This window comes from Hyperolius riggenbachi, chromosome 3, assembly GCF_040937935.1.
Source record: "Hyperolius riggenbachi isolate aHypRig1 chromosome 3, aHypRig1.pri, whole genome shotgun sequence".
Taxonomy (NCBI): Eukaryota; Metazoa; Chordata; class Amphibia; order Anura; family Hyperoliidae; genus Hyperolius; species Hyperolius riggenbachi.
The window spans coordinates 247,404,979-247,477,067 of record NC_090648.1 but is presented as its reverse complement, the minus strand read 5'-3'; the positions used below and the strand labels follow the sequence as shown (position 1 = coordinate 247,477,067).

The 72,089-nt window shown below is 43.3% G+C and overlaps 2 protein-coding genes across 2 annotated transcripts; one reads left to right on the top strand and one right to left on the bottom strand.

The window, feature by feature from the left end:
• The first annotated feature begins 31 nt into the window (after positions 1-31).
• LOC137561365 (unique cartilage matrix-associated protein-like) lies at positions 32-20,935 on the top strand. Its single transcript, XM_068272661.1, has 5 exons — positions 32-299; positions 1,330-1,395; positions 1,617-1,709; positions 10,548-10,646; positions 19,932-20,935. The coding sequence occupies exons 1-5, from the start codon at positions 242-244 to the stop codon at positions 20,027-20,029; spliced, it is 414 nt and encodes a 137-aa protein (XP_068128762.1). The 5' UTR covers positions 32-241; the 3' UTR covers positions 20,030-20,935.
• A 4,814-nt stretch (positions 20,936-25,749) lies between these two features.
• On the bottom strand, positions 25,750-67,103 carry LOC137563531 (protein MCM10 homolog). The gene is made up of 20 exons (XM_068276109.1): positions 66,910-67,103; positions 61,517-61,558; positions 52,039-52,413; positions 50,292-50,417; positions 49,861-50,004; positions 49,585-49,750; positions 44,122-44,287; positions 42,957-43,124; positions 42,066-42,182; positions 40,404-40,600; positions 38,285-38,385; positions 38,081-38,194; positions 37,851-37,965; positions 37,303-37,519; positions 36,687-36,828; positions 30,039-30,157; positions 28,065-28,178; positions 27,438-27,583; positions 27,013-27,055; positions 25,750-26,045 (listed from the first exon to the last, which is right to left on the bottom strand). The coding sequence occupies exons 2-20, from the start codon at positions 61,521-61,523 to the stop codon at positions 25,962-25,964; spliced, it is 2,661 nt and encodes an 886-aa protein (XP_068132210.1). The 5' UTR covers positions 61,524-61,558; positions 66,910-67,103; the 3' UTR covers positions 25,750-25,961.
• Between the last annotated feature and the right edge of the window lie 4,986 nt (positions 67,104-72,089).

Here is a 72,089-nt window from a genome sequence, read left to right as displayed (position 1 = left end):
TTTATGAAGTTTTTATTCAAACGAAGCCGGATCTGGGTATGTTGTTTCTGCTTTGCCAGCATGCAGGTTGTCTGCTGTTTAGTACATGTCAGGTCCACCAAACGTACTGAGCTGGTCATACCCCCTCCTCCTCCCCTACATCCCAGCTGCCTGCCTCACCTTCCTATGTGACACATGAGGAATTTGCAGCTTTTCCTCAGTGCCCTGCAGCCTTCTGACAAGACAAGAAACTTCAGCCAAGATGAACTTGAAGCAAGTCCTGTTTCTCTCTTTTGCTGCAGCAGTTGTCTTTCTAGCAGGTAAAAGACTGATTTGTTTTGGTTTGAAATGTGGGACTTGTTTGACAAAAGGAATCTTTGTCTATGTATCAGATTTAGAAATCTGTTGCTGTGTTCTATGCTTCTTTGCTGTATATCATTATTATACAGTAAAATACAATAGAAAATACATATTTCTAGATAAAAGGATGTATTATGGTCATTCTAATAAACTACCTCCAGCTGATCTGTGATCCCTATAGACGTAAAATAATTGTTAGACTGACCAATTTTGGTTGCATTAGGGAATATCTGCATGCTTATGGGCACTCTGCAATCTCCCTGATGGGGGATTGATCATCTAGGTTGGATTTTCCTGACTGGCAACTATGACCGTCCTGACCTAAAGCCGGTTCCATCGATGTCTGCTAAGTGCAAAAAATCTACGTTTGGGGTAGACAAATAAATATATGCCTTCTCATTAACAAAGATAGGGGTTGGGATGGTTTTGTTGACAAGATACCGCAGATCTCCTGAAAATATTGTTAGTATCAGTATGCCCAGGACATGCTTCAACTAATTCAGACAACTTTATTATCTTAAAAACACTCAATGGGGATATTACAGTAGAATCTCATTATAGTAAACTCTGATATAGTAAACCTCGAACTTCTGATACAGTAAACTACTTGGCCAGGTCCCTTGGAGTTTACTATAAAGGGATTATACTGTATCACATTCTCTTTGGTTATTAGAATGGGGATACACATACATTCTTACTTATTATGCACTGCAGCAAGACTATATCTGCACCGAAGCATTCTTCATCCATTGTATAGTTTCCCACCTTTCCAATGGGGATACTCAGACTGATTGTGCTGCAGGTTAAAAGCAGCAAGCCTTATGACTGCAGTGTAGTCCAAGTGAAGTCCAGGAATATAAATGCGTCACATAAACAGTTGTATGTTGGTGATCAGCTGGTGAGGATACACTTCCATCAGTTACTGAGAAGGTTGTTGTATTAATACACTATTTGCAGTACAATATCTAGTGAAGGCTGATGTTGCTCTAGTTTTGCAGGTTGGTGAAGGTGCTGCAGTAAGAAGTGCTCAAGATGGGGCAGCTGACAAGAAAGACAGTAAGTACATGGACAAACCACACCAGTCACCATTGGGGCAGTTGCTTGTATTTGGCTACATTAAAAAAAATACAGAGAAAAGTAATTTATACAATTTCTTTGATGGAGCCAGGGTGAGTACATACACGACAGGCATGAAGCCAAGGTTAGATACTAAATGACAGGGTTTGTGGGATGCTGCACTTTACACACTCATCCTAATAACTAACCTCTCTCCCTAGGCTTGAGGAAGATTTTCATGCCGGAATCTGAGGCTTCAAACTTCTTCAAGAAACGTGGCAAGAGATCAACCAAGTCTCAGGATGAAATAAATGGTGAGTTTGTTTGTCTTATGGATACTGGTTTGTTTTTCTATCCCACACTTTCCTTGAAACTGTAGACCATGATTCCCGCAGTCACTGTTAGGATGCGTTACTGGACAGCATTGCCACTGAATACCTACAGGCTTCTAAAGGAATATAGTAGTAAGAACAGGGTCAAAGAATCACGGCGCTGTCTTCAAAGCATGCCACACAATAACGTATTGTTCCAAAGGATGAAGTGCTGCTGATGTGTGGACTATCACTGGACTTTGTAGAAATAGACAGCACATTATCCCATACAGACTATACCCAGTAGATAGACGTGTACTGCTACAACTGCATTTATGTTTATTCATATCTGAATATCTTATAGAAACCCCAAACTAACAAAATACCCTCCATTCACAGCATACTCATGGTAGGCTAAGCTACTGTCCGTTACATATGGTGGCTTTGGTGCTTTCCATAATTTCAACCAGAACCAAGTCACTTACTGTTTGCAGGAAGGTCCTCCCACCAGCATGACGCTCAGTGATCGATTGACCAATTGCTTCTTGGCCTGATTGTCATCAAGTGGGGTTAGAGGTCACTAGTAAATACCAAAACTCAGAGATTTTGGTATTTTGCATGTAGCAGCTGTCAGCGTCGGGCTCCTAGAGCAGACAGCAACAATAGGGAAAGTATCTGTTAAAAACAGGTACCATTAGGTACACTTAAAGTGGTTATTACCCTGTAAGTAATCTATTCTGTTTGCTATAGTCTGTTGTTTATGAATTGTTACACATATACTGATCCCAGTGGCTAACTGCTTGAAATTCAAGCTTACTACATTCCATTTAAGAAATTGGAGCTGTAGATTGTAGCTGTCACTATTCTAATGTTAAAAATGAAAAAATAAAATTAGGCTGCTATGTGCAGCAGACCAGGTTTTATGTAATAACATTGCACAAAGCAATAAGCCCAGTTTAATCTACCAGTAATTTTCATGATTTCCATGAGACCGATAACATTAGAGGATGAGCCAAATACCATCTTCTATACTTATAAATGATCTGCAAGAAAGAATGTATTCATGGGCTTTTATTTGCCAGAATAGGGTAAACTACAGAGCTCATCTGTACTGCAGACAGGATATGTTGACAGGCTGTGCATGGTGATATAACCATGGAAGCCGTTGCCTTACATCTTCAGGGCTGTTTGCATTGCACTGTACAATGAAGGGCTCTTTCTCCTGCTGGAGAGAAGTGTGTGCTCTGTGCTGGGCAGGAGGTACAGGGCAGCATGGAGAAAGGCTGCTCAGTGCTCTCACCTCAGCTCACATTACACAGCTCCCAGGATCTGCACAAGCACCACGCAGCTCCTTCCAAGTCCCTCTCTGTTTCTATACCTGTGATTTCATGGAACAGAGCAATTAAAGCATGTAGGCTGAATGCACATTTCTCTTATTCCCTTCATGCAATATTTTGTGAATCCCTTAATACGTGTATGAAATTTGTATCTGATCCTCTACAAAGTAATTTATCGAGATATGAAGCAGAGGTCTAATGGACATTATTGTCTAAGGCCTTATTTTCACAGATGTTTTTTCACAACACTAAATGCTCTATAAATTCCCCATGAATGGCTGTGTTCCAGTACACACAAGAGCTAAAATGTAGCAAGGTTCAAGGTGGCCAAAAGGAATTACTAATTCAGCTTACAGACATTCATTAAACATCAACCACCCTCCATTGCTTATCTGTGAAAGAGTCAAAGCAGTATAAGATCTGCACAGATACACTACTTTCCAGGCATGGTAAAATGCATGCGCTTAAATGAGGCTTAACTAATTCCTAAATATCCTCAAAGGGTGACTTCAGCTAATTGGCTGAGGGTGGTATTGTTTAACTTAATCATTGTTACATCTGGAGGTTCCAGGTGTGACATCTACCCATTGGCCAGCCCAGTTCTGCCACTGTAGACTTTTCCATTTTGTTTTTTACTGCAGCAAGGAGTCTCACTGCTCATGCTGCACCCTCTATAGTGGCAAATAAATGAAAATCCCAACCCTCTTTTTTTATGCAAAACAGCATCGTCTGATTTCTACATTAAAGTGGACCCAAATTAAAAATACAAGATTTCAGAAATAAAATCTATTTTCTAAATTATAATAATAGCAGCCTCCTTTCAGCTACATGATGACAAATATAAAATATTTTACATTTATTGGAGGAACCCCTCCCTTTCTTTCATATTGCCGGGACAGAATCCAGCAGACTGGTGGATGAGATAAAAAACAAAACACAGGCTGCTACTGATGATGTCACAGGGGAGGTGATCTCAGCTTGTGTGAGATTTCACATAGACAACGCCCGTGAGGGAGAGTAGCTGATGACAAACACACCCATGATCTAAAACGTCCTACTAAGTTCAGAAGTAATGGCTGCCACCTGTATAACCCTAGTTATGAAAAGAGAAGGGTGAAAAGCATGCATTGAAATGCTCGTAGGCTTCAAGGAGTGTTTATCTTTGTATGTGTCAGAGTGGTGCAACTAAATATTTTGAATTAAAAAAATCTTTGGTTTGGGTCTGCTTTAAGCAGCAGAGACGCACAGTGGCAGCTCTCGAGTTCGCCATACTGCGGCTGGCACAGAATACTGTAGTTAGCGCTCCATTCCTTTTCTATTCGCCTGTCTAATCTACTATAGACTCAGAGGTACAGGTAAAAGCACAGAACCTCCCAACCACACCTACTGGGTTGCTGTAAGATACCCCTCCCTCCCATATGTGGCATGATCTCCTGGATAAAAGCGGTCACTTGGGGGAGCTGTGCTATCAGTGTGGATTTTTTTTCTTACATACAAGGCATTTATTAAGGATACTAATATTTCTACGTTTTAAAGAAAATTTCATGTTAGAGGGATATGGAGGCTGCCATATTTATTTCATTGTAATCACCACCAGTTGCATGGCTGTCCTGCTGAAACACACACCTGAAACAAGCATGTGGCTAGTCCATTCAGACTTCAACCAGAAACACCTGATTAGAGGCAGATATTCAGCAGGACAGCCGGGCAATATGTATTGCTTAAAAGAAAATAAATATAGCAGCCTCTATATCCCTTTTACTTCAAGTGTCCTTTAAATACTTTTTACTTAATCAAAATGTATTGTTTATTTCATTATAAAAATATACATAGAGTATGTTAATATCAACTAGTAATGGGGTCCCTGACTGATTGTATTTTATATAAATAAGAATTTGGACAGGCTTTCCAGTTGTCAAAATGGTGAAGTGGATGGAGCACAATACCCCTTCCTCACCATCACAGACCAATTAGTATGGGGTGCAAAGACCTCTTTACTAATTATTCTTAACATTATTTTTTTTTTTACAATTATTTATTAAAACCGTAAATCATATTTACAGTAGCAAGAAAAAGTATGTGAACGCTTTGGAATTTTATGGATTTCTGCACAAATTGGTGATAAAATGTGATCTGATCTTCATCTAAGTCACAACAACAGACAATCACAATCTGCTTAAACTAATACCACACAAATAATTGTTTCCATGTTTTCATTGAACACACCATGTAAATATTTACCGTGCAGGTTCAGGATTTTGTATATGTGGGTGGGGCTTCCTTGTGTGGGAAGTGCAGAGCATGGGAAGTGCTTAGCATGGGTAGGTAATGGTTGAGCTTGGGAAATGTTGGGTGTGGGAAGTGCTGGGCGTGGGGAGTGCTGGGCATGGGAAGTGCTGCGTGCGAAAAGTGCTGGGCATGGGAAATGCAGGGTTGGGTGCTGGCATGGAAAGTGCTGAGCAAGGGAAGTTGCTGGGCATGGGAAGTTTCTGGGTGTGGGATGTGCTGGGCATGGGGAGTGCTAAGTGTCGCACATGCTGGATGTGGAAAGTGCGGGACTTGGGCAGTGCTGGATGTGGGGAATGCTGCGTGTGGGGAGTGCTGGGCATGGGAAGTGCTGATCTGAGGAGTGCTGAGCATGGGAAGTGTTGGGCTTAGGGAGTGCTGGGCGTGGGGAGTGCTGGGCATGGGAAGTGCTGATCTGAGGAGTGCTGAGCATGGGAGGTGTTGGGCTTAGGGAGTGCTGATGTGGGGATTGCTGAGCATGGAAAATGTGGGAAGTTCTGGGTGTGGGGAATGTTGGGCATGGGAAGTGTTGGACTTAGGGAGTGCTGAACATGGGAATTGCTGGGAGTGGGGAGTGCTAATCATGAAAAATGTGGGGTGTGGGAAGTTCTGGGTGTGGGGAATGCTGGGCATGGGAAGTGTTGGACTTAGGGAGTGCTGGGCGTGGGGAGTGTTGGGCATGGGAAGTGTTGGGCTTAGGAAGTGCTGAGCATGGGGAGTGCTGGGCATGGCAATTGCTGGGCGTGGGGAGTGCTGATGTGGGGAGTGCTGAGCATGGAAAATGTGGGGTGTGGGGAATGCTGGGCATGGGAAGTATTGGACTTAGGGAGTGCTGGGCGTGGGGAGTGTTGGGCATGGGAAGTGTTGGGCTTAGGAAGTGCTGAGCATGGGGAGTGCTGGGCATGGCAATTGCTGGGCGTGGGGAGTGCTGATCATGGAAAATGTGGTGTGTGGGAAGTTCTGGGTGTGGGGAATGCTGGGCATGGGAAGTGTTGGGCTTAGGGAGTGCTGAGCATGGGAATTGCTGGCCGTGGGGAGTGATGATGTGGGGAGTGCTGAGCATGGAAAATGTGGGGTGTGGGGAATGCTGGGCATGGGAAGTGTTGGGCTTAGGGAGTGCTGAGCATGGGAATTGCTGGCCGTGGGGAGTGATGATGTGGGGAGTGCTGAGCATGGAAAATGTGGGGTGTGGGGAATGCTGGGCATGGGAAGTGTTGGACTTAGGGAGTGCTGGGCGTGGGGAGTGTTGGGCATGGGAAGTGTTGGGCTTAGGGAGTGCTGGGCTTAGGGAGTGCTGATGTGGGGATTGCTGAGCATGGAAAATGTGGGGTGTGGGAAGTTCTGGGTGTGGGGAATGCTGGGCGTGGGGAGTGTTGGGTTTAGGGAGTGCTGAGCATGGGGGGTGCTGGGCGTGGGGAGTGTTAGGCATGGGAAGTGTTGGGTTTAGGGAGTGCTGAGCATGGGGGGTGCTGAGCGTGGGGAGTGTTGGGCATGGGAAGTGTTGGGTTTAGGGAGTGCTGAGCATGGGGGGTGGACAGGCCTTTCAGTTGTCAAAATGGTGAAGTGGATGGAGCACAATACCCCTTCCTCACCATCACAGACCAATTAGTATGGGGTGCAAAGACCTCTTTACTAATTATTCTTAACATTATTTTTTTTTTTACAATTATTTATTAAAACCGTAAATCATATTTACAGTAGCAAGAAAAAGTATGTGAACGCTTTGGAATTTTATGGATTTCTGCACAAATTGGTGATAAAATGTGATCTGATCTTCATCTAAGTCACAACAACAGACAATCTGCTTAAACTAATACCACACAAATAATTGTTTCCATGTTTTCATTGAACACACCATGTAAATATTTACCGTGCAGGTTCAGGATTTTGTATATGTGGGTGGGGCTTCCTTGTGTGGGAAGTGCAGAGCATGGGAAGTGCTTAGCATGGGTAGGTAATGGTTGAGCTTGGGAAATGTTGGGTGTGGGAAGTGCTGGGCGTGGGGAGTGCTGGGCATGGGAAGTGCTGCGTGTGAAAAGTGCTGGGCATGGGAAATGCAGGGTTGGGTGCTGGCATGGAAAGTGCTGAGCAAGGGAAGTTGCTGGGCATGGGAAGTTTCTGGGTGTGGGATGTGCTGGGCATGGGGAGTGCTAAGTGTCGCACATGCTGGATGTGGAAAGTGCGGGGCTTGGGCAGTGCTGGATGTGGGGAATGCTGCGTGTGGGGAGTGCTGGGCATGGGAAGTGCTGATCTGAGGAGTGCTGAGCATGGGAAGTGTTGGGCTTAGGGAGTGCTGAGCATGGGAAGTGTTGGGCTTAGGGAGTGCTGGGCATGGGAAGTGCTGATCTGAGGAGTGCTGAGCATGGGAAGTGTTGGGCTTAGGGAGTGCTGATGTGGGGATTGCTGAGCATGGAAAATGTGGGAAGTTCTGGGTGTGGGGAATGTTGGGCATGGGAAGTGTTGGACTTAGGGAGTGCTGAACATGGGAATTGCTGGGAGTGGGGAGTGCTGAGCATGGAAAATGTGGTGTGTGGGAAGTTTTGGGTGTGGGCAATGCTGGGCATGGGAAGTGTTGGACTTAGGGAGTGCTGAACATGGGAATTGCTGGGAGTGGGGAGTGCTAATCATGAAAAATGTGGGGTGTGGGAAGTTCTGAGTGTGGGGAATGCTGGGCATGGGAAGTGTTGGACTTAGGGAGTGCTGGGCGTGGGGAGTGTTGGGCATGGGAAGTGTTGGGCTTAGGAAGTGCTGAGCATGGGGAGTGCTGGGCATGGCAATTGCTGGGCGTGGGGAGTGCTGATGTTGGGAGTGCTGAGCATGGAAAATGTGGGGTGTGGGAAGTTCTGGGTGTGGGGAATGCTGGGCATGGGAAGTGTTGGGCTTAGGGAGTGCTGAGCATGGGAATTGCTGGCCGTGGGGAGTGATGATGTGGGGAGTGATGAGCATGGAAAATGTGGAGTGTGGGGAATGCTGGGCATGGGAAGTGTTGGGCTTAGGGAGTGCTGAGCATGGGAATTGCTGGGCGTGGGGAGTGCTGATGTGGGGATTGCTGAGCATGGAAAATGTGGGGTGTGGGAAGTTCTGGGTGTGGGGAATGCTGGGCATGGGAAGTGTTGGACTTAGGGAGTGCTGGGCGTGGGGAGTGTTGGGTTTAGGGAGTGCTGAGCATGGGGGGTGCTGGGCGTGGGGAGTGTTAGGCATGGGAAGTGTTGGGTTTAGGGAGTGCTGAGCATGGGGAGTGCTGAGCGTGGGGAGTGTTGGGCATGGGAAGTGTTGGGTTTAGGGAGTGCTGAGCATGGGGGGTGGACAGGCCTTCCAGTTGTCAAAATGGTGAAGTGGATGGAGCACAATACCCCTTCCTCACCATCACAGACCAATTAGTATGGGGTGCAAAGACCTCTTTACTAATTATTCTTAACATTATTTTTTTTTACAATTATTTATTAAAACCGTAAATCATATTTACAGTAGCAAGAAAAAGTATGTGAACGCTTTGGAATTTTATGGATTTCTGCACAAATTGGTCATAAAATGTGATCTGATCTTCATCTAAGTCACAACAGACAATCACAATCTGCTTAAACTAATACCACACAAATAATTGTTTCCATGTTTTCATTGAACACACCATGTAAATATTTACCGTGCAGGTTCAGGATTTTGTATATGTGGGTGGGGCTTCCTTGTGTGGGAAGTGCGGAGCATGGGAAGTGCGTAGCATGGGTAGGTAATGGTTGAGCTTGGGAAATGTTGGGTGTGGGAAGTGCTGGGCGTGGGGAGTGCTGGGCATGGGAAGTGCTGCGTGTGAAAAGTGCTGGGCATGGGAAATGCAGGGTTGGGTGCTGGCATGGAAAGTGCTGAGCAAGGGAAGTTGCTGGGCATGGGAAGTTTCTGGGTGTGGGATGTGCTGGGCATGGGGAGTGCTAAGTGTCGCACATGCTCGATGTGGAAAGTGCGGGGCTTGGGCAGTGCTGGATGTGGGGAATGCTGCTTGTGGGGAGTGCTGAGCATGGGAAGCGTTGGGCTTAGGGAGTGCTGATCTGAGGAGTGCTGAGCATGGTAAGTGTTGGGCTTAGGGAGTGCTGGGCATGGGAAGTGCTGATCTGAGGAGTGCTGAGCATGGGAAGTGTTGGGCTTAGGGAGTGCTGATGTGGGGAGTGCTGAGCATTGAAGATGTGGTGTGTGGGAAGTTCTGGGTGTGGGGAATGCTGGGCATGGGAAGTGTTGAACTTAGGGAGTGCTGAACATGGGAATTGCTGGGAGTGGGGAGTGCTAATCATGAAAAATGTGGGGTGTGGGAAGTTTTGGGTGTGGGGAATGCTGGGCATGGGAAGTGTTGGACTTAGGGAGTGCTGGGCGTGGGGAGTGTTGGGCTTAGGAAGTGCTGAGCATGGGGAGTGCTGGGCATGGCAATTGCTGGGCGTGGGGAGTGCTGATGTGGGGAGTGCTGAGCATGGAAAATGTGGGGTGTGGGAAGTTCTGGGTGTGGGGAATGCTGGGCATGGGAAGTGTTGGGCTTAGGGAGTGCTGAGCATGGGAATTGCTGGCCGTGGGGAGTGATGATGTGGGGAGTGCTGAGCATGGAAAATGTGGGGTGTGGGGAATGCTGGGCATGGGAAGTGTTGGACTTAGGGAGTGCTGGGCGTGGGGAGTGTTGGGCATGGGAAGTGTTGGGCTTAGGGAGTGCTGATGTGGGGATTGCTGAGCATGGAAAATGTGGGGTGTGGGAAGTTCTGGGTGTGGGGAATGTTGGGCATGGGAAGTGTTGGACTTAGGAAGTGCTGAACATGGGAATTGCTGGGCGTGGGGCGTGCTGAGCATGGAAAATGTGGGGTGTGGGAAGTTTTGGGTGTGGGGAATGCTGGGCATGGGAAGTGTTGGACTTAGGGAGTGCTGAGCATGGGGGGTGCTGGGCGTGGGGAGTGTTGGGCATGGGAAGTGTTGGGTTTAGGGAGTGCTGAGCATGGGGAGTGTTGGGCATGGCCAAGGCTGGCCACTGAGAGTTTTTCATCAACAAAAAAGTTTTCCTTCCAAACTGAATTTTTTTTTTCACTTTATAATAGTGAAACCATTAAACAGACAGCCCATTAACGGGCAACTTCTAAAATTAAATAAATACATGAAAAGTCGGAATTCACAGTTTCCACTTTTCTGTTATGACACCTTTATTTTGAAGATGAGAACACTATTTACCAGCATTTCTGTATGTATGTTCCAGCTGAAAACAGACAGAGGCTTGCAGCAGATGAACGCAGAAGAGAATACTATGAAGAGCAGAGGAATGAGTTTGAGAACTATGTGGAAGAGGAGCAGGATGGTAAGCATTTGGTGTTCATTACTTATAAGTCTTACTGCTGTTTCAACCCAAAGGCCTGGTGCACACCAAAAACCGCTAGCAGATCCGCAAAATGCTAGCAGATTTTGAAACGCTTTTTCTTACTTTTCTGTAGCGTTTCACCTAGCATTTTGTGGTTTTGGGGAGCGTTTTTGGTGTAGTAGATTTCATATATTGTTACAGTAAAGCTGTTACTGAACAGCTTCTGTAACAAAAACACCTGCAAAACCGCTCTGAACTGCCGTTTTTCAGAGCGGTTTGCGTTTTTCCTATACTTTACATTGGAGGCAGAAACGCCTCCGCAATCCAAAATCTGCAGCAGCCGGGGAGTATGCGTTTCTGCAAAACGCCTCCCGCTCTGGTGTGCACCAGGCCATTGAAATACATTACCCAAGCGTATCCGCAACCGCAAGCGGATCGTAAAACGCAGCCGAACCGCTCTGGTGTGCACTAGGCCTTACTGTGCTTCCTTCCTCATGGAGAAAGCTGTCTGAAACAGAAGACAATGGGCATGATTCACAAAGCATTTTCACCTTATCTGTTACATTTTAAGTTCCCAAAGAGCAAAAATATAATATAATTAGGGTAAGAAAAGTAATATTGAAATGAAGTAAATCAGAAACAACTTACTTTGAGTGATTATTTTGCTAGTAAATGTGCTAAAAGGTTATTTTGATCACTTAGGTGATAAGTCATTTATGAGAAGTTTTGTGAATAGAGCAATATGTGGTTATGTGAAGTGTCATTCCAGCTGTATTCTTCTAGCTATGATTGGTCGCTGATGGGAATGAGGAAATAGTGCTGCTGTACAGTGACAAGCTCAGTAGACTCAGCTTTATGCCGAGAGAGAAACAAGGAGTTAGATTATTGCTTGCAGTATAGGGCTAAAGTGTGGTCTGATGCTCTGCAAGAGAGGATTATGTTGAGTCACCTGCCTACTGCCAGAAGTGAACAGATGCATAAGGTACTCAAAACTCAACTCCAAGCCTAAATACATTTGCAAATCGGAGGATCTGAATATAACCTTTGAACTGGAGGACTTAGGCTACTTTCACAGTGGGGCGTTGCGTTTTGATGCGACGTTAAAGTCGTTACAGTAGGGCATACAGGCAATGAAAACTATGCTTCCAGGTTATTACGGAGCATGTGCAAACAGACCAATGCAGTTAATAACGCACAGCATGCAGCACCTTCTAATAATGCTACACGTTACACACAAACGCAATGTGTGCACTGTGAATGTTGCACAGACTTAGTATTGCTGTGCGTTAGTCCACGTTAAAACATTTTCTAACGTGCGACTTTAACGTTGCACTGTGAAAGAGGCCTAACATACCATTTGGAAACATATCTAAAAGTTCAATCTGTACCAAGGTGGTAGAAACACATTATCTAACCCCTGGCAGGTTGTCCCAAATAATAACACAGATTGATGTTTTGATGCGGCAAAAAAGGCACCTTTTACATGGAATTTGCACATGCCCATTAACCCGCTTAATACTACAATAAATACAACCATTGCTGGAGTAAAGGCCGCGGCCATTTTTATTGGGGTTTAAAAATTGCATAAATTTGATAACTTTATTAAATAATAATAAACCAAATATTCTTTATTCAGAGATACAAACTAAAACGAAAGTTCTTATAATAACTGCCAGTAATCTTTACTGGTCACTCCAAAAGGACCACCCATACCTGGGTGCCATTTCCCATGCACTTCGCCTAACCGGATAGGCATATGACCCCAATAAATTAACGGCCAGCGACGGGGAGGGTGGGCGGGGCAGCTCCTCTTCAAAGAAAGTGCGCATGAAGCCGTCCACCTGCTCCTTCTTTTATACTATGCACTCGACGCTGATTGGCTGCTTCCTTCCACCTGAGCACAATCAGCCTAACACCTGAGGAGCTCTCCCCAAATACTGGGGGAAAAGCGTGAACCTGCTGGGAGAGAAGAAAAACACACCTGCAAGGTAATTAACAACCCTACCTGACAGGGCATGGCAATCCCATGCAGTGCTCCGCAATTCTGCGCTCTGTTCATGGAATTTGCACATGCCCATTAACCCGCTTAATACTACAATAAATACAACCATTGCTGGAGTAAAGGCCGCGGCCATTTTTATTGGGGTTTAAAAATTGCATAAATTTGATAACTTTATTAAATAATAATAAACCAAATATTCTTTATTCAGAGATACAAACTAAAACGAAAGTTCTTATAATAACTGCCAGTAATCTTTACTGGTCACTCCAAAAGGACCACCCATACCTGGGTGCCATTTCCACCAGCCGGCCTAGAACCTAGGCTGGCCCCACCCCACCACCGCGGCCTTTTCAATGGCTGAATGCAGGTTGGAATTCAGTATATCTAGACCAATGCTTGACAAATGAACCTTATCATTCCTAAATAGGCCAGGTTCCCGTCCTTCCAATTCAATGTGGCGGAATGAATAACCTCCCAGAGCGGGAAGGAATTTAGCCAGAGACCTATTAATTCTCTTCCTGATCTTATTCATGAATCTGAGATCCGGATAAAGAGACCAAGATAATCTCGGAATTATTTCAGAGAAGATTATTTTCGCACTTGGCATAAATCTCGCCAAATCAAACAGATCAGATCTCATTCGATTCAAGAGATCTACCGTGCTGTATTTAGCAATGTCATTCCCGCCTAAATGAATCAGAAGGATATCAGGGACCGGCCACCCATGCAATTTGTTATAGATAGCGGAACTGAGGTTTTCCCATAGAAGACCTCTGATACCCAGCCAATAAACTTGAGCTTCATCCTTGCTTAGCAGTAGATTTTCGGAATAAGGCCTGTTCTTAGCCCTCCTCTGGGCCCAGTAAATAAATGAGTGGCCGACAATCCAAATTATAGTTTTTCCTGCAAAACATTAACACATAAACAAATGAGGTCTTACATATAATCGGAATCTATTCGATTCCCAACGACCGATACGTTGAACAACCTCGTCTGATAATCCATGCCTAACTGCCTCAGATGCAGCCCCTATCCTAAAAGAATGCGACGAGAACTTCATGTCCCCCAAACCCAGATGAACCAGGCACTTACGGAAAACTGCCCTAAACTGGAAAGCCGACAATGCTGACCCATTCCTATGCACCAGGAAAGACTTAGCCTGAGTCCTCATATTCATAAACAAACCCACCAAACTTACTGGGCAACACAAATGCCCTTCCAACTTTGAAATGGACAACCACACTCCTTTTCCCAGCTGATCAGTCTTTGAGCGCTGAATAAAAAGCTCCATTCTATCAACTAAAATGCGCACATGCTCGGCTTCCAGAGGGGAAGGAGAGGCCTTATTGGGAGCAACCACCTCTGAAATCCTCAGAGCTCCAAAAAATGCTAGACTGAAAGCTGCTCTAAACAAAGCCAGCTCATAACTATCCAAACAAATCGAGCTCAGCACCTCCATTAACTTCATTAATAATTCAAACGACACAGGCCTTCTACTATCCGGTTGCCTAGAACCCCTAGCGAAGCCTTTTAACATTTGCCTAACCAGCGGATACTCGTTATGCCCAGGAGCCCGGGCCAAACGTCTAAAGAAAGAAATCCCTGCTAACAGTTTAAATAACTTATTTGCTGAAAACCCTTGTTGCACACAGATAGATATAAAAACCAGAAACAAATCACTCGAGTCACATACAGGATTTTGATTATACTCAGCTGAGACTTTGCACCAAGAAGACCAGGCCTTATTATACTCAATCCAAGTCCGGGGGGCAACCGACCTTTTCACTAAACCCGAAATTAGGACCAAATGATTCTCCATAAATGCTCTGGGCAACTCTGTCCTTCTTCCTCTGCGACTGCCACTGCTCGGAAAGTATCCCATTGCTGCCGAGACAAAGAGTCAGCTATTACATTTAATCTACCAGGTAAATATTTCGCCTTAATCCAAATATTTAGCTTTAAACAGAGAAGAACCAAATGTCTCAGTAACTTAACCACCATGCTAGATTTTGAGGACAAGCAATTAATCGCAAACATGACACCTCTATTATCTGTCTGAACTAATATCCGCTTGTTCTGAAAGCTTTTTCCCCATAAAGTTAACGCCACAATAACCGGGAAAAGCTCCAGCAACAAAATATTTTTTGTCACTCCTCCATCAATCCACGATTGAGGCCAGCTCTCAGCAGACCACCGGCCCTGCCAAAATGCTCCGTACCCAACGGAACCTGCAGCATCAGTGAAAAATTCCATTTTTTCATCCAAAATGAATTCACTTTGCCATAACGACCTACCGTTAAAACCTAAAAGGAAGCTATACCAAACCAACATATCCTCCTTAACTTCCCTATCTAAAGTAACATGTAAACCCGGGGATTTCAGCCCCGCTATAACTGCTGCTAACTTTCTTGAGAAAACCCTACCCATCGGCATTACTCTAGAAGCAAACGCTAAATGACCCAATAAGGATTGGATTTCTTTTACTGTAGCTCTTCTTTTCACTAGCAACCCATTCAACAATGCTTTTAAAATCCTGATCTTCTTATTCGGTAATCTAAACTCCATACGAACCGTATCTACTGTAATGCCCAAAAATTCTAATGCCGTACAAGGGCCTACCGTCTTTTCGTGTGCCAGGGGCACACCAAACTCCTCCATGCTTACACAAAAAACTTGCAACAGTGCCTGGCAAGTCTGGGAATCCCTTGGTCCAATGAACAAGAAATCGTCCAGGTAATGCACTAATGCACCCCCAGACGATCTCTGCCTCACCGACCATTCGATGAATTTAGAGAAGGTCTCAAAATAAAAACACGACAATGCACATCCCATCGGAAGACATTTATCGAAGAAAAACTGATTGTCAAAACAAAAACCCAAGGATTTAAAAGCATCCGGGCAGATAGGCAACAAGCGGAATGCTGACTGGATGTCCGCTTTAGCTAAGAGAGCGTTACTCCCAAATTTTCTAATTTCATCCAGTGTTTTATCAAATGTTAGATAAGACACTGATGCTAGAGATTTATCAATGCTGTCATTTAAAGAATTCTCTCGAGGAAAAGACAAGTGGTGAATCAATCTGAATTCGTTTTCAGATTTTTTCGGTACTACACCCAGTGGTGAGATTCTAAAATTTTCAAAAGGAGGTGCCACAAAGGGGCCCTCCACCCGACCTAAACGCAATTCTTTTGCAATTTTGTCAAACACCACTTGTCGATGCAAATTAACAGACCTCAAATTCGGGACAGTAACGCACCCTTGACCATCAAATACAGGCAACTTAAAGCCATTCTCAAAACCATCAGTGATTAGGTGGCTGCTCGGCCTGTCTGGATAGATTCTTAGCCACGGGGCCATTTTTTGAAGATTCACTGGCGTCCAGGCTTTTATGAAAGAGCTCCTTCGTGCTACTCTGCGCTTGCAACCCCACCTTCTTAAAACAGCGGGACATAGGGTGCATTCCGCCACAGAAATTACACTCATGCCTATACCGGCAGTTCTGTAAGAATTTACAAGTGCCCTCGTTGTAGGCAAAGCATAGGCCTTTCTTGACAGACAACCCGGACTGAACCGTTGTTTGCGATTGCTTTTGCTTTTGCTGAGGGAGCATCAGACTCAGCCACAGGCCTAAATCTTTTGCTCCCCATGACAATGAAGATTGCACGGCCATTCTTTGACGATAAGCTTCATCATATTGAAACCATGCCGAGCCTCCAAATTGTCTATAAGCCTCGCTAATCGCATCAAGGTATTGAAATAAACTGGTACATAATTCCGGTTTTCTTTCGCCGAGGACACTTGCAAATATGCAGAACGCCTGCTGCCAATTATTAAAAGTACGCAAGACAGGACGGCGCCTGTCCTCCTCACCATCTTTTTTATCCTTCACCGTGAACTCCTTATAAAACGGCAGCAAAGATAGTAAATCAATATACTCCCCACTCCATATTTTTTCTTTCACTGAAATACTTAAATGAAAACCCAGCGGGGATAAAGCACACGGTAAAGCCTCCTTGTAATGAGACTCCGCTATACCAGGCTTCAAAACAGGAGCAACATTAGGCTGCTTCAATTGTGTGACAGAATCAACATTTCTCCAAGCAGCTGCTGGAGATGTCTGTACTGACACACTTGCACTAACAGCCTGCAGACTAGCAGCCTCATTAACCACATCATTGACATTACATGACACCTTCTGCTGCAAATGCACAGACTTAACCAAAGAATCAATCACTGAAGACATCTCATTTAAACGTAAATTAATAGAATTCAAGCTGCAATTTGCAGGAAACTCACCCGGGAGAACCGGTGCTCTGACGTCCTCTGGCTGTCCCCCAAGGGTGCCCTGGCTAGGACCCGCTTGTGGCTCAATGTCGACCGGTGGTGCCACCTCCCTTGCTTGAGCAGGCTGGAACCGTCCTTGCTTAACAATGGGCCGGCAACTGGCCGCCCTATTTGACGCAACAGGAGGGGAAGAGCGCTTCCTGGATTTCTTGGGCCTCTTACCAGACCCGCCCCCGACTGGAGCAGCCACCCCCTCAGACTCTGCATAATCCGGCTGTGTGAAATCCTCTTGCGTGTCTCTACGCGAGAAATGGCCTCCCAGCTCCTCCTCCGCTTGGCCCGCCTCTACGACGCGCGGCCCCGCCATGCGCAATGCATAGCGTCCGCCTCTTCTGTTCTCCGCCATGCCGCTTGCTTCACCAGAAGGTCCCGCTACAGCAGCCTCTTCTTCCTCTCCTCCACACCGCATAAGTGCTGCCAGCCATTCCGCTCCGTCCTCCGCCCCGGCTCTCCTCATAACAGCGGCCACGATATCCTCCATTCGTGCAGCTCCTCTTCAAAGAAAGTGCGCATGAAGCCGTCCACCTGCTCCTTCTTTTATACTATGCACTCGACGCTGATTGGCTGCTTCCTTCCACCTGAGCACAATCAGCCTAACACCTGAGGAGCTCTCCCCAAATACTGGGGGAAAAGCGTGAACCTGCTGGGAGAGAAGAAAAACACACCTGCAAGGTAATTAACAACCCTACCTGACAGGGCATGGCAATCCCATGCAGTGCTCCGCAATTCTGCGCTCTGTTCATACCTGGTGGTCAATGCCCCAAGGTATGTAGACTGTGGCACTGAACATACCAAATCATGCACTAGTAGGCAATCAGGTCCTGAAAACCCTTGAAATGGCTCTCCTTGGCCTTAAACCTGACCAGATCGGCTAATAACACACATTTTTGCCGCAGTTAAACAATTGCAAGGACTTGGAAAACCCTGACTCTTAGCTTCCATGTGGTTAAGATGAACCCTGGCCGTGTTCTATGACAAAAGCCATTATGGATGGCAAAATGGACACATTTGAAAAGAAGTGGAATCCTCCATATACACAATACTACCACTGTCTCCCTCCCAAGTCTATAATAAATTTAAACCATGTATAGAGTGCTTGGGGGGCCCCAATGTAAAACTTGCATTGGGGCCCACAGCTCCTTAGCTACGCCACTGACAGGGAGCATGAGACACAGTTCCAACTGTCCTGATCATCCCTCCCAGCTGCGCGCGCTAGGCAACGCGAACATCCGAAATCCCATCATGCTTTGCACTGCATCAGGGGGAAAATGCCCGGGCAGATTTCTTTGATGGGGTGGAGCTTAGCTTCTGTGCAGCTAAAAATGAGGCTTGGGTAAGAAAAAAAAAAAAAGTTCTGATGCTGTTGCTGCGAAACTGTTAAAGAACCACAGAGCCTTTTCAGCGCTGCTGAGTAAATTTTTAGTCTGGAGTGGAGGTTCACTTTAACTACTTGAGGACCACAGTGATTAACCCTGCTAAAGACCAGGCCTTTTGTGTGTGAAAATGGCCACTGCAGCTTTAAGGCCAAGCTGCAGGGCCGCACAACACAGCACACGAGTGATTCCCCCACCCACCCACCAACAGAGCTCTCTGTTGGTGGGGTCTGATCACCCCCCAGATGTTTTTTTTTTTTTTAATAAAGATTTGTTTTTTTCAATTATTTTTTTACATTATTTTTAACAATTTTACATTCCCTCCTCCCCCAGTCAGCCAATCATAGCGATCTGCCAATCGCTCTTGTATGTCCCAGGTGGACAGCCGTGTCCCCCAAGCAGGAGATGCGCATGCAGCCTGCGCACAATCTCCTGCAGTAGCCGACCCAGTTCTTGACGGCAATTAGCCGTAGGCTGTCCTAGGGCGGTCGTTAGGTAGTTAATGTATATAGTAGTGTTGAAAGCTGAAGTTCAGAGGAATATTTGAACTAGACTTAGGTGCTTAGACAACCTGTATATACACAATACATTTAAAGCTAAATTTCAGGAACAATTTTCACTCAGGGTCAAAGCTACCATAGAGGCAAAGGGGTCAATTTCCCCAGGGCCACTACCCCCCCCCCCCCCCCCCAGGTCTCCCTATGACATCCTGCTCCTCAGGGTCCCTGCAAACTTTTGGCAGCATAGCAACTCATCTGTCCTGGCACGCTGTTCCATCCATGCTCCCCGTCTTCATCCCCGCTGGCTTCCTCTTCTACATGACCCGTTGCATGTCATTACACAATAACGTGCTGGGTCACTGACAAGAGGCGCCACTGCAAGGATGAAGGTGAGAGCACACTGACTGGGGCTCCATTGTGGCTTCAACAGGCCCTGTTTTAAATATCCATCTTTTCTCCAAACTTCAATGCTTCTTCAGGTGATTGAAACCGCTAGAAATACTGACCTGTGTATGGCCATCTCTACAGACTTGTTTACTGCGTATAAATAATAATAATGCAACAGTAAAGCAACACACTTTTATAAAAAATAAATACTAGATGTAGCACCAAAATAAAACAAATTCACACTAGGAGAGCATGGTGACCATGTGCTATGGAAACACATGGGCTAGTGTTGTGTGTGGTATAGCCCTGCCCTCTTACCCCCCCCCCCCCCCCCCATGCATGTTGCTTGTCATTATGCATGCCAACGTCACCTGTTTCAACAGCGCATCCTGCTCATCGCTTATATGAATCATGCCATTGAAATTTACTGGAGGAGGAGGCATCAGGAAACCACCTAACCTTCATAGTAGTTCTTATCTGCTAGTCATTGTACGCACTATATTGCAAAAGAGTCTGGCCACTTACAGAGACGTATAACATGGCATTTAGGATTAATGCTCTGAAAAGTGTTTGCATACTTGCGGTTTGTATATTTGAAAATAAGTAGCTCCTCCCCCAACTGTGGTGTCACGTCTGGCTGTATGAATTACTAATACTACATTTAATATATCTCTTGTAGAGCAAGAGGAGCGCACACGTGAACAAGTTGAACAATGGCGCCAGTGGCATTATGATGGACTCTCTCCTTCCTACCTTTACCAGCGTCAAAATATTTAGGAGAAAGTAGATTGAATGTACATAACAGTTTGGATCACCTCCAGCAAATGTCCTCCTTTCCGATCAGTGCTAATACCAAGGAGCACAAGCTGTACTTTGCTTGTCACTTTATTGTATTATTTACAAGCTACTTTTCCTTTTGTAAGATTTGTTTTCGCTTTATCTTTTCTGCAGGGAAAAAAAAAATCTCTGCCTGATAACTGCTTGCCTTTTTGCATATTTTGTACGGATATACCCACACACATTTCAGCCGGATTGTGCAATCCAATTTTGTTGTACCAGTTACACAGGGTCTTCAACATATTTGAGGACACACACAATGCAAGACTATGATAAATATACAATTGTAACATAAGAAAACAACATAATGAATAGTTAACATTTGTTTTTATATTTCTAGTACAATCTAATTGTAGAATGTGTTATAATTGTAAGGCCTAGTGCACATGAGCAAATATCCCTTCTGAATTGCTACAGACCAAACCCAAAGAATAACGATCTAAAATTCCAGTCTGAACAATTACCAATCCAAAAGGTTGGCTTATGAGTACTAGGCCTAAGATCTAACTGATGTCATTTGGCTTATGTCATCAAAATCTGTATGAGGTGACCTTGCGTTACTTTCTTGGATACAGTTCTAATTGTCATTACATGAGAACACATGCAGTAATTGATATGTTTGGCTAGCATTACACAGCAGTGTTTTTGTATGGGTGGGATTAATACAATTCAAACAGTGGTGTCATTAATGATGATGTAATGAAATGAACAGTTTATAAATATAAGTGACATCTGTTTAAGAAGCTGTTGATGTTCTGTGAAGTAATTTATTAATTCCACTGAAGACAGGAGCAATTAGCACCAGTCTGATGTATTAGTGTGTGTGCACAGACTTTCAAAGTACACCTCTTAGGCTTTCCCACTATCCTGAAAAATAATGCAGCAACGGTGATGTAAAGTTGTATCATAGCCTTTGCAGCTCAATGTCCTACAGTGAAAGTGCTGTAAATGCAGAAGAAGCCATCTTCATTCCCTTATGGCATGTACTGTCCTATGGAGAAGACCGGAAAGGGAGGAAAAGTAAGAAGCCACCCACAGCACACCAGGAAAGCAAAGCTGGTCAAAACATTTTGCCAAAACCAATTGCCTGTTGTGTGTTTTGACAAGTGTAGAATCTGGTAAATGCTTGTACAGACATCAAACTGCCAGTCTAACAATCACAATAAATCATTTTGGCCTGTTGAAAGCACATCTGCAGTTGTAGCACTCCTGCCCAACTAACTTAATTTTGGTCCAACCTCATCCTGCATAGCCTCCCCTATACTCACCTGGACCACCAAAACATTCTGGGGTGCATCATGCTGAAGCTTTCATATGGCTGGCTTCTGGAAGTTGGCTACTGCACTGTGATATGTGAGGGGGAGTTGATCTCATTTACTCCCTCCCTGAAGATAGGTTTTCGTAAGATGATAAAGTGGGAGTGTATAGTGTAGTACTCACTAGAGCCAAAGAGGCTTCATCAATATGGATGTCCTACAGGTTGAGGAAGTCTCTAAAGCTGAAGAGAATAGGGGAGTTATGCAAGGTGTGTGAGTTTTTGATGGGGAAGGACAGGTTTCGGAATGGAAAAAGGGGTGCAGTATTAAGTCAGCTAAAGAGAACCCGAGGTGGGCAGATGGGACACACAGAGGCATGTTTCTCTGCCTCATGACATGCCTCTGTGCGCTATAGCCCCCCAGAGATTAGCAACAATAATTGTTGCTATCCCGGAGGTAAACACAGGAAGAGGGATTCCCTGTTCAAAACGTCCGCCAGGAGCGTTCCTGCAGCATTTCCTTTTCTGGTCACACCCCCTGCACGCTATGAGAGACACAGTCTCTGCTTGCAGCCTCGTGACCTATAGTCACAAAACTGAAAGTGGGCCAGTGCGGCCCACAGGAGCAGCGTTTTTTCAGCTACCTGATCTAGATTAGGTAGCCTACTTTTTTATTTTTAGCCCACCTTGGGGGCTCTCTTTAAGGGGAGGAGACAGTATAGCTAAAAGAACAATATAACGGAAATGGGTTTTAAGTTCCTTAAAGAGGAACATAACTATACAGGCTATAGATACTTCAACAGAATATGAAAACGATAAAATCTCTACAAAAATAAATAAATTAAAAAAATTGAATCTCACATTCTTAACTCAACACAGCAATGTTACAATGTGTGCACATCACACACCTGTACCATACAGACCTGACAAATTTAAATATTTACAACAATGAACTACTCAACTCTCATGAGGTCCATGATGTACACACATTGACTGTAAAGCCTCATTGTGTAGACTGGAATGTGAATTCAATATTTTTTGCAGAGATGCTATTGTATTTGTAGTGTCTGCACATGAGTTCTGTGGGAGAAAAGTGCTATAGAAATGTTATTGTTATCTAACATATTGTTCAACAAAAAAAAGTACAGATTTTATCATTGACTTTTGGGCGATGCTTGTGGGTAAATACCTTGAACCCCACTGAGGCCCTTATCCTCCTTGTATCTACTGTCGATACAGACCACTCTTTAGGCTGTATAGACGTGGGCCCTACACACTATACAGCAATGGTCAATTGGACCATAGGTACTAGCCACCAAGTATGTATTTCCCATTACTTAACCAGTTCAGCCTTCAGTCGTTTTTCACTTTATGCATCCGAGCAATTTTCACCTCCCATTCATTCGCCAATAACTTTATCACAATGAATTGATTAATATCTTGTTTTTCCCACCACCAATTAGGCTTTTTTTGGGTGGTACAGTTTGCCAATTATTTTTTCTAAATGCATTTTAAATGGGAATATTACGGGAAAAAAAATTGTTATTTCTCAGTTTTCGGCCAGTATAGCTTTAAAATAATACATTACCATAATAAAAACCCACATTTTATTTGCCCCGGTTATTACACCATTTAAATTATGTCCCCATCACAACGTATGGTGCCAATATTTTATTTGTAAATAAAGGTGCTTTTCAGTTTTGCGTCCATCACTATTTCCAAGCTTATAATTTAAAAATATTAGTAATATACCCTCTTGACATGCAATATTAAAAAAAGTTTAGACCCTTAGGTACCTATTTGTTTCTTTTTTTAATTGTAATTTAATTAAAAATGTTATTTTGGTATTTTTTGGGAGTGTGGGGGGTAAACTAATTTTAAATGCAATTTGTGGGTTTATTAAAAAAATAAAAAAAAGTATGTAGATGTAATTTTTTGTTCTTCCTGTAAGCGAGCACTCTCGGGAAGTGAAGGGTGGCCGTGAAACTTTTTTTTCTTTAGAAAGATTGCAGCTTCTAATAGAAGTCGTCGGTCTTTCAACAGAGACTTAGATCAATGAATGGGAATCGCTTTCCCATTCATTGATCTCCGGGCTAACAGGCGGCTGCACGGGATCACGCGGCAGCAGCCTTTTGGACGTAGCAGCTATGTCCAAAAGGCTAAAGTAGTTAATAAATGTAGTTGCCCTCAATTTCAGTAACTAAATAGAAGTTATATTTTAGTGCGTCTTTAGGGGCTTTTTCTGGTTGGAACTAGTTTTGGTTATATTTTCCTTGAGTGCTTTCATTAATTTTTTTGGTATTGAATACGTATAGAATGTCATCTTGTAGTTAAAGGGAACCTAAACAGAGGGATATGGATGTTTCGTTTTAAACAATACCAGTTTCCTGGCAGTCCTGATCTCTTTGGCTTCAGTAGAGGCTGAATCACACACCTGAAACAGGCCTGCAACTAAACCAGTCTGACTCAGTCAGAGCACCTGATCTGCATGCTTGTTCAGGGGCTGTGGCTGAAAGCATTAAGAGACACAGGATCAGCAGGAGAGTCAAGCGACTGGTATTATTTTAAAAGGAAACATCCATATCCTTCTCAGTTTAGGTTCCCTTTAATCCATCCTTGAAAAGTCCCTTTGTTATAGACCTTCTCACATCAGCAGTAGCAGAAGGTAGATAGGTAAACTTATTGAGATAAACACTCCCATTTATATCAATACACAACTCAGTTGATCCCAGTGGCAAATAAAAGGAGTGGATGCCAGCAGCCATCCCATGTGAACCAAGCATAAAGCGGACATGTGCACTTTTGATAGAACTACCTGTCGATATAGTGGCAAACCAAGAAAGAGCTGCTGGAAATCAGGTGTAGATCTAGTGAATAGTTCAGTTGAACTTATTTGTAAGTTGCAGATTGTCCAACTGAATGAGAGACCCCCTTTTGTGATTTCCTGCTTAATTATGCCCACATACCCATTCAATTTGACTGACAGAAAAAAAAAAAAAAAAAAAAACAACAAACTCATGTTTACATAAATGGAACCCCCAAGAACCACTTATCAACTAAGCATGGAGAAGATCCCATTGCTTGTGGAATGGGTGAGCAGCACAGACATTCCAAGATCATCACTGGAATGACATGCAACTCCCACCCCTCCAAAAAGAATGGTAAAACCCTTGGCTTGATTTAATTTACCAAATGTTTTCCATGAATACAACTCCAGGAGCAGTGCATTTATTTATCGTTCATACAATACATGAGTAACAAGTTAAAAGCATTACAAACATATACATATTTACAGAGGTTTCTCTAAAAACAAGACAATTGTTTCACAGTATTAAGCATTCTGTGATGTGGTATGTTTTGCTGACTGAATATAAACACACTTGTAATATTTTTTCAAAGCATCTTCATGTAGCTTGTACATCACATTTTAGACATTCATTTATCACAAAGAAACTGAAAACTCATTAGCAGTTATTTCCACAGTCAAAAAAAAAAACCTGCTCACTTTAAATGCCTGTGCAGCATGATCACTAGCAGAGTCTGTAACCTGTTTCTACTGACAGCAAAGCAAATTTTACCTCCATAATTATCAGCTTGGACCAAGTCCACCATTCACTGTCATTAGCTTGTGCATACAACCCAATGACAGCATTTGGGGACATAGTCAAGCCACAAATGGAGAGGTCCTTATTTATAGCTTTATAAACAAGACAGGAGTTTGGTAGGTTTGTCTCAATTTATCTTCTGCACTAATAATTATAAAAAAGCAAAAACTTCTCTGTTCTCAGCACAAGGAGGGTGAGTGGTCACAGCAGTCTGTGCTGAGAATCTAGTATGTGTAGTCGCTCTGATTTGTCACTAAAAGATCCGGAACATCTCAGATGGGTGGCTTACCCCACCCGCTGAACACCGCTTCACTGTGCATCGCTCTGTTATCTCTGTATCCCCTGTAGACGGTGTACACACCTTTAGTTTGTACTTTTAATCTTTTAACGTGACTGCAGACCTGCAAACTAGTCACTGAGGTGTCTGCCTTTTCTCTAAGGACCTGTAAACACTGAGCTCACTAAAAAGCAAATACTGAAGTGGGGCTTGCCCAGGCCACTCCAATTATGCCGCCTTACTAGGCCATCTTCATTAACCACCAATGAAGGCAGGCGGAGGAGGAGTCGCCCTAAGCAAAATTTTTGCAGCGGAAATAAAAATCTGCAGAAGCGTCTGGAGTGCTACCAAACGTTTCCAAGCTTTTTACTTTGCTGGTCTAAAGATACAATTAGAGTATAAAGAGGGCAGAATGTTAGAGGGTTTTTTGGTATTCCGGTCTATGGGTTCCAGGCACGTTACAGGGGGTGAAAATCTACAGACGGCAACAGGGACCTGACATTTTAACTCAGTGCTACTGCAAAATGTTACGCCTATACTTGCAGCAAGTATGGCATGTAATGAAGTATAAAGAAAGTTTCCCCACATTGACTACAAGCTTGATGCAAGCCGATTCCATTACAGAAAACACATCTTCATTAGCTGCACTGTGAACGTTGTCAGGTTTGAGGAGATCTAAGAGTTCCTTGTCAAGCTTTAAACACACAAGTTGTGAAACCGCTTCTTTAACAAGCCTTATTTAAGGCTGTTAAGAAATTTGGCATGTTCCTCTCCTCGTGGCAGCAGTGTTTCCCCTCCAATTTTTGGGCCACTTTTTTCCTGTTGGAGAAAATAAAATGACAAAAATATTAAAACCATTTATCAGGATTAAGAAGAATGTACAGGAATATTTTACAAACATTGGGAAGAACAACAGTTCTTATATAAAGGCCGGTTTGTACTGGGGCGCTTTTTGGGACCGTTTCGTCAGCAATCAGCAAAGCTCTGTGACAAATGTATCCCTACGGGATCATTCTAACAGCATTGCTTGTGATCTGCACACATCACAAAAACGTGCTGCATGCACGTGGTAAGAAAACTGTTGCCTATAGCCTCCATCACTCTGCAGTTTTATTAAGATGGCCTCTTGGCAGTGCACGGACCTATAAATAAGTGGCTATAGGTGAAGGAACTAGGCGCAACTGCAGAGACCCCAAAGAAAGATAGTCACATTTCCTTGCAATTATCTAACTTGCTTTCCCTAAAGTGATCTGCTGTGACAGACTGCTCTTGCCCAATGTCTATTACTACAGCGGAAAGCTACTCCCCATAGAGTAGTACATGCTGCTTAGCCTGGAGCAGAGCAGTCTGTACAGTGCTTGTTAAACTGTGTACTATAGTCATTGAGCCGTTTCTTCAAATCATTCACAGAGTCCATCTGTGGTTAACTGAACTGACTGGACAAGGTCAGCGAGAAAACTTGTCCAAATAAGGCACAGACGGTAAAGCACATTCATTAATACAAATACAAACACAAACCACCACCCATTTGAACTTTAAATGGCTAGAACAAAGCTCCTCCCAAGTGGGATGCATGAAAGTCTGCTTGGTGTTTGCAGATAGGGATGATTAATGAGATGCAAATATTAGTTCATGAAGGATTATGTCAAATTTGTATGGAAATGTATGCAGATTGAAAATGGACCAATCAATTTACACCATGGTGGGACCTGGGTCCTGAGAAATATTTGCATCTAATCGATTATCCCCATTTGCAGAAAGGCCAGCTATGACTGAGTTTACTCACCTTAAGCATGCCATCTCGTTCCCATTTGAATAATCCACAGTTTCTGATAAGTAGGAAAAATAAGAAGTTGTCAGAATGTTTCCAAGAAACCAAAAACACATTAAGTGCATGCAGTCATACAATATAAAAAGATTACATGCAAACATGGAAAACATGCAGCGGGCAAAAAACTTCTGAAACCACAGGCGGAAATAGCAATTCCATTATGTGCATTTAACTAGATTATTTTCTCGTAACCTGTGCCGTTAGCATAAATGCATTACAAAAGCATGAGGTCATCTAACTACCCCACACAGGTTAAACACTTCTAAACAGAAAATATAATACACCCAATCCAAGGTTACTTTCCAGAGTGCAGTAATACATTTATTCTGACTTTAGAGAAGCAAGTACTACGATATCCATACAAATGATGAGAACCATACCTGCAGTGCTTCTTGGGAAGTCTGTCTAGGGAAATTGTCCTATTGCCACACTGGCATTTGAAGAAACGTTTTACAGCATCATGCCAGTGTAAATCATGGTTTTCACTCACACAGGTGTCCAGTGGTTTAAAGTGTGTGTATTTACACTACAAACAACAAAAAGATAACAGTATTAGGTTTTCATTTTTCCAAATACTACAAGAGGATCTGGCTAATGCTGGGAATACACAATGAGTTTTTTCAGCAGATAGATGGCTAAATAGATCATTTCCGACAGGTCCAATCGGATTTTTTTTATCGTTTTTCTGATCATTTTGTATAGAAAAACGTTCGAAATCAGATTGGACCAGTTGGAAATTAAATTATCAAGCCATCTATCTGCCGAAAAAAAACAACTCATGGTTTATTCCCAGCATTACAAATTTACAAAGCAAATCTATATAGCACAAAAGAAGTCTAAACTCTTCATTGTAAGCTATATAAAATAATGTGACAGATGAAAATGAATCAAAAAACAGTGCGAATAGAAAAAAAGTTGACATCTTTTGGGAGAAGGCTTAGTTTATATGGTGGTAAATATTTAGTACCAGATAAGATGGAAACATTTGCTCCAATCGCAAGATTTACCATTTTACAGCTCACTACACGGCACTTCTGCTCTCGAATGCTTTTCATCTTCTCTTCCATTTGTTCTTTCTTCACAAGAGGATCAAAATACTGCTCCTGAATTTCTGCTTCAGCCTAGAAAACAAAAATCCCATTAGCATGTACGCGTTATTGAACAGCCTCACTCAACAAGTGACATCAGTATGTCAATCCAACCCAGGAATGACAGCCAGAGGACAAAGATCTTCTTGTCCAGTGACTATATTGAAACCATTTCCAGGTGAAGAACAGTGGAAGACCTTAAGGATACATGTCCCACATCCTCTTGTGTGAGCAACTGTGGCTTCCAGATGATTGCTGCCACCATGTGTGGCTTCCAGATGATTGCTGCCACCATGTCAAACTTAAGATTAAAATATATTGGACAAATGAGCCAGGTCTTATAACTCCTTGTGTAATCTCTTACATTGGGAACACAGAATTTATGTATATGATCCACTTATTGGCATGTATACAGACACGCCATAGAAATGAGGCAGCTATCACAGCACCAGGGAAGATAATGGCACGATATAATTAATAATCAACATAATCAGCTTTACCCTATAAAAATACTTCAATCTTTATTTTCATGATAACCTTCTGGCTTTACCCTTTGTTTAAAGAGAATCCGAGGTGGGTTTGAAGAATATTATCTGCATACAGAGGCTGGATCTGCCTATACAGCCCAGCCTCTGTTGCTATCCCAAACCCCCTTAAGGTCCCCCTGCACTCTGCAATCCCTCATAAATCACAGCCATGCTGCTGACAAACAGCTTGTCAGAGCTGGCTGTGTTTATCTCTATAGTGTCAGTCTGCTGCTCTCCCCGCCTCCTGCAGAACTCCAGTCCCCGCCTGCATCCCTTCCCTCCCTGCTGATTGGAGGGAAGGGAAGGGGGCAGGGACCGGAGCTATGCAGGAGGCGGGGGAGCAGCTGAGACTGACACTACAGATGTAAACACAGCCTCACAGCATGGCTGTGATTTATGAGGGATTGCAGAGTGCAGGGGGACCTTAGTGGGGTTTGGGATAGCAACAGAGGCTGGGCTGTATAGGCAGATCCAGCCTCTGTATGCAGATAACATTGTTTAAACACACCTCGGGTTCTCTTTAAAGAGACACTGAGGCGAAAAAAACATTATGATATTATGATTTGTTTGTGTAGTACAGCTAAGAAATAAAACATTAAGATCAGATACATCAGTCTAATTGCTTCCAGTACAGGAAGAGTTAAACTCCAGTTATCTCTATGCAAAAAAGCAATTAAGCTCTGCGATTTTCAAAGTCGTGGAGAGGGCTGTTATCTGACTTATTATCTCAAGTGTTATTGAACTATTTACTTTTTCTCTGCCAGAGGAGAGGTCATTAGTTCACAGACTGCTCTGAAAGAATAATTTTTAATTGCTGAGTGTTGTGTAATCTGCACATATTATAGAATGATGCAATGTTAGAAAAAACACTATATACCTGAAATAAAAATATGAGGATATTTTCTTTGCTGCTAATCTTCTAGTAATTATTCATAGTACACAACCAATTCATTATATCATATATATTTTTTCGCTTCAGTGTCTCTTTAAACAAATTTAGTGAAGTCGGACGGCTCTGTATTGATCTGGGTCAATGTTTCAACATACTATAACTAGTGGATCAGCATGACATCTAGTGACACTCAGAAATTCAGACCCTTGGGGTACTTTCACACTGCATCCATTGCGGTGTGGTGCAACACGTAATATAATTACATTGTAATGATACCCACATCAGCAACATGTTGTGCATTTACAGGATGATATGTGCATTTATAGTTGCAGTGAATCATACACTTCTATGTACATCACACTAGTATTGCACAATTTGACATTTCAACACAGCTGCATTGTGGTCTTGTTTTTCAGGACGCACAATGCAACATTCATAGTATGAAAGTAGCCTTAATGCCAACAAAGGGATTACCTCCTTCACAACACCGGTGTGCTTTGATTTGGCTTTTAAAATCTTCTGGAACTCTTCAGACTGTAGGTAAGCAAGCTGTTCCTTGTGCTTCTTCATAGCTGGTTCAACTTCATCAGGCTCTGTTCAAAACAGAATGAGTAATACATAATGAAGGTTCATAAGTAAAAATGTCCACTGAACACCCAGGTAAGCCTCAACAAAAGCAGGAATGAAAAGGAGAGGTAGACGGCAGTGCTATTAGGGGTTAGAAGAGAAGGTGCATTATTAGGTGGTAACTCTAGTGTGGGATTCAAGGAATGAAGGATAAAAAAATAAATAAATCAAAAAAAAAAAAAAAAAATCAAAAAAAAAAAAAATCACACACTTTTCTGCCCTAAGTAGCAGGGAGTGCAGTGATTTGCCCCAATGACGGAGCCATGGTCCCACCCTCGAGGCCATCGGCTCCAGTAAGAAGAGGGAGCGGTGGACAGCGCAACCTGCCTGATTCATAGGTACTTTCTCAAGCTGTGCTAGCCGTGAAGATACCTTACTTCCTGGTAACCTGCGGCAAATCAGCAGCGTGCAGCATATGTTTATGTACAGTATGTAGAAGGGGAAGAGGAAACCGCACACTGGAGGGAACAGGCGGGTGAAAAACAGCACAACGGAGAAAACGGGGGGGATGGTAAGGGGGGGGGGCGGGGCTGGAGGACAGGGTGACAGCGGACACACGAGGATGGGGCACCAGAGGACATGGACACAAGAGGTACAAGGAAAGCACAAGGCCAGAGCCGGATTAAGGCCAAATGGGGCCCTAAGCAAAGTAGCAGACTTGGGGCCCTCTCCCTCGACCCCTCCTGATATCTATCTATCTATCTATCTATCTATCTATCTATCTATCTATCTATCTATCTATCTATCTATCTATCATATACACACACCAAAGTCTAAAATGCCAAAATGTGCAAATGCTACTATAGTATAGAAGTAGCCGACGCTGGCACAGGTCAGAACATTAAATAACTAAGATATAGGTTGCTCTAGCTAGCTGCAGTGCATGCTAGGGTGTCTGACTCGAAGTCTGTCAGCTGGAAAGTCTCAGCATGGTGTGAATGGTGTGTACTCACTGAGGGGACAGGACACATTCCCCCACAGCGTGACCAGAACAGGCTTCTTTCTGCAGCTAGGAAGATAGCAGGGCAGTTCAGGAAGAGAGAGGGCCAGTGAGAATGAGGTCAGCAGCCAGCGTCAGCCAGCCACAGTGAGCAGCACGCTGATGCGACCCACTGATTCTCTGCGAGTTGGAGAGCGTCTCCTCACCATGGCAACAGAAGCAGCTCAGCTAGTTTTTGGAAACTGAACCGATAACAGAGCAGCAGTAGACAAAGAAAACCTACAAGAAGGATCGCATGCTGATGGGGCCCTTAGACCCTGAACGAGGCCCTAATCAGGTGCTTGATGTGCCTGTCTGATAATCCAGCCGACAAGGAGGACAATAATTGGGGGGGGAGGGCGTTTGGGGTCCATAAGACACCCCTGGACGCACCAGGTTTAGCATAATAAATAGCAAGAAAAACTATGTGAACCCTTTGGAATTATATGGAAATCTGCACAGATTGGTCATAAAATGTGATCTAATCTTCACAGTCACAGCAATAGACAATCACAGCCTGCTTAAGCTAATACCACACAAATAATTAGAGGTTTCCATGTTTTTATTAGACACACCATGTAAACATTCACAGTGCAGGTGGAAAATGTAAACCCCTAGACTAATGACATCTCCAAGAGCTAATTGGAGTGAGGTGTCAGCCAGATGGAGTCCAACCAATGAGCAGGCTTGCTCTCATGAGTAATCACGAGTGATTACCCGTGATTCAAATTAGGATTAATTGGTGCAGGTGTGCAGCAGGGATAGAAGGGGTTATTTACCCATAATTCCGCCATCCGCTGCAAGCCGAACACCGGCGTACTTCCTGCTTCAAGACGGAAGGAGGAAGTGCGTCAGTGTGAGGCTTGCAATGCGACCAATAGGACGCGTGCAAGCTGTTTGGAACGCAGGGCGGACGGCAGAATTATGGGTAAATAACCCCTTGTATCCCTGCCGCACACATGCGCCAATTAAGCGTCATTTGAATCACAGCAAGACTGTCAATGAGATGAGATTGGAGTTGTTGGTTACAGCTGCTCTGCCCTACAAAAAAAAACAAAAAAAAAAAAAACCAAGTTTTGGGTTTGCTTTTCCCAAGAAGCATTGTCTGATGTGAATGGTGCCTCGCACAAAAGAGCTCTCAGAAGACCTACAATTAAGAACTGTGGACTTGCATAAAGCTGGAAGAGATTATAAAAGTATCTCCAAAAGCCTTGCAGTTCATCAGTCCACGGTAAGACAAAATGGTTTATAAATGGAGATAGTCTCCCTAGGAGTGGCCGTCCTCTAAAGATGACTGCAAGAGCACAGTGCACAATGCTCAGTGAGGTGAAGAAGAGTCCTAGCACGTCAGCTAAAGACTTACAAAAGACTCTGGCATATGCTAACATCCATATTAGTGAATCTAAGATATGTAAAAAAAAAAACTAAACAAGAACGGAGTTCATGGGACGATACCACAGAGGAAGCCACTGCTGTCCAAAAAAATAAATAAATAAAAATTGCTGCAATTTTGCAAAAGAGCACCTTGATGTTCTCCAGCAGTACTGGCAAAATATTCTGTGGACAGATGAAGCCAAAGTTGAGTTGTATGGAAGAAACACACAACACTATGTGTGGAGAAAAAAAAAGGCACAGCACACCAACATCAAAACCTCATTCAAACTGTGAGGTATGGCGGTTGGGGCATCAGGGCTGCTTTGCTCCATCAGTGCCTGGACGGATTGCCATCATCGAAAGAAAAATGAATTCCAAATTTTATCAAGACATTTTGCAGGAGCGGAATATAACCCTGCATTTCAACTTTGCTCTAAAATTTTATTTACAGCATATTATATGCAAAAAGCATTTTTTTTTACTAGACCAGCATTGGAAGGGTTAAACACAGACGTTTCAAGTTCCGTGGAGAGATATGCAGAAGTTCAGATTGTTACATTCTATGTATCTATTGATAAACAGTTACACACTCTTTGGCAGTCCTCCAAGCTCCTTCTCAGTCAGAGAGATGAGTCATTCAACACTTAGATACATTTCTGTAAACAAAATGTATCTCTTTTCAGCTTCGGATGCGTCTGCAGAAATCTAAGGGCTGGTTCAGACATACGCTTGCGGAGCGTTTACCGCAAGCGTTCGGACCGTCGCGGTAAACGCTCCCATTCAAGTGAATGGGAGGGTTTACACCAAGCTTTTGCGCGCTTTTACCCGAACGCGGCGTTCGGGTCCCGATTTTCGCGAGCGTTCGGGCTGCCCCTGGAAGCAACATGTAGCTTCCAGGGAGCGGCCAACCGCGACGGCTAATGTTCCCCTACGGGAAAAAAAAAACGCAACCGCATCACGACGCGACCGAAGGCTACTGAAAGCCTGACCGCGCAGCCGTCGCAACGCCCCCAGACGCGACGCTACGCAGACGTCCGTCTGAACCAGCCCTAAAGGAACTTTAAAGCCCTGTGTAACCCTTCCAATGCTGGTCTAGTAAAAAAAAAATGCTGGTTGCATATAATATACTGTAAATAATGTTTTAGAGCAAAGTTGAAATGCAGGGTTATATTCCGCTTTAAGGCTATCTGTCCACCAGCTGAAGCTCAGCATAAAATGGGTGTTGGAACAGGAAAACAACTCAAAGCATATTAGTAAATCACAAACAGAATGGCTTAAACATTTAAGGGAGGCGCTAATTGACATTTTACACCTAGTTTTGATGTGGCTGCCACATACCGCTTGTACTGGTTGCTCTTGCCAATCATGTCGCTATCTCCCCGCTGCAGCTCACTCGCTCTGCTGTCTCTATAAACAGCAGAGCCCTGTGAGCAGGTCAGGAGCAGATTTCATTGGCTCCTGACCCTGTCTATCAATGTAAGCAACTCCCATTGTCTTACATTGATGGGCACTGTCAGGAGCCAATGAAAGCGGCTCCTGACCGGCTCATAGGAATCTGCTGTCATAGGAGGTGGCAGAATGGGTGGCCTGTAGTTCCCGGAATGTGGCGGTTGCAGCAGGTATGTGCGGCAAATTGTCGGTATTCTGCAGTTTCTTGTACCAGTGGTCTCTGATCCTTAAAGCGAACCAGAGACGAAGCACCCTCATGTATTTTACCATATATATCAGTGGGAACATTAGAGAAAACACCTACCTTGCTGTTTCATACTTCACTATTCAGCTTGCTTCTTATTAGCCCTGATAAAATCCCCCACCGAGCATTCAGTCTGGCTTTGCTCAGGAATTATAGCAGAGTCTGTCTTCTAAGACAGAGCTGTCCAACTGGCGCCCCGCGGGCCGCTTCTGGCCCGCCAGGGCTTCTGCTGCGGCCCCCCTGCTTTGGTAGTTAGTTCCCGGGTCCCCAGAGCTGAGGGGATTTTCTTTTTTTCCCAATCTTTTCCCCCATACCTTGGCTGCTGTAATTTGAATTTACAGCCCCCCTCCCCTTCGCTCCCCCTCCCCGTGCTGCCACCGCCGCCTCACCTCAGAATAGATTGGCGGCGGGCAGGAGATAGGAACCAACCACACCGGCGCATGGCAGCCGCACTGGGGACTTTAAATGCTGGACGTGACAGATGTCACTTCCTGCATTTAAATTCACTGCACGGCTGCCGTGCGCTGGTCTGGCTGGTTGCCATCTCTTGTCAGCTGATCTGAGGTGAGGCGGCGGCAGCAGACGGGGGGAACGAAGGGAGGGGAGCGGAGGGGGGCTGTAACGATTCCATTGTAGCAGCCGATCTGAGGTGAGGCGGCGGCAGCTCGGGCGAACGAGGGGAGCAGAGGGGGGCTGTAAATATATAGCAGCCGATCTGAGGTGAGGCGGCGGAAGCAGCACGGGGGAACAAGGGGAGGGGAGCGGAGGGGGGGGCTGTAAATATATAGCAGCCGATCTGACGGCATTTTGTATCCTCAGTGCATTTTGGGGGCAAATCTGCAGCCAATCCTCAGTGCATTTTGGGGGCAAATCTGCAGCCAATCCTCAGTGCATTTTGGGGGCAAATCTGCAGCCAATCCTCAGTGCATTTTGGGGGCAAATCTGCAGCCAATCCTCAGTGCATTTTGGGGGCAAATCTGCAGCCAATCCTCAGTGCATTTTGGGGGCAAATCTGCAGCCAATCCTCAGTGCATTTTGGGGGCAAATCTGCAGCCAATCCTCAGTGCATTTTGGGGGCAAATCTGCAGCCAATCCTCAGTGCATTTTTGGGGGCAAATCTGCAGCCAATCCTCAGTGCATTTTTGGGGGCAAATCTGCAGCCAATCCTCAGTGCATTTTGGGGGCAAATCTGCAGCCAATCCTCAGTGCATTTTGTGGGCAAATCTGCAGCCAATCCTCAGTGTATTTTGGGGGCAAATCTGCAGCCAATCCTCAGTGTATTTTGGGGGCAAATCTGCAGCCAATCCTCAGTGTATTTTGGGGGCAAATCTGCAGCCAATCCACAGTGTATTTTGGGGGCAAATCTGCAGCCAATCCTCAGTGCATTTTGTGGGCAAATCTGCAGCCAACCCTCAGTGCATTTTGTGGGCAAATCTGCAGCCAATTCACAGTGTGTTTTGTGGGCAAATCTGCAGCCAATCTGATTGCATTTTGTGGAGAAATCTGCTCCCAATCTGATTAAATTTTGTGGGGAAACTGCTGCTAGTTCCCCCCCCCCCACCATGTGGGCTGGAAAAAAACCGGCCCTCCATGCCCACGAAGTTGGACAGCACTGTTCTAAGATGTCTTTTCAAGCCTAAGTCTGCCCCCTTGTGGCTCTGCTCATGAATCTTTATAGCTGAGTCATTGCAATGCCAGACTGAATGCTCAGTCTGGGATTCTTATCAGGGCTGATTAGAGGCAAGCGGAACAGTTAAAAATGAAAGAGCAGGGTAGGTGTTTTCTCTAATGTTCCCACTGATATATATGGTAAAATACATGAGGGTGCTTCGTCTCTGGTTCACTTTAAGGAGGCAGAGACCGCTGACGCTTAAGTGGTTAAACAGAAGAAAATACGCCTTCTGGAGTGGCCTGGTCAAAGTCCTGACCTCAAGCCAATTGAGATGCAGTGGCATGACCTCAAGAAAGCAATTTACCAGACTTCCCAAGAATATTGCTGAACTGAAACAATTCTGTAAAGAGGGATGGTCAACAATTACTCATGACAGTGCACGTTTGATCTGCGACTATAGGAAACGTTTGGTTGAAGTTACTGCAGCCAAAGGAGGTTCAATAAGTTATTCAATACAATGGCTCACATACTTTTTCCCCTGCACTGTGAATGTTTACATTGTGTGTTCAATAAAAACATGGAAACATTGAATTATTTGTGTGGTATTAGTTTAAGCAGACTGATTGTGATCTATTCATCTTAGTCACAACAATAGACAATTTATCCCCTGCCTAGGGTTCGAACCTGCTGTTACTGATTTCTCCTACATGTGATAGCTCAATGAAAACGTCAAACTAAATTTGCAGGCAAACTAATTGACCATCTCTAAACAATATGGATTAGGACAGTTTTTCTAGCAGATTAATGCCTTCTTTAAAGCAGAATATAGTGAGTTACCTTCAGGTGATGCCGCATCCATCTCTGTTCTTTTGATGACTAGATCCAAGTCCACTGAATCAGCCCGCTTTCTCTTAATGCTATTTGGATCCTGCTTTGAAAGTAACTGTCCTTTTGCTTGTAGTTTGCGAATAGCAGCAAGCTATGAAATCAATCATAAAAAGCAGCTCAGGCTTGTTGCTTCACTTGAAAACAACTGCTAAAACATATGTACAGTTGACAGTAGTAGCCCTGTGCTATCTGGTTTCCAATGTTCACAAGAAATGGTACATGCCCAACATAATAAAGTTCTTGCATCAGTTCTGGTCCAACAAAGTTACAGTAGACACTTAGCTACCTGCAGCTGCCTGCTGGTTTATTGCATCCTCTGCATAGCTCCTGATGCACGTCAGGTGGCACATCAGGAGCTATACGAGAATGCAGCAGGAAGTGAGGAGGACCAGCGTCCGAAACTTTTGTAATTGGTTTCTACTGTGTGCTGCTCTGCATATTCAGAGAGGCATGGCCCCATGTCTTCCCTGCTTAACAGCCAGTTAGCTGAAACTACTGGTTATACATATACTGAAGACGTGTACAAATTTATTGGTAAGTGCATGCTTTCATTGCAACAACATACCTTCTTGGCCTCAGCAGAAGCACTTTGTTTACAGTGAGATGGAGGAGACACATCAAAGAAGAGGACATCCTCTCCTTCTGTGAAGCCACGGGCTAACCTGGGAGCGGACATCTTCTGGGCCATAGGGAATTCGGCAGCTTGCTTCGGAGACTGAAATGTGGTCAGCCCAGTACTAGGAGCGGCACTGGATTGTTCTGCATTATTTGTCTGAAGAAACCTAACAACAAATTTAAAATGATCCCCTTGTTTACAGAAAACTTCCATTCCACGACCATGTATGATATTTGTTCACTAGCTGTGAGTCAGGTGCTAGGCACTCTAAAATTGCTTCCAGCTTATTAAGCATGTGAGCATTTCTAAGCATTCATTCTCATAACTAAAATACAGGAAAGTAGAATCCAAGTCAAACATTCCAGTTAAGTAAGTAGCAAAGCCACATTTTGATAAAATAATTTTAGATTATACCACCACATGCCCCAAATACACTTCCATTCCTCTGGAAAATACAGTACAAGAACTGCAAACAGCAATGATTTTAGAAGAGTCACCTTTTCTGTATCTCCTCTGACTTTTTCTTTCTTGCAGCCAACATCTGCTGTTTCTGCTGTTTCAAAAGCTCGGAAGCAGATATGGACTGAATTGACGGGCCTGGATTAGCAGAGGCTAAAACAAATACAAAAATGACATTAACAACAAAACTTCTTGGTGCAAAATGAAAGCACGCCTTTTGCCTCCCTGCAAGGTGAAGTAAATGTGACAATGCAGAAGAGCTGCCTACCTGGCGATTTCATTCCAGACAAATGTTTCTTCAGATTCAGTGCTCCTGGGGTTGGTACAGTCAGCAGCTCCTTGAACTCATCTGAGCACTGCACAGAGTTCTTCCTTGCAGCAGCTGCAAGACAAAGGCATTTGGTTGCACTTATCTCAAACTTGCAAACCATTATAATGTACAAAGTGCAACAATATGAAATAAGTCAATTACCTATTTTCTGTCTTGCTTCCAGTGCTATGGCATCTGCACCTCTAACCACCATATTGGACAGAGTTGTCTGAACAGTTTTCTTGGGTGCTGAAGTTGCTGCACTGTTAAAAGCAGAAGTTACAGTTAGATATTTTACAGATTTCTCAAATTGTAAGTAATATTCATGTGTCCATTCTATTGGACATGATCAGTCGATGAGGCCTCATAGTTATAGTTATTTGGGTTGGGAAAAAAAATTCATAAAGTTCAACCAGAACTTGCCTTGCCCCCTAATTCACCATGTCACAGTTGACAGCTGTGCATCATTTTGCACCAAAATTTCCAAATAAAGGGTCTTCAATAGTACAAAGATAAAGCTCTATAGTCCAAGCATGAAAAACATTTGTGCTAAGATAAGCAGTTCCACATACTGTACACCCACACACCAAGGACTTTCAGAAGGTATGCTGAGGAAATATGCAGGCTGGCTCTGTGGATGAGTTAGGCGTAAGACACAAGCAACCGGTGGGTAAAGAGATGACTGCCCACTACATGCAAGGAGGAAGGTGGGGGGTCTGGTGGGTGCAGGTAAAGAGATGGCTGGCAACTAATTATGTAGTGTTATGTCTCAGCCTGTAGTTTGGCTCCTAGTATAGGATTGGCAATAGCCACTCCCACTCCACGGTGTGCAGCTGACACTAGAGAGGAAGTGAGAATGTATCCGATGGCATAATATAACACTAGACTATTGCAGCAGTGCAAGCCTCACACTAGTACAGCTTGTCTGTACCAAATCTTGAAGGGACGAGCTAAAGGAAGCCTGGCAAGAGACAGTGTGAACACCAACCTGGGCATGAGAGTTCACAGTGAATGATGCTATGAGTGAAACAAAATACACTACCTGCCACATTTCTGTTGGTCACAGTATTTGCTGGCACCAAGTAAAATCTGTCACAATAACAACCCCTCGGGTTTTACAGTTCAGTTCTACTTTAAGTGTTTGTTGCAAAGATTTAGTGTTGACCCACCCATACCGTATTTCAACAGAGTCCCATAGTGAATAGTAGGTAAATGTATGAGGATGAGTGTACATCTCAGGGCAGATTCAGCCATCAGGGAAAGCTATATCCATTTCCAACACAAAAGTCACCCCTTAGTAGCAGAGTGAACAATTTTGGAGTAATGGTAAACTACGTGGACAGTCAGAATGAAGAAATATATTTCTGTTTATGTTAGCAGGTAAGATTATTGGCAGAAGTTTATCTTTAAATTATTGCATTGCCAAATATTCGTAAATCAAAGATAAACAAGTGCAAAGGCCAATACACAAGTGCAAATAAGGTTGACTGAAATTATAATTTAAGTTAATTTTAGGAGCCTTTTCTAAGTAAGTACAGGTGTCACCCGACGCCCAGCAGATGTTCATTAGGATAAGCACACTGGAAAATAATGCCAGATAGATGCTGTTAAACACCATCACAAGTCCTGGCAGGTCAATCCTACTTGTTCTGCATTCTAATTCCACCACAGTGGAGAGCACTAAAAGTAGACTGCTGAATATGGAGTTTGTATGAGGAAAGGCTGTCCAAAACATTTAATTTAAAGGGACCTGAAGTGAGAAGGATATGGAGGCTGCCATATTTATTTCCTTCTAAACAGTGCAAGCTTCCTTGGCAACCTTGTTAATCTTCTGGCATAAGAAGTGGCTGACTCAAAACCTTGGAACAAGCATATGGCCAATTCAGTAAAACCAGTCAGAGTACCTGATCTGCTGCATGCTTGTTCAGTGTCTATGGCTAAAAGTATTAGAGAGACAGGACAGCCAGGCAACTAGTATTGTTTAAAAGGAAATAAATATGGCAACCTCCATATCCCTCTCACCGTTTAAGATTCACAGCTTCAGACAGCCGTTACTGCAAGCATGTATGGGGATTCAAACAAAGAACTAGTGGACCAGAGAATGTTACACCTAAATACACTAAAATCTTTACTACATTCTTGGAAACTTGTCCCACAAACTACCTCCTCCTGCTTGCCACAGAACAGGTTATTGGCCGATAGGCAATCAGTGTATTTGTACAACAATCATTCCAAAACTATCACTCCAGGTTACTACTTGTCAGTGCAAGGCTTTACTTACAGTGAAGCTGCATACGCCATGGATGACACCCCACCATAGTGAAAGCCATTCTGGCAGAGCCTCTCCTTCAGGCCATTTCCTCCCCTTGCCATTTTCTTAGGAATATGCCCAGAATAGCTGGATTGGAGATCGGCTCGTTTGGCACTCACTTTCTTGTACTGGGCTTGTACATGATACTGGCAAAATTCACAGTCATTCTACATAGAAGGAAAGTGATGCAATAAATATTACATCTAAAAATCACATAGCTACTTAATGAACATTACATTAAAAGCAGCTTGAAACTATACATGTTTAGCCAAGACAATGTTTTAGAGAGTATATTTAGCACCTGTCCTAAAATAGTATTTCTGCTAAATTGGGGTATAATCGTGTGTACACACTTGAAAGATATCAGACCAATTTTACCCCCTTCCATGTAGTATGAGAGCCATACTCTACACACAGTCTATTCTACGGAGCTCAACTCCCCATCAGATAAAAATCTTTGCAAGACGCTGCACACACAGATGCTGTACACATTCAAAAGATCAGTATCTGCAAAAGATCTGTTCCTGCAAAAGATCTATTCCTGCAAAATGCATCCATAGTCTATATCTGCAGATCTCATACACACCTTGTTTAACAGACATTCATCTGCATATCTGACAATCATCTGCAGATCTGAAGATCCATCCTGGTGGATCTGATCTGCAGATCAATGTCTATTAAACAAGGTGTGTATGAGATCTGCAGATATAGACTATGAATGCATTTTTGCAGGAACGGATCTTTTGCAGATATTGATCTTTTGAATGTGTACAGCATCTTTGTGTGCAGCATCTTGCAAAGATTTTTATCTGATGAGTTCAGCTCCATAGAATAGACTGTGTAGAGTATACTCTCATACTACATGAAAGGTGGTAAAATTGGTCTGTTATCTTTCATTAATCTTTCAAGTGTGTACACACCATTAGATTTGTTTAGCATTCAGCCTATTCAGTTAAAACAGAAAAAACACAAAGAGCCTCATCAGTTGGCAGGACACAATACTAGGAAGCAAGAAAGACTTTTTTTCCCTTTTAAATCATAAACTGGTATGGAAAATAAATGAGTGAAAAGTTGAGTGACTAGTACAAGTAGTCCCCCAGTTAACGAACGAGGTAGGGACTGCAGGTTCGTTCTTAACCAGAATCTGTTCTTAAGTCGGAACAATGTGCTCTCTCTATCCCCTATACCTCCTCTGTGCCCCCCTATGCCTCCAGTGTCCCCATCTGTGTCACCTCTGCCCTCTGTGCCTGCTTATACAAGTTTCAAAGCCATTTTTTCTTTGAATTTTTTAAAATCCATTTTCTCAAAAACTACAAGTCCAATTTGAAAATTTTTGGGGGGCTTGTTCCCATCGAAACACTGAATCCATGCCGTTCGTATCGGCGGGTCGTTCGTAAGTCGGGGACTACCTGTACTACTGCCAGCTAATTATTACATGCAAAGTTAAATGAATTAATATAAGAGGTTGATTTCTAAGTGTGATCAGTTATTGTGTTTTTGTTTTCTTTATTTTACCTGACCTGCTGCTCGGCACATCTAGAACTGAGGCAATGCACTGTGCTAATAATAGCAACAATGCAGCATAAAAATGTTCATATCATTTAACAGACATAAATCATGAGGATCACTGACCAGGTTAACCATCTGTGAGCAAGGATCACCATTCTTTTTGCGAGCTTTACATGTTCCCAAATCCATTGCGTCGCCCATTAACAAAATCTTCTGTGGGTTGTCAACAGAAAGACACACCTGTATAATGGAGCAGATCATACAAAGTTTAAGCATGGCATTAATAAGGTCTTCAGCTCAAAGTGTAGTGACAGCTCCTGGCTTTATCTGACTACGGGAGCACTAAGCAGGGTAAGGCAAGAGCAGGGACAAGTCACAGCAATTTGTGTATCAAAATTTCAGCATATGATAAATAATTTCTAACAACAGGCTAATGATTTACAGCCTGCCTTGTGGAAACACTACCGTCTATTTCTGTGAGCGAAGAGCTGATAAAAAAAAAAAAAAAAAAGCATGCCAAGACCTGCTTTTAGGTGGTCTTCAAAGGAAAAATAGGAATTTGTTCATATTCTGCATTGTAATTAAAATAAATGCTGAGAAAATCTCATGTCATTAAATGGCCAGACTCGACATACTTTAGTCACAAAATGGTAGACCAGCAAGCATCTACAACTGAAAGGACATACTGCGCATGCGCACGGTCTCGGCAGTGCAGAGACAGAACCTATCAGCCCACTTAATTTCAGCTAACAAACAGCTAGTGGTTTCATTTGTACAGTGGCTGTCTCTGTAACTTTGGAAAACTAGTCTGAACCACAATTTGGCTGTCCATTTTTCTTGAGATGGGTTACTAACAAAAATCACTCTAGACTAGACGCTATAGAAGCTCAGACCACCTCCAATTCCTAATGAAAATATTGAATGGCCCAGCAGACAAACAGGGAATCTCTGTGGGAAAGGAGGTTAGTGGAAACTATGCTTATAAAACATTCACATGTGCTTAATGCAACATACCTCATCAGTGCCCTCTTTGGGTTTCATTGGATTAGCATTTAAGATGCCAATGACCATGCCCTGGTCAGTTTTCCAGTGTTCCTTGTGTACATCACCAAATAAAAACAGAGATACACATGTATCTAAATTCTTCAAGTCATTTAGCCTCCAGATGCTAAAAGTTTTGCCCTGGATAAAAACAGATACCAAAGGGTATGTATTAATTTCCCAATAAACACTGGAAGTTCAGATAAAGGCTATCCAACACTGTAAATTCTTTATAATGTAATTCACAACTAAGATTCCTACAATAATTTTAACATGCTCAACATCCAACACCATTATGTACAGTATAAAGCTATGGAGGAAATGTAGCATAAATGTGCTCCTTTAATACAATGTCATGTTATGCATCACAATAAAAACCGCTCTGTTGGGAAAACAATATTGAGCATTGGATGCTTAAATGCAGTTTCAACTATGTTTTTCACAGGGCATGTGCTTTGCTGACCACAAGGACTCTGCTTTACGACTGGAATCATGGTGCTCCTGCTCAGTTTCTACTAGTGCAATGCGATTCTGATGGAATCACAGTTGTACTTGCCTGCTGTATTCTTGCCGCATTCAGTACAACTGAATTAAGACTTTGCATCCACACAAAAAAATAAAATAAATCGCATAGCAAATGGAGAGGAAATAAGATTGTGCGCTGTATACAGTTTGGTGATTTGCAGTTGTAAACAGCCCTTATTGTATTTTCAAAAAGTTTTTATTAAGGGACATCTAGAGTTTCATAAAAAAAAAACAGCTCAGATACAGAACACAGTATAGGTCAGGAAACTGGGCTAATGTTAGGTAATGAGTCCTCAGGAACAAGTTCAAATAGCAACAATCATGCAACACCGTAACATCTTACTGAAGAAGATAGGTCAGTAAAGAAATGGACACAAAGAGACCGTATTCCAAATCAATCAGATCTTAAAATGGTGTTATAAGGGGTAGAAAGTAGTAATTTTAACTGTTGAACAAATGCATTGTTCCAAAAAGACTAAGCAACATAATCAAAAGGCATACAACAGTATGAGAAGAAAAATCGATATATCCATATGAAGCCCTACCAGTATTTCATGACAAGTGGTTTTCTTATGTTAAAAAAAAAAAAAAAAAAAAAACAACACTTCCTTACATTATTAGAGCTCTGAGGAGTGATCTTTTTTATCATCACACCAAATGTCACCCAGTCTTGGTCCTCCAGCTTTTCTGTAGCAATTTTGTGCTTTAACTGAACGAGTCTGATCAGCTTTCTACCATTCATTTTTCTCTCCATTTCTGTAGATGACACTTTGGGATTCCTTGACCAAATTAAAAAGCACTACATTAATATATACATGTTGGCGTTACATAAAATAATAATGACATTAACCTCCCTGGCCGTAACCCTTAGTCAGACTCGGGGTGGAAAAAAAAGCCAGGAGCAGTAAGCCCAAGCCTGACTTGGGGTAGCCACCGGGAGGTCTATGCAGAGCCTTAAAGGGAACCTAAACTGAGAAAGATATGAATTTTTCCTTTTAAAATAATACCAGTTGCCTGACTCTCCTGCTAATCCTGTGTCTCTAATACTTTTAGCCACAGCCCTTCAACGAGCATGCAGATTAGGTGCTCTGAAGTCAGACTGGATTAGCTGCATGCTTGTTGCAGGTGTATGATTAAGCCACTATTGCAAATAAAAAGATCAGTAGGACTGCCAAGCAACTGGTATTGTTAAAAAGGAAACATCCATATCCCCCTCAGTTTAGGTTCCCTTTAAGCCAGGGCTGTGGAGTCGGAGTCGTGGAGTCAGGCAATTTTGGGTGCCTGGAGTCGGAGTCGGGAAAAAATGCACCGACTCCGACTCCTAATGAATTTGTAACTGTAATTAAAATAGAAAATATGATAAAATGTTCTATTTCTCAGATAATAGTCATTAACAATAATGTATATATACAGTATATATACAGTAATAGCTGTGCTTTGTCCACAAAAATGAAATAAACCAATCAAAATTAGTTACTTGTGCTGCTTCAATAAAGCAGTCCCCGTATTTTTAAGGTCAGATATACATATCTGATTGTGACTGTATATATGATGTGTACACAGGAATCTCTTATATATACTAAATAACATCTATGCTGTAAGAATAAAGCCTGATGCGTAGCTATGTCACTAATAGAGATAGTCAATGAGATGGAAATAATTCCGCATTGATGCTGATTTATGCAAATGTATGCACTCCCTTTGCTGATGAAATCAAATAATTTGATATGTTATTAAAATTTGGTTTGGTGACTACAAATTAAAGGGTAACTGAGACGGATGAAAAGTAAAGTTTTATACATACCTGGGGCTTCCTCCAGCCCCCTTCAGGCTAATCAGTCCCTCACTGTCCTCCACCACCCGAATCTTCTGCTATGAGTCCTGGAAATTTAGCCAGTCAGCGCTGTCCAGCCGCATGCCGCTCCCACAGCCAGGAACATTCTGCACCTGCGCAACAGTGCTGCACAGGTGTAGTATGCTCCTGGCGGCGGAGTGTGTGCATGCGCACTACGCCTGACTGGCTCAAGTACCTGGACTCCTAGCAGAAGATCCAGGTGGTGGAGGAGGACAACGAGGGACTGATTATCCTGAAGGCGGCTGGAGGAAGCCCCAGGTATGTATAAAAAACTTTAATTTCATCTGTCTCAGGTTTACTTTGTTACACAGTAGTACTATACTCTACATATGCACTCACCACAGAGCTGCAGGGAATCCACTGAGAATGCTGTGCACATTGAACACAGAGGTGTCTGTTTACAATCTCCTCATTCCCCTGCAGAGTACCTGCACATCATTCTTACATGTACCCACAGTTACATTGCCTAGGGCCTGATAGATGTTCTTTGTTCCAGTTTGTACCTTTTACAAGTACTCTTACCAAGGACTAGTTTTAGTCCAAAGGGAATAAATATAGTAGTCTACATATCCTTCTCACTTCAGTTGTCTTGTAAAATTCCTAAGCGTTGGCAGTTAAGAGACGAATTTCATGTTACATACTTTTAATCAACAAAATTGTAATATGCAAATTAGAGGAGTCGGAGTCGTGGAGTCGGAGGAATCCTAAACTGAGGAGTCGGAGTCTGTGGATTTTTGGACCGACTCCACAGCCCTGCTTTAAGCACAGCGGGCATTTTAACTCGCCTCCCCCCGGGGTCCAGACGCTGGCAGCCATTCTCCTTCCTGTCCTTGGAGGCTCTGGATCCCTCTGGTGAGATCGCAGTTTGTTGTCATGGCAGACTGCAATCCCACTACAGGGTTACAATGCCACCTGGAGGATGGAGGGAGAATTGCAGCGCTGGATCCCAGGGAGGCAAGTGCAGGGCTCAAATTTAAGTAAAAGGTATGCACACCTCCCAACCAATACAAGTACAAGCTACATAGTGGGTGCTCAGTTCATAAACCAGGCTAGAACAGCCTTACAAAACCACGTAAGAAAAATTGACTCGCACACCAGTAGTTTGAAGTTAATATGCAATGGTGATTCCAATATGCAAGAAAGTACATACAAGAGTATACAATCCATACAGTATCAGATACAATGATACACAGTGTATAGGGATAGAATGTAACTCTAAGGGGCCACCACAAATCAAACATACATCCAGATCACAACAATGTATTGGCAACAATAGGCATAAATCAACCTGGATACAAACAGGCAAAGTGGCTACTTAAGAGACACTGAACCCCAAAAAAGTTATGATATAATGAATTGGTTGTGTAATACGGATAATTAATAGAATTTTAGTAGCAAAGAAAATATTCTAATATTTTTATTTTCAGTTAGTGTTTTTATAACACTGCATCATTCTCTAATATTTGCAGATTAGACACTACTCAGCATTCTAAATGGGTTCAAAACTTCACTAGCCTGCTCTGGAAAAATCTTCCCTGCAGAGGGGAAAAAAAAAAAAAAGATACATTGGCTTCAATTCATCAAGCATTACCGCATTCAGTAATGCTGAAAACCAGCTGACTTTACGGAGCACTTAGTAAAATGTTAATTCATCAAAGCAGTTACCGCATGAGAAGCAGACATTCCCGAGCAGAGAGATAAATTACCGACTTGTTAAGTGACTACCTCAACACATGTCAGTAAAATGTCAGCAAATGTTAATTCATCAAGCTCACAGCATTCGATAACATGTGCGGTGTTTATCTCCAGCTCTCCCGTCGATAAGGAGCTTGGAATGCCTTCTACGTGTGTGACAGGACCATAGAAACCTCCCCTGTCCCCTGCAAGTGCTGCTGATAGGTTGGCCAGGCTTCTCGGGTGGAACAGACCCCCCCCCCCAGGCAGCCAGGGGAGAGAAAAGAATTAAAGTTATTTTTCAGGCACCCTTCTTTTCTAGGCACCCTTCGGTAGTGTAACCCCTCGAGTGCCTGTTTAAATATGCAGGGATGCAAGTGGGAGTTCGTGGCAAAATGACCTAAGCAGGGAATGTGTAATGTTTCTCAGCAGTTCATCTAAGCTGTGGCAAGTAAATAGATACTTAAGACTAATGAGACAGATTCAGCAAGAGCAGAGGCAGCACAACAAATATAAAAGGCACATGTATAGGGATGTCGGTGCTGCCTCTTTCCTATTGTAATGCCCTCACTGCACGGACCTCTTCGGTAACTTACCGAACATCTACCACATGTGTGAAAATATTGATGAATTAGCACAGTGAAGTGTAAAATACCGAATGCGGTATTTTAAGGACTGGGATTTTGTTATCGAACACCCTTTGATGAATTGAAGCCAAAGTCTTTAAAGAGAATCTGTATTGTTAAAATCGCACAAAAGTAAACATACCAGTGCGTTAGGGGACATCTCCTATTCCCCTCTGTCACAATTTCGCCGCTCCCCGCCACATTAAAAGTGGTTAAAAACAGTTTTAAAAAGTTTGTTTATAAACAAACAAAATGGCCACCAAAACAGGAAGTAGGTTGATGTACAGTATGTCCACACATAGAAAATACATCCATACACAACCAGGCTGTATACAGCCTTCCTTCTGAATCTCAAGAGATCATTTGTGTGTTTCTTTCCCCCCTGAGGGGGGAGTGCATAGCAGAACCATAACACTGAAGAACTTGGCAGCCTTCCAGACACAGGCTGACAAGTCTGACAAGGGAAAGATACATTGATTTATTACAGAGACTGTGATAGTACAAAGTGCTGCAGTAAGCCAGAACACATTAGAATAGCTTTTGGAACTTGTAGGATGATAAAAAACAGGATGCAATTTTTGTTACGGAGTCTCTTTAAAGAGGAGCTGTTAGGCATAAGGTCTCAGAGAAAATAAACACATATCAGTAGCTAAAGATTGGCTGTACTTACATTACATATGCATTTCACTGTCCACGTTTGTACTTCACAGAATTTTTATATAGTATATGCAGAGATTGATGCTCCTGACAGCTCATGGCAGGTTCCATGTTTTTCTGTCTTCTATGAAGCCAATTGTGTCGTCATGTCCTGCCTGCTTCCTGATCACAGAAAAGCGCGTACTGAATAACACAGTGTGCAGTGAATATTAATTAGCCATGTGGCTAGGAACAATAGCTGACTCCTGCAGTGTACTCTGCCCGGAGATTTATCAGTGCTACGCGCTGGACTGATTACAAGCTGCTGTAACGTCTCATTAGCAGCCAAGGGGAGGGCCCCAGAATGCTTTGCAGTATAGTATGCGGCTTGCGTCCTGCTTGGTCTAACAGCTTTGCTGATAAGCACACATCAAAGGTAAGAGAGATTTTTATCTTCACTAATGCCTTTTTGGCTTCCTTCTAAACTGTTTAACACAGGAGAATAGAGGTTTAAATTAGCTTCTGCAGCCTGACAGTTACTCTTTAAAGCTTATTATCTCAAGTGTCTGGTAGAGTTCTCTGCGACTTTGAAAGTCGTGGCGCTCAATGGCTAATTTGCATAGATAACTGGAGTTTCTTAGCTCTTCCTTTACTGGAAACAATTTTAGACTTGTGTCTCTGCTGCTAATGTTTTTTTCTTAGTTGTACTACACATGCAAATCATTAGATCATAATTTTTTTTCACTTCAGTGTCTTTTTAAGTGCTGAGCGATAATCAGCAATGTGACCCCATGGTACAGTGCTGTTTCGGAAATCCTTTGTCAGAGGATAATGCTAAGAGGCCCTGGATGGCAGCAGTACTAAATATGAGCCAAATACATTGTTGTGATCTCGATGTACGTTTGATTAGTGGTGTTCCCCATAGAGTTCCATTCTTAAAGAATTCAACTTGTGACTGTACCCAGAATCAGTAATGAGTGTACCTATGAAAAATCCCCCATTTCTTTAAAACTCTCGTACGAGTGTGGTCGTACTACATATGAGGTGAGTACAGCCGCACCTGCGCAGTAGCACAAAGCCACCTGTTCACCTATCATGAATGAAGAAAAGACTCAAAACATTTATGGCAAAGTAAGAGACTTTGGTTGCTTATTGAGGTGTGTTATGAGCTACTGCATGAAAATTACGAGGTTGCAGGGGATAAAACGGGTTAGTACTGTTTGCATGTCACTGATACGGGCTCACTATTGTCCAACCCATGATTGCCCTGCCTCTACTATTATACCTGAGTCGTAGTCCAGAGAATTTTTCAAGTGACACATTCTGATGGGCAGGAGATCTGCTGGGTGTAGGCTGAGATGTAGACACAGGTGCGGGGCTAGGCTTACTGGCATGTTTTCCACCCTGAGGTAAGAAATCTGACATTTTCTTCTGAGGGGGGCTTTTATTCTCTAAAGGAAAAAAAAAAAAAAAAAAAAAAAAAAAAAGACAGTAGCACAATTAATACTTCTGGCCTTTTTCAGGAAAGCCATAATAAAGGCACAGAGGCTTTTTCTGCTACCTGACATTGGCAGCTTTCTTTTAGTAGATTCCTGAGGTTTTCTTTGTGAGGAAGATGGGCTGACAAGTTGGGCAGCAAAGGCACTGGACTCAAAAATTGGTTTAATATTTCTCTCCTTTAAAGGACTGCATTGTGGTTTTGATCCTATATTAAAAAAAATAAAAAATAAAAAAAGATTCACACTTTTAATGCAACAAGTAAAATGTTTTAAATACTGTTAAGCAGAACACAAATATGTCATCTCATAAAAAGCACAAGCACAAAACAATGACATACATGAGTCAATTGTATATCAGTCTAGTAACACATTTCTACCGTCTTCCTGGATAATAATTTAGCAACTGTTTGGGGCCCCAATACTTTACAGAGGCATGGCTGCCGATATGTAGATAAATATACAACCTAAAATGAATCTGCACAAATTACAGTACCTGAAGTCCTTGTTTTGGAGAGGGGCGGTTTCCGAGGTGGAGCAGAGCTTGGCGAGCGAGCTATCTCAGTTTGCTGAAGCTGTTCCTGCAGCTTTCTCATCTGTTCCTGCATTTTCCTCAATTCCTCTAATAGAGAGTGATAAGTGAACTATAAATACATACATGTAAAATATATACTGTATGTCGGCATATACAGCACAGAGATGTAAGGTGGCACAAAACATTTTCACATCAATCTCCCCTGTAAAGAATCTCACCATCTTACAACAATCATTCCACACACAGTACAACCAGTTTGGGTTTCAAATAATCCTGATACCCTGCATGTGGTCTTTAAGCTCTTAGGCCTGGTGCACACCAAAAACCGTTAGCAGATCCGCAAAATGCTAGCAGATTTTGAAACGCTTTTTCTTATTTTTAGGTAGCGTTTCAGCTAGCATTTTGCGGTTTTGGGAAGCGTTTTTGGTGTATTAGATTTCATGTATTGTTACAGTAAAGCTGCTACTGAACAGCTACTGTAACAAAAAACGCCTGGCAAACCGCTCTGAAGTGCCGTTTTTCAGAGCGGTTTGCGTTTTTCCTATACTTAACATTGAGGCAGAAACGCATCCGCAATCCAAAATCTGCAGCAGCCCGGGAGTATGCGTTTCTGCAAAACGCCTCCCGCTCTGGTGTGCACCAGCCCATTGAAATACATTACCCAAGCGGATCCGCACCCGCAAGCGGATCGCAAACCGCAGCCGAAACGCTCTGGTGTGCACTAGGCCTCTCTGTGCAGCCCTCCAAATGGGTGTTGTACAGACAATGGAAACATATATAATATCCACTCCTCGTGATGTGCAGCTTCCATATCCCACTTTAGTAATATTTGGCGAATGCATTATTTTTTATTTATTTTTGGGTGATAAAATTGATTTTTTCAAAAAGATATGTAATATAAAGAAAACAAAAAGTTACACACAAACCAGCCAAGTGCAAGGGATCTGAACAGTTTTCCTTTGCCTTACACATGATTGGGTCGGCTGATAATTAAATCAGTGTCTATGGCCTTCAAGTGGCGAGCCACTGCACCCCCTCCCCCACTTCTCTCCTATTTCTACAGAGATACAGATATGCGTTATCTCCCACATGGACAGAATAAGCTGTTAAGGCGCATGGGCACACGCACGCACGTGACAAATGTCACCTGTCGTGGACAACGCCTTCTGTTGCTATGTGGAGGGAGGATGGAGCGGCACAGGCCTGACGTCACACAACAGGACAAAGGACGTGCCCAAAGGTATCAGCCGTCGCTTGAGCAAGTCGATCCGCCTGGAATATCATTTGCCAAGGGGTGATTGAGGGCCACTTTACAAATGCCGAATTATAGGCTGAGGTGGTCGTTATTGGCCTCCTCAATTGACTTGAATCTAGCAGGAGACCATAGCTTTACACTGTGCTTATGGGAATAGTAAGCAGGCTAAAGCCCTGGCTGATCTCTGAACAATGTACTTTAGTGCCATTGCTTCTACAGGGCTGATGTAAAGCATCAGTTTACAAGTCCTGATAGCATCTTTAGACAGAGCATAGAAATATAAACTACTGAGAACTCATATTTATAATGTAAATAGTGACAAAGTTATGCTTGTACAGCATTTTAGAACTGTAATGTAACTCTATTGCAATACTGATCTGACAATCATGTTAACGTAAGCACATACAAGTTCACGCACATGGAAGGTATGTCATCTGGAGAAGTGAAACATACCTTCTAGCTCGTTTTTAGATTTTTCCTGGCTGGGTGAAGGAGTCTGCACAGCAGTGTGGGGTTTGGCTTTATCATCTTCAAGATCATCAATATCACCAAACAGCGTGTTAAAATCTTCAGTCACCCCTCCAAAGTCCTGTCCATCAGCTGCATTGTCACTTTCATGATCTTGTCCACCATCAGCCGCACTGTCACTTTCATGGTCCTGCCCATCAGCTGCACTGTCACTTTCATGGTAAGACCCTTCTTCATCAGCATCAAATAATTCATCATAGGCATCAGGATCACTTAAGGAATCAGGATAACCTGAACCCCTGCTCTCTGCTGCTTCATTTTCCTCCAGCAAGGATGTCAAAAGCTCTAAGTCAGCATCATCTATAAATTATATGAATATTCACTGGATCACCAATACAATACACACACACACATACATTTATTTTTTTTACATTACTATTTTTTTGTTCTCCTCCTCCCCCCCCACACACACACAAAATAGAAGATGAGCCTATACCCCCTTTCCCACAAAAAAAACACATTTATATTTTCTTGAATAAATAATTGGGGGGGGGGGGTCTATATGGCTGATATTGTGGTCCAGAGCTGTGTACAAAAATGATCCAACACTTAAAAGATTAATGAAAGATCACAGACCAATTTTACCCCCTTCCATGTAGTATGAGAGCCATGCCTACACAGTTTATTCTATTGAGCTGAACTCCCCATCAGATAAAATCTTTGCAAGATGCTGTACACATTCATAAGATCAGTTACTGCAAAATGCATTCATAATCTATGATTTCTGCAAATCTCATACACACACCTTGTTTAACAGACATTCATCTGCAGATCAGATCCACCAGGATGGATCTTTAGATCTGCAGATGATAGATCTGCAGATGCAAGGTATGTATGAGATCTGCAGATATCAGACTATGAATGCATTTTGCAGGAACTGATCTTTTGCAGATCCTGATCTTTTGAATGTGTACAGCATCTTGCAAAGATTTTTATCTGATGGGGAGCTCAATAGAATAGACTGTGTAAAGCAGGGGTGCCCAATAGGTCGATCGCGATCTACCGGTAGATTGCGACCGCCTATTTGGTAGATCGCGACCGTTAGGCCGCGTCATGTAAAATCTGCTGCCAGCCTCTGGCCAATCGGGAGAGGTGGAGAGGAGAAGGGCGGTACAGCGGGAGAGGAGGAAGTCGACGTCATAGCTGGGGGCGGCGCTGGGCAGTGGGCACAATGCACGCTGCCCCCTTCGCTCGCCAAACTCCGGAGTCTTCCTTAGAGTGCCCATCTGCACTTGCAGCGCGGCTGAAGGAGGGGAGACCAGGAGGAGCCCCAGACACCGCCGCTGGAACTGGAGGGAGATGAGTGGCACCTACGCCTACCTACACTATACCTGGCTAACTATCCTGAAGGCACCACACTATACCTGGCTAACTATCCTGAAGCCACCCACACCTAACTACACTATACCTGGCTAACTATCCTGAAGCCACCCACACCTAACTACACTATACCTGGCTAACTATACTGAAGCCACCCACACCTAACTACACTATACCTGGCTAACTATCCTGAAGCCACCCACACCTAACTACACTATACCTGGCTAACTATCCTGAAGCCACCCACACCTAACTACACTATACCTGGCTAACTATCCTGAAGGCACCACACTATACCTGGCTAACTATCCTGAAGCCACCCACACCTAACTACACTATACCTGGCTAACTATACTGAAGCCACCCACACCTAACTACACTATACCTGGCTAACTATCATGAAGCCACCCACACCTAACTACACTATACCTGGCTAACTATCCTCAGTGTTCTCCGAAAATCTCATGCATCCGAGCAACGTTCACCTCCCATTCATTCGCCTATAACTTTATTGCTACTTATCACAATGAATTGATCTATATCTTGTTTTTTTCCGCCACTAATTAGGCTTTCTTTGGGTGCTACATTTTGCTAAGAATTATTTTTTTCTAAATCTATTTTAACAGGAAGATTAAGAAAGAAATGAAAAAAATTCATTATTTCTCAGTTTTTGGCCATTATAGTTTGAAATTAATATACGCTAGCGTAATTAAAACTCATGTATTTTATTTGCCCATCTGTCCCGCTTATTACACCATTTAAACGATGTCACTATCACAATTTATGGTGCCGATATTTCATTTAGAAATAAAGGTGCATTTTTTCAATTTGCGTCCATCACTATTTATAAGCTTATCATTTTAAATAATATAACATATTCTCTTGACATGCATATTTAAAAAGTTCAGACCCTTGGGTAACTATTTATGTTGTTTTTGTTTTGTTTTTTAATTGTATTTTTTATTATTTTTTTTTTTTTAAACAAATTTTATTTGGTTTTTCAAGAATTTTAACAGTCCTCTCGGGGAGTCCAAAGTAGTAAGGTTGTACAGGCATTAACACTTGCTCAAAGAGCTACACACATTCAGGTAGAGTTTGGAGACTCCTGAAGAGAACAACCCCCCCTCCACCCCTCCACCCCTTAACAGAAAACACTCCCACCCTCACTCACCCCCCTCCCCCCACCCCCGTCACCGTCCTATTTAGAATGAGTTTGAGTATTCATTTACAGGATACTCTACTTTCTGGGAGATTGGTTGCTGTGAGAGCTCTTAGCTTTTGTAGATTTATCAGATTTTTAGTTGGCCTAGTTCTCCTAGAAGATCTTTTTTCGCATACCATGAGGTGTACTTATAGGGTTTCATTATCTCTAGTATTTCAATTCGTTTGTGGGAATATATTATGTAGTTTTTCCACATCTTAAAGAAACGTGTGGTGTATTTTTCTTTATGCATTTGAGTTTCTATATTGTCTAGGTGGAAGATATGCAGAAGCTCCTGCTTGACATCCCATATGGATGGTAGACTTGAGTAAATCCATTTATTATATATTACTTTGCGGGCAGCTATTATTATCATGTGGGCTAAACCTGGAAGTTGTTTACAAGGTTGTCTTTGGTTTGGTTGTACGGACTTTTCTTGTGGGCTATAGTTGAATAGACATAATTGTGGTGACATAATAAGATTAAATTTGCACATTGCTAGGACAAGATTTTGAACCTTGGCCCAAAAGATTTTTATAGGTGGGCACTCCCACAAACAGTGGAACATAGAGGCGTCAGACCTAGAACATTTGGGACAATGTGGTTGATAGTTAGCTGGTCTATCCTTATATTTAATGTTGAAGGCGTATTTCGCCCTATGTATCATTTTGAAATGTGATTCTCGCCATGTTTCGTCTGTGATAAGGGAACGGAGCAAATTATTACCTTCCAGGATGTTGTTGCTTAGGTTTTCTATCGGCAAGTCTTTAAGCCAAGCCGCAAAGCTGCCCTTCGCCTTTTTTTGTATGGATGTGTCAGCTATGTTTTTCTGGATCTCAGATAAAGACATTTTAGGTCTTTGTGGATTTAGGAATCTATCAAAATCATTTAGATTCATCACTTCGCCTATGTTGTCTACTATTTTGGATAGGTATGATTTCAGTTGAGCATAATATAAAAAGTGGGTTCTAGGTATACCATATAAGGCTCTAAGTTCTATAAATGTAAACCATCTGTTCTTTTGAAAGTACCACAGGTTTCCCAGTTTTGAGACCCCTCTTACTTCCCAATCAAGAAAGCCTTTGTGCAATATACTAGGCGGAAAGCCTGGGTGACCCCATAGAGGCATGTACTTTGAAATGCTAGCTGGTTGTTTAAACCAAATGCGTAATGCTTTCCAAGTTGCCCAGGTATCTCTTACCATTCTACTATGTTTCAACCTGACTGGTAGGTCTTTGTAAGCTGTGTGAAGGACTGCCATCGGAGACCATGGTTCCATGTATGATTTTTCCAATTCGTAGTTGGAATAAGTACTAGACTTGCATTCCCAATCTCTAATGTGTCTGAAAAGACATGCTAGATTATAAGCGCGAATATTAGGTAGATTAAGCCCACCTTTGTCCTTAGGTAATTGCAATTTAGTGTAAGCTATTCTGATTTTGCGACCTCTCCATAAAAATCTATTAAAGGCTCTCTCCATCAGTTTAACATCGCTATGCTTCAGCAGGAGTGGAATTGTTTGGAGTGGGAACAATAATTTCCCGAAGCAAACTGATTTAATGACTGCGGCTCTTCCCATTAAATTTAGTGGGAGGTTTTCCCACCTTTGTAGTAGTTGGGTAATTTCCTTGAACAATGGCTTATAGTTAAGGTCATATAGGGAGTGTGGGTCTCTTGATAGTTTGATGCCAAGGTACCTCACCTGTTGTTTTATGGGAACAGGGGATATAGCTGATAGTATAGAGCGCTCAGCCCGTGTGGATAGTTGTAGGAGCTCACTCTTTTCTAAATTTACTTTAAATCCACTATAACTCCCTATTTTGTCAATAATGTCTAGTACCTTGCCTAGTTCTTCCTGGGGTCTGGACATAAAGAGAAGCATATCATCCGCAAATACGGCTTGAGAAACCTCAGTGTTATTAATTGAGATACCTGTGATTTGTATTTGTAGAGTACGCAACAGGGGCTCTAGGGCCAAATTAAATAGGAGAGGGGATAAAGGGCAGCCTTGTCGGGTGCCTTTCTGTAGGTGTATTTTGGGGGACAAAAAGCCTGGGGTATGTATTTGAGCGGTTGGGCCATCATGTAGAGCCTTTATTAAATGTTGGAAGGGGCCAGTGATTCCCATCTGGTGAAGTACCTTCTCAAGCCACAGCCAGCGAACATTGTCAAATGCTTTTTCAGCATCTAGTAGTAATATGACATGTTCCCTGGCTGTGTCCGGATAGGCTTTAGCATGGTCCAGAACAGTGATCACTTTACGTAAATTCATGACCGCAGAGCGGTTTTTGATAAATCCTGCTTGTGTTGGGCTTACCAGTTTGTGCATTAGACCCGCCAGCCTATCCGCCATGATCTTAGTAAGAATCTTGATATCTTGATTAATTAGAGATATTGGCCTATAGGCTGCCGGGTCCACTGGGTTTTTGCCCTGTTTTGGGATTAATTTGATGTGAGCCATTCTTGCTGACGGAGGCATTACCCCTTTTTGAATTATGTCGTTGAACATATTCTGCAGGGAGGGAACTACTTCTGTTTTTAACATTTTGAAAAATTCTGCCGTGAACCCATCAGGTCCTGGAGCTTTGTAATTTTTCAGGTGTTTGATAGTGTCTAGTATTTCATTCTGTGTCACTTCTGTATTTAATATTAGTAAATCTGACTCGTTTAGTGAAGGCAGCTTTGCTTCCTGAATCAATGATTCAAGGACATTTGTTTGAGGTGGAATAGTTCCCTCACTGTAGAGCTGTGCGTAGTATCTCTGAAATCGGTCAGCTATTTTTTGAGGGTCTGTCAAGAGTGATCCTGTTTCATCTGTTATAGAGAGAATATTATTAGATGGTTTAGAGCCCTTAATAATGTTGCTTAGCATTTTGCTCATCTTGTTTCCGAATCTCCTGAACCTAATTTCTCTATATGTTCCGTTTAGTAATTCTTTGTTTTTAAGCCATTTATCCACCTCTAGTTTAGCCATTGCAGTTTGTTTTCTTGATTGGGAAGAGACTGGAAATGTATCCAGGCTTCTCTGACTTCCTTGACTGCACTGGAGTATGATAAGTTAGCCTCTTTCTTTTTCCCTGCCATGTATGCAATTATTCTCCCTCTCAGTACTACTTTCGCCGTTTCCCAGTATAGACTAGGTTGGGAGATGTGTGTTTTATTATTTTCTTGAAAGTCTAACCACCATTGTTGTAGCAGACTAGCAAATTGCTCGTCTTGATAAAGTTGTGTAGGGAACCTCCAGATAATGTCTGATCCCCTGGGAGTCTCATCTCTCAGAGTAAGCGTGATGGGGGTGTGGTCAGATATAACCATATCTTTTATATCAGCAGCTGTAGTTCTTTGTACAATTTTGTCTGAGGTTAGAAACATGTCCAGTCTGGACCAGACATCATGTGGAGGGGAGAAGAAGGTGTAGGTTCTGTCACATGGATGAGTTAGGCGCCAAACATCCACTAATTTGGTATCTTGCATAAAGGTTGCAAGTCGATCTGACTTTTTCTGATATAGGGCTGGTGCCTTGCGGCTCCCTGATCTATCTTCCTTGGTATTGGGAACTGCATTATGATCTCCAGCAACTATCCAACTTGACGACATATCATTTAAAATTAAAGCATTGATCTCTGACAAGAATGTGTCGTTATCTTCATTGGGCCCATAGACATTTAGGACATTTGTAATTTCCCTTCCTGTTTGTATGCGAATTCTTATCCATCTGCCTTCCGTATCAGCTTGATGATCTATTATTGTTCCTTTGAAATTTTTATGAAAGAGCACTAAGACCCCAGCTTTTCTGTCACGTGAGGGCGAACCCAGAATTTTTCCAACCCAGTGCTTTTTCATGAAGGGGAACTGTGAATCTGTCAGGTGTGTTTCTTGCAGTAATGCAACGTCTGTCTTTAACTTTTTAAGATGGCGTAATACCATATTTCTTTTATGAGGGGATCTAAGGCCCTTCACATTCCAACTACAGAAATTTAGCCCCATGTAAAAGGTTTAAGATACTTGTGGTCAGATGTAGTAAGAATTCGCATTGAGTTATCCCAACCATAACAGCAGAATTATTAATCCCTATAGGACGGTGACCCCCTGTTTCGCTGGCAAACAGTGCGAGCGAACCTACCCCTTGCCCGAACCATCTGAGTGCTTTTAAATTGTATATCTTATCTATTTTCAGTATTAAAAATACCAAAACTAATATAATTAAGATCAGAGACATCAAAAACAACGTGTCTTCACTTCTTCCCCTAGTGGGGGACATCAAGTTATGTCTAAACTCAGCAAGCTTCCAGATCCCATTAAGTCTGTCAGCCTTTCTATATATTGTCAAGTTCAGCAGTCCAGTTCAGCAAATGGATTGATAGGGTTTGACGAGAGAATAAAGAAAACCATGAACTTGGTGCTGTGAGGAGCAGCGCCATAGATAATTTGAAAGAAAACATAAGGAGAATTGGCAACAGGTACTATACTTGCAAAGTTCAGGATTCCTCGTTGTTTTCCGTATCTTCAGCTGGAGGTGAAGATTCTGGGTCCGCGGTTTTTCTGAGGTGCTGATCAGCATCATGTGAGTTCTTAAAGGTGTGGGTTTCTCCTTTGTTGTCTGTGACTTTTAAGGTTGCTGGGTACAGCAAGGTAAATTTCCACTGACGTCTAACACATTCAGCGCATGCAGAGTTAAATTTTTGTCGCATTTTGGAGACTTCTAAAGAGAAGTCATTGAAAAGTCTGATCCTCTGCCCTTCAAACTCCAGCAGTTGCCCGTTCTGTCGAAAAGCTCTAAGGATGGTTGTTTTCTCGGCGTAGTCCAGATACTTGACCATTATTATTCGTGGGCCTTTTTTGTTTTCTGCTGATTGTGGGGGACCCACTCTGTGAGCTCTCTCTACTTTGTAAGGGCCCTCTAGTCCCAGAAGTTCAGGGATAGTTTCCGCACAAAACTTGGGTAAGAAGGTAGCTGTATAAGATTCTGGCAGTCCTACGACTCTCAGGTTGCTGCGCCTAGATCTATTTTCCAGATCTTGAAGCTTTTCATGCATCTCCCTGTTTTCTTTCAGGAGCTTTTCTTGGGTGTCTTTCTGGGATGTACAATCATCTTCTAGCGTGGAAATGCGTTTTTCAGCTTGTGTTAGTCGTGTAGTATGTGCCTGCAGTTCTTTATGTACTTTTTTCAAGGATTGCGTGACTGCATCTTGTATCATAGACTCTAGGTCAGGCCTGAGTTGTGTAACTACTGCTTTTGCTATTTTCATGTAACGTGCGCTTGACTCACTTCTTTCTGAAGCTGCATCCGAGTCAGAGTCCCATCCTTGGGCTTGTGTAGTCTCGTCCCATTCAAGTTCCTTGGCAGTATTACGGGTATTGCGGGTCGGGGATTGCCGGTGGCCTTCCTTGTTTTTTGCCTTCGGCGCCATCTTGGAAGTTTTATCTGCGGCGCGTTTGTCTCGCTTGTCAGATCGCGTGAGATACCGGTCCATCAGCGGTCTTACTCCTCTACGGTCTCCCGGTAACGTGTCCCCAACAGCTCAGGTTGTATGGGCGCTTTAGTTGGCTGAAAGGCTGCACACTTTGGGATCTGTCTCAGGAGCTCTTCACTCTAGCCGCTTCCCTCCAGGGCGCCGGAACCGGAAGTCCATTTTTTATTTTTAATAAAAAAAAGTGTATGTGGGTAATTTTTGGTGTGGGAGGGAAACTTAATTTTAAATGTAAAATATATTTTTTTTTTATTAAAAATGAATTGTGGTGCAGTTTACTATTCGGCCACAAGATGGCCACAGTGAAAAAAGTCCTAGATGCGAACGATTTCGCATCTAGGAACTTAAAAGCAGGGGAAATGTTTCCTGGGGGCAGAAATACCGCGCTCTCTGGAGAGAAAGCGTCGGTATTTCTGCGGGGAAGATAGATCGGTGAATGGGAATTATATTCCCATTCACTGATCGGGGGCTAGCGGCGGGCAGCGGGAGCGCGCGGGGGGGGGGGGGGGGGGGCGCACGAGGCGGCGGCAGCAGCAGTGCCTATCTGGACGAGGAAGCTCGTCCAGATAGGCCGAACTGGTTAAAGAGACACTGAAGCGAAAAAAAAAATATGATATAATGAATTGGTTGTGTACTATGAATAATTACTAGAAGATTAGCAGCAAAGAAAATATTCTCATATTTTTATTTTCAGGTATACAGTGTGTTTTCTAACTGCATCATTCTATAATATGTGCAGATTACACAACACTCAGCATTCAAAATTATTCTTTCAGAGCAGTCTGTGAACTAATGACCTCTCCTCTGGCAGAGAAAAAGTAAATAGTTCACTTACAGTTGAGATAATAAAAGTCAGATAACAGCCCTCTCCACGACTTTGAAAGTCGTAGAGATTAATGGCTTTTTTGCATAGAGATAACAACTGGAGTTTCTTAACTCTTCCTGTACTGGAAACAATTAGACTGATGTATCTGATCTTAAGGTTTTATTTCTTAGCTGTGCTACACATACAAATCATAATATAATTTTTTTTCGCTTCAGTGTCTCTTTAAGCAATACCAGTTGCTTGTCAATCCTGCTGATGTCTTTGGCTGCAGTAGTGGCTGAATCACACCTGAAACAAGCATGCAGCTAATCCAGTCTGACTTCAGTCAGGAGCACCTGATCTGCATGCTTGTTGAGGGGTTGTGGCTAAAAGTATTAGAGACACAGGGTCAGCAGAAAAGTCAGGCAACTGATATTATTTTAGAAGGAAAACTCCAAATCCTTCTCAGTTTAGGTTCGCTTCAAGCTTCATCCCCCATTCTCCCCGCAATTGTATCCATAGACTGTTGGTGTACAGAATTCAGATTCCCTTTTGTAGAGTCTGAAAAACAAATATTACCAAAATACCAAGTTTGAGAGCGCTTACCTTCCATGACTTTGGAGTTTGGGTCTTCACCAAGCTTGAAATCTAATAAGTAATAAAGAGATGTAAATACTTAGAACATCAAAGAAACAGCATAACAATAAATCAGATATATGAATGTGGAAGCAGATCTCCAGTTATATTTAAACAAATCAATTTAAAAAAAACCTCACAAATTGCAATCTGCTGACCTATCTTAATTGCAGACAAATAAAAGATAACAGCTGATAAAACTGTGCATGCCTCTCTCGATTGCAGTCCCTTGGCCTTGAGTATTCTGCTATTGCACAATTTGGGTCCTTATTAACTGTACAAGCGCAGAACGCTTCCAGCTACAGGAGTACGATGGAGAGAGGCACATGGAAGCACAAATGCATGTGCAGTAGACCACGACCACAGCTGTGGTCAGCGATCCTTCAAAGTGGACGACAGCAGCACCCATGAAAGGCAGCTCAACTACAGCGAGGGACCTGATAGACTGTGAATCTAATCCCCCCCAGGTATCCTTTTAGCTTGCATACTAATTTAATGTACATTGTATGCAGCTTGGAACTGGACCAATCAAAACTGAAAGAAGGTGATGAAGATCTAATCGGACCATCTTAAAGAGAATCTGTATTGTAAAAAAAAAAAAAAAAAAAAAACGCACAAAAGTAAACATACCAGTGCGTTAGGGGACATCTCCTATTACCCTCTGACACAATTTCGCCGATCCTCGCCGCATTAAAAGTGGTTAAAAACAGTTTTAAAAAGTTTGTTTATAAACAAACAAAATGGCCACCAAAACAGGAAGTAGGTTGATGTACAGTATGTCCACACATAGAAAATACATCCATACACAAGCAGGCTGTATACAGCCTTCCTTTTTAATCTCAAGAGATCATTTGTGTGTTTCTTTCCCCCTGTTCTCATGCACTGAAGTTTCAGGCTGCTTGTTTCTTCCTGCAAACAGCTTTGCCCTTGTCTGTAATTCTTCAGTATGTGAAAGCCCAGCCAGCTCAGAGGACGATTTATCCAGCTTGTAAAAGATAAGAGAGAAGAGAGAAGCTGCCCTAATCTAAATAACACACAGGCAGTGTGCATAGAGGGGCCTGGAAGGGGGAGTTCATAGCAGAACCACAACACTGAAGAACTTGGCAGCCTTCCAGACACAGGACGACAAGTCTGACAGGGGAAAGATACATTGATTTATTACAGAGACAGTGATAGTATAAAGTGCTGAAGTAAGCCAGAACACATTAGAATAGCTTTTTGAACTTGTAGGATGATAAAAAAACAGGATGCAATTTTTGTTACGGAGTCTCTTTAAGCTGGATATGATTTGCACGCAGGCCGGATTTGCATTTCATTGACCATCTCTAGTTGGCACTCCTAAAGTTCTGGATCAAATACCACCAAGCATAAATGTTTATGTATTTGTGTGGGTGACCTCCTATATATAAACTGACCACAGTGGCCCTAGCATGTGTGCAATAGGCAGCTATACTGGAAAGTGTATTCCTTTAGACCAGTGGTTCCCAACTTTTTGGAGATCTCCGTGACATGTAGACTAAATGCATGTAATGACAGACAGCTTTTCACCAGTAAATGCACATAAGAGACAGCTTTTCACCAGTAAATGCACATAAGAGACAGCTTTTCACCAGTAAATGCACATAATGACAAACAGCCAGTTGTCCCCAGTATATGTAGGTAGGGGTATATGCCCCCAGTATATGTAGGCAGGGGTATATGCCCCCAGTATATGTAGGCAGGGGTATATGTCCCCAGTATATGTAGGCAGGGGTATATGTCCCCAGTATATGTAGGCAGGGGTATATGTCCCCAGTATATGTAGGCAGGGGTATATGTCCCCAGTATATGTAGGCAGGGGTATATGTCCCCAGTATATGTAGGCAGGGGTATATGTCCCCAGTATATGTAGGCAGGGGTATATGTCCCCAGTATATGTAGGCAGGGGTATATGTCCCCAGTATATGTAGGCAGGGGTATATGTCCCCAGTATATGTAGGCAGGGGTATATGTCCCCAGTATATGTAGGCAGGGGTATATGTCCCCAGTATATGTAGGCAGGGGTATATGTCCCCAGTATATGTAGGCAGGGGTATATGTCCCCAGTATATGTAGGCAGGGGTATATGTCCCCAGTATATGTAGGCAGGGGTATATGTCCCCAGTATATGTAGGCAGGGGTATATGTCCCCAGTATATGTAGGCAGGGGTATATGTCCCCAGTATACGTAGGCAGGGGTATATGTCCCCAGTATATGTAGGCAGGGGTATATGTCCCCAGTATATGTAGGCAGGGGTATATGTCCCCAGTATATGTAGGCAGGTGTAGATGTCCCCAGTATATGTAGTCAGGTGTAGATGTCCCCAGTATATGTAGTCAGGTGTAGATGTCCCCAGTATATGTAGTCAGGTGTAGATGTCCCCAGTATATGTAGCCAGGTGCCCCCTACCCCCCAGGAGGAGAAAGCGAGGGAAGGAGAGCGGGACCTCAGGGTGCTCTCCCTCCCTCCTCCGGAACGAAGTGCGGTGGCTGGCAGAGGGGCGGAACTTACCTTCCGTGTCTCTGTCCCGTCTGGTCTCGTCACGGGATGATTTGCCACTACTCTGGCCTGATCCAGACCAGAGCAGCGGCTGCAGAACCAGAACTTCCAGCCGGCGCTTGGAGCGACACGGAAGGCAAGTCCTGCCCGCTGCCAAGCGCCGCCACACTGTATCGGAGGGGAGAGCGAGGGAGGCAGAGCACCCTAAGGTGAGAGAAGGGGGTGAGATGGCCCCCTTCTCTGCCGCTGCCCACAGCTCTCCCTCCACTGCGCTGCTGCCCTCCGAGAGAGCCGCAACACATACCTGAAGCTGCCGCGACACATGGGTTGGGAACCACTGCTTTAGACAGAAGCCAGTCTGAGGCCCAGTGCACACTGGGCGGATCCGCCGGCCGCATCCGCTTGAAAATCTGCGTGGCTAATGTATCTCTATGGGCTGGTGCACATCGGCGGTTTGAGGTTTTAAGCAAGCCGCAAACGTGCCTCTTGCTGCACGTTTGCGGTTTGCTTAAAACCTCAAACCGCCGGTGTGCACCAGCCCATAGAGATACATTAGCCACGCGGATGCAGATGGCGGATCACATACAAAATCCGCTCGGTGTGCACCCGGCAAATATCGGCTCTCTGCTCCCAAAACCACTAGCGTTTTGACGATCTGCTAGCGGTTTTGGTGTGCATGATCCGAGGTGAACTTTTACTCATTGCATAATTGTGTTTCTTTCCTATTGTTTATATGGCATTCCTCAAGCCAAATACTTTTTTGTTTTATTACTCTAATTCCCTATAAACTAAACAAGCCTCGCCCACAGTTTTTCAGAGAGCCTTGGCAGTAGCAAGGGCTCATGGGAGCTCAGTCTGAGCAGTAGGAGGGGGAGGTATTACTAGCCTGAGATTTCAGAGTCAGAGGGGAGGAGGAAGGGGGTTAGGTTTTTTTCACAGAAGATGCTGATAAGCTTGCCTGTTTGTACACAGGGAAGAAAGGGCAAACCCAGCATACAGATAGAGCAGTGGTCCTCAAACTAAGGCCCGTGGGCCGAATGTGGCCCCCTGAGGCTTTTTTTACTGGCCCCAACACACAAAATGTATTACTTATAGATGTGGTCAGCTACATCTTTAAATATTGGTGGTCCGCATATACAATAGAAATGCTGGCACCACCCATCCACATGGAAGATATAAAGCAATAATTCGCTGGTTTCCAAATTCCACATCAGGTGACACTAATGTCCAATTGGACTGCAGGTTGTCACCTGGGTATGCTTTACTGTCTGTCCCGAAAAGACTTCTACATCATTTTATGTATACTCCGGCCCCCCAGCAATCTGAAGTATGTTGATCCGGCCCTCGACCCAAAACGTTTGGGGACCCCTGAGATAGAGGGACCATTCCAGGTCAAAAATGGAATTCCTCAAGTCAGCACAGTGCAGTCACCTTCCAGAGGCTTCCCGTTTCCTCATCGCCCCCACCATTGCTCACTAGGACCCTTTAGAAGCTTGTGGTCACGCTACTCTTTGTGCACAAGTTCGGCCATCCTGCATGAGAGACGGTTGAGTCTGTGCAGTAGCACAGAGCCGCACGCGGACAAGCAGCTCCGGCTTACTGCATAGCTGTACTGTAGTACAGCTACACTCACGCCGGGAGTGTGGCCATGAGAACATATCAGACAAGCACTTGTTGGATATGTTCTAAGGGTCCACGCGCAGCAACCATAGGGGCCAGGATTATATGGGAAACATCTGCAGGATCCACAGGCTGCCATCTTCCTAAGTATCTCTTATTTCCCCAATATGCCTCAGGTACCCTTAAAGTAAACCAGAAACTAAGACATAGTAAAAATTTATACCTACCCGGCCCTTCCTCCAGCCCCATAACCACCTGTGACTCGCCGTCCTCCCGCAGTCTAGCAACGATCGGCAGCGCTAACAGGCTCAGTCACGTCAGTCAGTGCCTTATGCGCATCAAACCTAGACTGGACACGACTGAGCCTGTTAGCACGGCTGATCGGAAGACCGCAGGAGGACGGCGAGGGACTCACATGCGTTTATGGGGCTGGAAGAAGCACTGGATAAGTATCAATTCTTACTATGTGTTAAGGTGCGTACACACGCACTACTAAAGAGAACGACGGGTCCGTCAGACCCTCCTGCTGGGCGGTCGTTCTCCCGACAGTAGTGCGTGTGTACAGTCTATCTGCAGACTGATAAGGCTGTTTCTGAACGATCCACTCAGCGTAATGTATATACACTATATACACTTTGGCACGGCGGGCATTAGGAGGACAGCAGTGAGGCAGCGCATAGGGCCAATTTTAGATCGATTTCAGCAGCAGCTGACAGATCTCTCTCTTACCAGATTCGATTAGAGAGATTTGTCTCTTGGCCGAATCTGCCCATACATCACTAGATGTATGGCTACCTTAGGTGTGTCACGCAACTTCGCTGTTATGCGCACCGCTATAATCTTTGAAGCTGGTTGCAGTGCTATTGACTCCAGTGCAATCATGTACTGTGCAGTACCACCCATACAGCTCAGCAACACACTGCAGAGTCTGCGTTGATCGAAGCACTTCCATCGCACCACGTATACTGTGGCCAGTCTCACAGACTTATCGAACCATCTATCTAACACAAAAATGGTATGGGGTGTACCTAGCATGGTCCCTGTGACGAGCTCAGGCAGGGAACATACCATTATATGTTTGCAACACATAAGTGGATTTCATCTGGTTTTGTACAATTACTACAGTTGCACTAAGCTTGACAATCATCCCTATGTATTCCTCTATTAATAACTACCCCATCAATCAACCCCTTGTTGTGTGGCATGGTGTGTGAACGCGCCTTACCCAGTAATCCGTGCAGGCTGCAGCTCCCCGGTACCAGTGGGCGTTCAGAGGGACTGTCACTTGGCAACGAACTCTGTCCGCAGCACAGAACCCACTGAAATTCCCGCTCTCATGCCCAGCTCCGTATTCCCAGCAAAATGACCCCACAGAACACCCGCCAAACGTTCAACGAAAACTCCGCCCACAACCAGTGCGTCATCTTTCTTGGCGCCAGTCTGCAGACTTGTGATAAGTTCTAGCGCAAAATGTAATGAATATTGCATTTCTATCCAAGACTAGCCAGCAATGAGTGACAACCTCCCAGTAATACATCGTATGTCACCTGCCTCTTACATTAATATGATGAATGTTATAAGCATGATTAGGCACAAGTAATAGAAACGATTGGCTGCGGTGACGTAACGAGCGCCATGTTTACTGCTGGCAGGAAGCCGTGAAATGGTTTGCGTTAAGGCAAGCTGCCCTCCCTGTACGCGGAGAACGGCGGCCATCTTTTGGTTGGTAACATCTTGAATCTCTTATTCAAGGTCTGTTTTGAAAACGATTTATGTTTGTTTTGTCATGTGTACTGGGGAGAGAGAGAGAGAGAGATGTAGTGTGCGAGATACAGGGAGTTGTTTGCGGTAAATTTGCTGGGACTACAGACAGTATTTCTCTGCTATAAGAGCCTAACAACTGTCAGTACAGGTATTAGTGAGACTGTAGAAATGAGTATGCAATGAAACTGTGAAATACAGGCTGAAAATGTATGTCTGTTATTGCATAAAGTATGAAAGAATGCCATTAAAATCATCTCCTAGAAGTATGGTGGGAAGTTGGATGGACATTGTTTGGGCAATCTGCACAAATGATCACCTGGGCATAGCAGTCTGGGGAAAAGTATTTAACACCTTCTGCATTTGGAGACCAGATTTATGTTTTATGATGCACAACGTGTGTGTGTGTGTGTGTGTGTGTGTGTGTGTGTGTGTGTGTGTGTGTGTGTGTGTGTGTGTGTGTGTGTGTGTGTGTGTGTGTGTGTGTGTGTGTGTGTGTGTGTGTGTGTGTGTGTGTGTGTGTGTGTGTGTGTGTGTGTGTGTGTGTGTGTGTGTGTGTGTGTGTGTGTGTGTGCGCGCGCGCGCGTGCATTTATTCTGCACACTAATTTAATTTATTTAATTTTTATACAGTGCTTAGGCATAGGTGGTGCCTGAGCAATATTGGCAGTAGCCAGCAAAAAAATAGAGGGAGTTCTTAGCAGCGAAGGTAGCACTATACTGGCGGAGATTTTTGCTTGGGCATAGGTTAGTGTTAGGCATTGGTAGAGGGAGGGTTTAGCCTGATCTGCACAGCCAATGTTACTACTTCCATGCAATATGAGAGCTTACCTACACTATGGGCTCTATTCTCAAAGACTTCCCGCATGCGGTAAAGTGCATGCGGGAAGTTACCGACCAAAACACCGCCACATTGAAATTCTCAAAAGGTTCCGCATGTTTTTTCCGCATGCGGAAAAAGTGTGGTAAAAGTGCGGGATTCATGCGGAAAAATTTCCGCAAAAGTCGGTATTTTCCGCAATAAAAGATCAATTCTCAAAAATGTTCAGGCGCACCATTTCGTCGTTAATTACCGATTTTTTTTATCACCTACAAGTAGTAGGTGATATATTCCGCATCCCATTAAGGGCTGTGCTTGCTGGACTTTAACTTTTTTTTTTTAAACACTTTTTCATGCGACCTTTTTACCGCATGATTCCCGCATGAATAATGGCTGTTTCCGCATCTTTTTTTCCCGCATGCGGAAAACATGCGGAAAATATTAGTGAATGTGGAAAAAATGCGTAGTTTACCGCTGGCGGGAATATAGCGGTAAAATTTTGCGGAAAATTTGGCTCTTTGTGAATAGAGCCCAATCTGTTCATAGTTTTCAAAATGTGTTGATCCTCATAATACAGGGAGGTAGTACAATTGGCCAGTGAGTGGCCAATCAAAATTGGATGTGTGTATGCACCCTTAGTGAGAGATTAGGTTTAGTGGTAAAATATCAGTAGATTGCGACAGGGGAGTTGGTTAGTGTTAGGTAGGCGGCTAAAGCCTGGTACACACTTTCAATTATGATTGGCCAATCACTGACCGATTTTACCCTCTCCATGTAGTATGAAGGTCAGCAGGTATTAATAACTATGAGCAGATTGTGTAGGTAAAACCTCATACTACATGGCAGTGGCAAAATTGGTCAGTGATTGGCCAATCATAATTGAAAGTCTGTACCAGGCTTTAGGTTAGGCGATAGTAGAATATTGGTAAACATTACAGATATTCTGCTGTTGGAATTAGCCACTAATCAAGAACAGAAAATAAGTAATTTAGGGTATATAAAAGAAGCTTAGAGTCTAATATCCACACCACAGTTCTTCGCAGCCAAAGATCAGCTTTGGTAAGCTAGATTAACCTTCTTGGGGATCATAAGATGAACCAAGGTTTTTAGTTTTTTTGTTTTTTTTATTACTTTGGTGGGTACCTGATCTCTGGATGTCTTTTTTTGTTTGTTTGTTTGTTTGTTTTTTTATTAAAAGGTGTAAGATAATGTTTGTATGTTATCATCTGATATTTGAGTAGCTACATACTGCTGTTTGGGTCTCTTTCCTCAGATATTACTACTTTCTGCCTGTAGACTGTCAGCAGGCCTACAGAAGACAGAGACAAAGTAAGGCATGGTCCACACTACTCAAGATGCACAGCATATTCTGTGTGGATACACTGTGCCCATAGCAATGTGTGTCAACTCGTTCACACTACCCGCTGTATCCGCCTCTGCCTCCACCGCTCTGATCCACAGCCACTGGGAACAAGTGGCAGGTTAACGATGGGAGCCCCAGCAAGTGCATAACTGCCGAGGCTCCCCATTGGGATGAAACAGACCAAGGGGAGTTCTCTCTCCCCAGGGAGGATTTTCATTGGTCCACTAAGTGGTGAAACTCAGCTGATGTGGCAGTTCAGGCCATGTCAGCTGAGAATTTAGTACATGTACGGCTGCCCCATGACCTCAATTAAAATTCTGGCAAACTGGATCTTTAAACTACATTGACAGACAAGTGCAGTGCTCCCCTCCTTATCCTGGCCTTTGGAAGCCGCTCATGCGCTGCACCATGGTCCCCTCTCCTCATTGAACAGTTTACAGAGCTTGGCTGTAACAGCTCCCTGCATGAGTCTTCTATCTTGCCAACATTGCACACTACTTGTTCTAACCCCCCCCCCCCCCCCCCCCAGGTGGTCTGCCCCTGACTGTTTCCTGGGTCCTCTGCATGATTTGTAACTGCATTGTAACTCTACAGTCCCAGCTTGCTGCTCCTTTTTCAGCCCCACTGCCTGCCTCTTCTTTATGGCCTGATGTATGGCCTGATGCAGGCTATTTACACATAACACGCACCGCATGGAATAGAGGCAGGCAGCAGGGATGAAGACTGGAGCAGTGCCATTTGACAGGTAAGTTACAATGAAGCCACAAATTGTGTAGCGGCTATGGGAAGCAGTTGGGAGGGGGGGAGGGTGCGTTTGACTCCCCAATGCCGCTTAATCTGGCCCTGGTGGTTAAACAGTATGTTTATTGAAAAAAATGGTCAAAACAGTATGTCGGAAGCAAATAAGGAGACATGGAAATCAATAAAGACTCCTGAACAAACATGTAACATTGTTCTTTACACAAAACTTAGAACACCAATATCATAGTGATTAGCTAGTAGTACTGTATTGTAGTTTGGTTATAGTATTGCTAATACATTGGTAAACAGTATTACCACACATAAAGTACACAATAAAATTGTATTTTTAAGGACTCAAATAAATAATACAGCTGTGAAGAAGGATTATTGTAAGGGAGTGCTTGTTCATCCATGAGTGCCTTGTCATGGACAGTTTCCATATTGGAAATAATGCTTTTTTTCCCCCCCATGGTTTGTTCTTGGCTGCAACCACTCCTTCCATTTAGTATGCTTTTGCCAAGAAGATGCATTCATAGATAGAACAGCTAATATGATATGCTATGTTCATTTCCAGTACTTTTTAGATATATCTGTGGTCCCCCCAAAAACAAAACGGAACCTATTTTAAGAACCTATTTTGCCGAATCCATGAAATAGAAAATTGAGTATCAGCTGGGTTGGTCTTATGAATTCAAGAGAAGGCACACAAATTTATGTTTTTATACAGCCATCCCAACATTAAACCAACAAAGGATTCTGGTAATTATTTAATGGCTAACTGTACATAGTCTATTGCAAGCTTTCAAAACGTTGTTTCTTCTTTAGGCAAGGACCAGACTGGATCAGAACTGTACCTAAGCTTGAAAAACTTGCATTAACTATGCACATTAGTCATAAAGTCAAAAAAGTTATTATTTGAATCACTATTTGTTGGTTTGAAGTCAAGGTATCTACTCCGTGACTAACACGGGACTATACTTCTATTTAGTCAATAAAGAGGTGGGAGACAGGTTTTTAATATGTGCTGCGTCAGACTGTAGTTCTATTCTAACTCTGGATGGCCAACATCATGCCAGACAAGCATATGAACAGGTAGCTGGGCTTGGCCACGTATGCTTGTTTATCTTTATGAAGGGATGAGGCAGAGGAACTCCTAGTTTGAAAAAGTGGAGTAGCTTGAGTATGGGAAAATCTAGTCTGGTGGATCCGTTTTTCTAGGAGAACTTCAAATGCAAGGAAAAATCATGGGGTAGCACATGCTCTATTGATCAAGTAGGATTGTCACTAGAATCCATAAAATGTTTGGGGACCCCATACATGGTAGGCTTCAGGGTTTCTGTTGGCTCCCCATGCAAGTTCAAATTCTAAACCTTATCCCTTTGGGCCTGGTATTATCTCTACCCCACAGATGTCAATTTTATTATCAGGGCATCCATTTTTCTCTAACCGTCATCCGGGACAACAGGAGATCCGGTCCCTCCTCCGGATCTGGGAAACGATCAATCAAGAAGCATTAAAAGCCCCCGCCCACCCTCATTCCTCAGTTCATCTGTGTTTCCCTCCAGGAAACACCTTCAAGAAGCAGCTCCCGTTTATTATTTTTATTACCTTACCGGAGGGTGAGGTGGTTTTCCGAGGGACAGGCCTGGTCGATTTTCCGGAGGAGGATTCCTGTGGGGCCTGTCTTTCTTTTGGGAGAAATGCGCTTTGGTGGAGGTGAA

Bases quoted from the DNA above. Each gene is read 5' to 3' on its own strand.
- LOC137561365 (XM_068272661.1), top strand. From the start codon at position 242: ATGAACTTGAAGCAAGTCCTGTTTCTCTCTTTTGCTGCAGCAGTTGTC. The intron at 300-1,329 runs GTAAAAGACTGA...ATGTTGCTCTAG, and splicing joins AGCAGTTGTCTTTCTAGCAG to TTTTGCAGGTTGGTGAAGGT. The intron at 1,396-1,616 runs GTAAGTACATGG...CTCTCTCCCTAG, and splicing joins GGCAGCTGACAAGAAAGACA to GCTTGAGGAAGATTTTCATG.
- LOC137563531 (XM_068276109.1), bottom strand. The intron at 50,005-50,291 runs GTACTGTAATTT...TTTTTAATATAG, and splicing joins CTCCAAAACAAGGACTTCAG to GATCAAAACCACAATGCAGT. The intron at 27,056-27,437 runs GTATGGTTCTCA...CCTACTTATCAG, and splicing joins CTTCCCAAGAAGCACTGCAG to AAACTGTGGATTATTCAAAT.